This window comes from Lycium barbarum, chromosome 1 (genome assembly GCF_019175385.1).
Source record: "Lycium barbarum isolate Lr01 chromosome 1, ASM1917538v2, whole genome shotgun sequence".
Lineage (NCBI taxonomy): Eukaryota > Viridiplantae > Streptophyta > Magnoliopsida > Solanales > Solanaceae > Lycium > Lycium barbarum.
This window is the reverse complement of record NC_083337.1, coordinates 148,410,669-148,482,324: the sequence shown is the minus strand read 5'-3', so window position 1 is coordinate 148,482,324 and position 71,656 is coordinate 148,410,669. Positions and strand designations below refer to the sequence as shown.

General features: G+C 35.0%; 4 protein-coding genes and 1 non-coding gene across 30 annotated transcripts; all 5 read left to right on the top strand.

Annotated features, from left to right (window-relative positions):
• Window positions 1-15,131: 15,131 nt before the first annotated feature.
• On the top strand, window positions 15,132-17,527 carry LOC132642874 (serine/threonine-protein kinase BLUS1). The gene is made up of 2 exons (XM_060359892.1): window positions 15,132-16,126; window positions 16,324-17,527. The coding sequence occupies exons 1-2, from the start codon at window positions 15,508-15,510 to the stop codon at window positions 17,271-17,273; spliced, it is 1,569 nt and encodes a 522-aa protein (XP_060215875.1). The 5' UTR covers window positions 15,132-15,507; the 3' UTR covers window positions 17,274-17,527.
• Window positions 17,528-17,840: 313 nt separating this feature from the next.
• LOC132618422 (U4 spliceosomal RNA) lies at window positions 17,841-17,991 on the top strand. The gene has a single exon (XR_009574096.1). It is a non-coding gene; the product is annotated as a U4 spliceosomal RNA (small nuclear RNA).
• A 2,136-nt stretch (window positions 17,992-20,127) lies between these two features.
• On the top strand, window positions 20,128-25,232 carry LOC132642884 (uncharacterized). 11 transcript variants are annotated; one of them, XR_009583406.1, is made up of 5 exons: window positions 20,418-20,797; window positions 20,881-20,959; window positions 22,838-23,246; window positions 23,407-23,464; window positions 24,830-25,232. XR_009583406.1 is itself a non-coding variant. In XM_060359895.1 (4 exons), exons 1-4 carry the CDS (start codon window positions 20,675-20,677, stop codon window positions 24,905-24,907), a joined length of 342 nt encoding a protein of 113 aa, XP_060215878.1. In that variant the 5' UTR covers window positions 20,410-20,674; the 3' UTR covers window positions 24,908-25,232. The 11 variants fall into 11 exon arrangements, 3 of the variants coding, with proteins under 3 accessions (XP_060215878.1, XP_060215876.1, XP_060215877.1); XR_009583412.1 differs by lacking the exons at window positions 23,407-23,464; window positions 24,830-25,232 and adding an exon at window positions 20,128-20,378 and having other exon boundaries at window positions 20,715-20,797; window positions 22,838-23,400; XR_009583416.1 differs by lacking the exons at window positions 23,407-23,464; window positions 24,830-25,232 and adding an exon at window positions 20,128-20,378 and having other exon boundaries at window positions 20,715-20,801; window positions 22,838-23,400.
• Window positions 25,233-31,747: 6,515 nt separating this feature from the next.
• Window positions 31,748-40,276, top strand: LOC132642810 (TNF receptor-associated factor homolog 1b-like). 7 transcript variants are annotated; one of them, XM_060359874.1, is made up of 7 exons: window positions 31,757-31,848; window positions 32,590-32,764; window positions 35,079-35,190; window positions 36,290-36,419; window positions 36,930-37,088; window positions 37,606-37,717; window positions 39,119-40,276. In XM_060359874.1, the coding sequence occupies exons 2-7, from the start codon at window positions 32,642-32,644 to the stop codon at window positions 39,119-39,121; spliced, it is 639 nt and encodes a 212-aa protein (XP_060215857.1). In that variant the 5' UTR covers window positions 31,757-31,848; window positions 32,590-32,641; the 3' UTR covers window positions 39,122-40,276. The 7 variants fall into 7 exon arrangements, with proteins under 7 accessions (XP_060215836.1, XP_060215857.1, XP_060215825.1 ...); XM_060359842.1 differs by having other exon boundaries at window positions 37,606-38,044; XM_060359853.1 differs by lacking the exon at window positions 35,079-35,190 and having other exon boundaries at window positions 31,748-31,848; window positions 32,586-32,764; window positions 37,606-38,044.
• Window positions 40,277-55,659: 15,383 nt separating this feature from the next.
• On the top strand, window positions 55,660-69,875 carry LOC132642726 (TNF receptor-associated factor homolog 1a-like). 10 transcript variants are annotated; one of them, XM_060359799.1, is made up of 14 exons: window positions 55,660-55,815; window positions 56,709-56,883; window positions 60,067-60,178; window positions 60,949-61,037; window positions 61,127-61,195; window positions 61,277-61,406; window positions 61,919-62,077; window positions 62,350-62,698; window positions 64,935-65,047; window positions 65,762-65,906; window positions 66,802-67,265; window positions 67,344-67,530; window positions 68,306-69,075; window positions 69,148-69,875. In XM_060359799.1, exons 2-14 carry the CDS (start codon window positions 56,730-56,732, stop codon window positions 69,689-69,691), a joined length of 3,285 nt encoding a protein of 1,094 aa, XP_060215782.1. In that variant the 5' UTR covers window positions 55,660-55,815; window positions 56,709-56,729; the 3' UTR covers window positions 69,692-69,875. The 10 variants fall into 10 exon arrangements, 9 of the variants coding, with proteins under 9 accessions (XP_060215782.1, XP_060215779.1, XP_060215772.1 ...); XM_060359796.1 differs by having other exon boundaries at window positions 69,145-69,875; XM_060359789.1 differs by having other exon boundaries at window positions 66,811-67,265; window positions 68,306-69,875.
• Window positions 69,876-71,656: the final 1,781 nt, after the last annotated feature.

Genomic DNA, 71,656 nt, shown 5'->3' with positions numbered 1-71,656 from the left:
ATATATATATATATATATTGCTTGATTTTGTCAATATGGGATACTATGTTCAAAACATGATTAATATAACATTGTAGTTTGTGCTCCATATTTAAAACTTTATTATATTAGTGTTTGCTACAAATACGCATGGTGTTTAATATGGGGCCTACAATTATTTTCACATTTATTAGAGTAAGGAAAAAATGAAAAAGTAATTAAATTCTATCTTATTTTAATATATAAGTATTTTAAGTATGTTACTGTACAATAATTTCATTTGCTCCCACTAATGGATTGATACGCACGCGGTAATGAATCCATCATTATTGACTTAATGAGATACTTTGGAAATTACATGAATATTGTTTGATTTTTTAATATGGGGTGCACTTTTCTTTTTGGACATTATTAATTTGTATTATTTTTATGCATATATATATATATATATATATATATATATATATATATATATATATATATATATATATTATGTTCAAAACACGATTAATATAACATTGTAGTTTGTACTCCGTATCTAAAACTTTATTATATTAGTGTTTACTACGAATACAAAGTCTTTTTTGACATTATTTTTTTTGAATATGGGGTTCAATTTTTTTTTTGATATTGCTTGATTTTGTTAATATGGGGTCCACTTTTTTTATCGTGAGTTTGGAGATGGTGGGTTCCACTTTTTTTTTTATATATTGCTTGATGTTGTTTAGTATGGGGTCAATATATATGGGGTCCACAATTTTTTTTTTTACAATTTTTTTTTATGGGCTTGTTTAATATGAGGCCCAATTTTTTATTTTTTTATATATATACTATGTTCAAAACATGATTGATATAACATTGTAATTTGTGCTCCGTGTCTAAAACTTTATTATATTAGTGTTTGCTAAGAATACAAAGTCTGCACTTTTTTTTTTATACTGGATGTTGTTTAATATGGGGCCCACAATTTTTTTTTATAATTTTTTTTAATACTGGATGTTGTTGAATATGGGGCCCACAATTTTATTTTATTTTACAATTTTTTTAGGGCTTGTTTAATATGGGGCCCAAAAATATGGGATTCACTTTTTTTTTCAATATTGCTTGATTTTGTTAATATGGGGTCCACTTTTTTTTTCCCGTGAGTTTGGATGTGGTGGGTTCCACTTTTTTTTAATACTGGATGTTGTTTAATATGGGGCCCACAATTTTTTTTACAATTTTTTTAATACTGGATGTTGTTGAATATGGGGGCCACAATTTTTTTTACAATTTTTTTAATACTGGATGTTGTTGAATATGGGGCCCAAAAATATGGGATTCACTTCTTTTTTTCAATATTGCTTGATTTTGTTAATATGGGGTCCACTTTTTTTTTAGTTTGGATGTGGTGGGTTCCACTTTTTTTTTAATACTGGATGTTGTTTAATATGGGGCCCACAATTTTTTTAATACTAGATGTTGTTGAATATGGGGCCCACAATTTTTTTTTAGGGCCTATTTAAAATATGGGGCCCAAAATTTTGTTTTTTTAATGTTGGTGTGGGGGGGGGGGGGGTCCACAGACGGACGACGAAAGAAGCACCAACCGGTGCTTCTAATATAGTAGAAATGTACTAGGGGTGTACGTACCAAACCGATAAATCGTATCAAATCGAATTAAATTGAAAAAAAAAACGATTAGTGATTTGGTTTGACTTAGTTTGGTGTTGAAAAAAAAAACCCGACCATAATTGGTTTGGTTTGGTTTTAGCTAAAAAAAGTCAAACCGAACCAAATCGACCTGACATTACGTGTATTCAATTTTTAAAATATTTTATACATAAAAATATTTACTTGTAATATAATTTGTTAATATTTCCTAAATTTTTTCATAGTTGTTTTTCTTTTCATATTATTTTAAGCTTGGACTTGGAATTTTGAATGCCAATAAATTTTATATCCCATAGATGTTAGTAACTCAAATAAAGTCTAAAATCAAAACCAACTCAACACTAATGCTAACAAAAGAAATTCAATTCTAACACTAGGAATGACAGTAATGTTGGATATCTATTTTTTAGTTTTGTATAATTGGTTTAGAGCATAAAAATACATAGCTTAATTTTTTCTTTGTCATGTAATTAATACTTATTAACCGCACTTATTTTAGCATAACTTAGTATTTAGATTAAAGTCATTTTCTTCATGGCGTATTAATTAGCAATACTTATTTTAACAGATTTTATTATCTTTTTTGTTGAATATTTTAATATGATGTCATCACCCATCTCACATTTTGTGTTATTTTCTTAAGAAACACCTTAGTTATATAGTTGTATCTTACTAGGACTAAAGAAATATTTGAAGTAAAAGTCATATGTTTTGTATGAAGACTTTTTCGGAAAAAAACCCGAAAAAGCTGAACTACCCGAGAAAACCCGAAGTTGAAAAACCCAAATTTTATTGGTGTGGTTTGGTTTGTAAATTTAAAAACCTGACGTATTTGTCTCATACCCCAACCTTGGGGGGTGTGGCCGGCACCCGGCACCCGGCACCCGAAGGGCCGAGCGAACCAACTGTGATATCTGAACTCGGTAACGTGAATCATAGGCCGACAAGGCTGTTGAATAACAATTGTAAGAAGTATATCATAACAACTTACAAGCAGAAAAGGCCCAACAACACATATATGCATAACTAGGGCCGACAAGGCCACAACCAATAAAGACAACTAGTCAGAAGGCCGGCAAGGCCAAACACAATACATGTACACTGATTGATAGTCTGTAAGCCTCTAAGAGCACTAATATGCATCAACTAGTCGGGACAGCGGCCCCGACGTACCCATAGCCATACTCTACATATACATATATGTATGCATCCTATTTAATGACTTTGACCAGTAACTCCGGAGAATGGAGTGCGAACATCCCTGCTAAACTTTGGTATCGTACCGAGAAAGGTACAACAATCCGTCTATCGTACCTGTGGGCATGATCACAGCGCATAAAATGCGTCAGTACGAAATATGTACCGAGTATGTAAGGCAGTAAGCATAAACGTAACATAAGCATAAGAGATACAGATAGCTTGGGAAAAGATGTAGAGACAACCTGAAACTCTGAACGAGGCCACTGAGGGCGACCATAATTATGACATAAATGTAAATGCATGCCCGTAAAATCATTCCTCACTGTGGAGGCATATATCATATCATATAACAATAATAAATCCCTCTGGGAGGTGAGCTCATCATCATAACATCATCTCTGCTCAACTGATCAGTGGCAATGCATAGCTACGTGCCTACCAGGCCGCCTACAACACAGCTCGGTAAAGAAAGAAATACATCTAGGTGCACATATAAGTGCCTACCCGTCCAACTATAGCGCCGCTCGGTAATGAAAATAAATACATATATATAAGTGCAATGCAAGACTGACCTCATAAAAGTATAATAAAAAGAGTCGGAGTGACCTATCGGCGTTAGCCTCCGACTATCGTTATTGTCACTACGTTTATCATTATTTGATCGTTAGGCCAAATAAGTAAAAGTATAAGGAAACATCTTGTTATGAATTATTCACGAAGACAAAGTCTCTTATGAAATATGATCGACACAACTTTTATCGGAAAGAGTGTGCCAACGAGAGGTTCGTCACCTTGGAGCAATAGACAAGAAAATAAGGATTAACTTAATTAAAGGAAGTACAATCAACTCAACTTTGATGTAAAGAGTACCATAACTAATATCATTCTTCATTCGATAAACAAGAGGGATACGAAATGTGAAAGGTACTTCAATACAAGCTATTCATGAGAAAAGGGTAAGCTTAATCATTTTGGGACATAATCGACACAAGTTGAACGAAAAGTCTTTTAATCGATAGCCAAAAGGAGACGTGGACCATAATTTGGTATAAGTCATAGATGAGTATGTGTCAGCTCAATTATCATGGAACGCGATCGATCCAAGTTAGCGGAACAACTTTTCAATGAAAGGTCATTTGAAATCTAGTCATGCCACAAAGAGAATAGAAAGCCCTACATACCTCGTCGATTGGAGTTATACACATTTCCATAAGCTTCGAACACTTTATAACTGACTTCCTACAAGATACGAACAATTCGAGATCAACTTTGAGCATATAGCCAATAAAAATTTTCATTTAGGCATTTTATCGAGCAATTCGTAGGCACGAGTTTGTAAGCTCTTTTGTAGGGTAGCTTCTTGTAAAACACTACCAAAAACCTACTTTTATACTCCTCCTTACTACCATGATTCGATCCATACCATCATAACTCCAAACAATACAACAAACCCAACGCAAATAGCTCAACAATTTAGCCATGTCCATGGAAGCTTCAAGTTTTAACCATAACTTATTCATATGGGATTTTCCCTCCATTTTCTTAGGTTTAATTACTTTTAAGGCTCAAAGAGATGAAGGGAAGGTTAAATCATACCTCAAAAGTTGAATAATACTCTGCAACTTAAGTTATTTCAAGACGAAGCTTTCTTCCGAAAATCGAAACAACGAGAAATCTACGATTCTATGATTGTCATGTGATTCCTTATGTTGTAATCACTTGATTTGCCTTTGAACTTAGTTGTGATTGATGGAGAATAAATTTGGGAGAGTATAAGGCATGTTCTAGGGTTTAATATTGATGTAAATGAGGGCCTAAAACGTTGGGGACTTTATTTATATCACTTAAGTTGGGCCCACTGCCCTGTGGCAGTTTGCACCCTTGGACGGAAATGCAGATTTCTCTCTACTCGGACGTCGTATTTACAAACGGTAAAATGCAATGGAAACTAGACTCGTATACCTTCGATTTGGTAGGTGGATCACCCCGTAACTCCAAGTATAATGAGAGAAAATCTCCGAGACATCTGACCCAAATTTCAGTGAAATTTACAAACTTAACTTGCGACGCTCGTTGTCAACTTTCGTATTACAACTCATTTGACTTCCAAACTTAACAAGAGACCATTATACAATTCAAATACTTCATATCATTACTTGCTTAGCATGTGGAGCACTCCTAATCTCACCCAAAAGTACAAGTTATTGTATTCCCAACTTGCCGACTTTTGACGAAACTCGTGCTTCTTTGATTCATTCACCCTCCAAATCTTCCGCTACTTACTAATATTATTTAGAGACTCTTGTAACCATTTTTATTAATAAAATCAATCCCTTTTATCCTCAACATAATTTCTTTTGAACTTGCGTCGACCAACTCATGATGCGACTTTAACGTGCAAAAAAATCTGGGGTGTAACAATTTGGTTTGGTTTGATATTTGAAAAATCCGAATCAACCCGGTCCATGTACAACCCTAGTACTATGTACATACTACATAGTACGTACTGGTCCTTTCAGAGGCAGTCATAATTTGAAACTTGAGTTCTGAATCTATGTTCTAATCTCATATTTGAACATATTTATAATTTTTTAAGACAAGAATAAAATTAGAACCAAAGTTATTGAGTTTGTACATATTCAATGAAATTTAAGACAAATATCAATTTTGAACCAAAGCTATTGAATTCGGCCGAATCCGTAATTAACACTCCAGCTCCGCCCATGATCCTACTTACTCTTTCCATCTGGTTTCTTGGTTGAACACTCATACCGTCTTTAGCAAGATAGTTTACTGCTTAACCACCATTAGGATCGGAATCTCGGAGGTTTGGAATTGTGTTCCCTTCCTTTATACTTGTTGACACCCAATTTTGTCCCGTCTTCCCCAAAATATCTATTCACGCGTCTAATATTTTTGGCAACTTAAGAAATAATTATTCATATTTTTTATAATTATTAGCTCCTTATCAATACCGATGTTTCATTATTACAGTTACTAGCTGTTATTATTATTATTATTATTATTATTATTATTATTATTATTATTATTATTATTATTATTATTATTACTATTATTATTTTGTTACAAGTATCATTATAATTTACATTTTTTATCATTTCAGCACTTTTACCAGCTTACGCACACGCGTCGCATTTATCTTCGCATAATTAAATAATAGTGTTTATTTATTGTGGATTTTCAAAATATTATTACACGGCTATTACGATGTCATATAATTTTATTATCCGAGCACTAATAATTGCATATTTTATATTAGGTAATATTTTAACACACTTTAATATAGAGTTATTTAAATATGTCTTTTATTTAAATGTAGTAGCCCAATCAACTCATACTATTTCCGGACCAATTCATAAAATCAACCCACATTTTCAATTTACCTGGCCACATTTTAATTCAATCAGCCCGTTCTTTTAATTCACTAGCCCAAATCGATTAACCCACATTATATTCCCAGCCCACATCTTCAGACCCAGTCCATTAAATCATTTGGACCAGGCCCAATTCTCATTTAACAAGGGAACCTCCCTCATTTTCCCTCCCTTCTCTCTCCTCTCCCTCTCTCTCCTCTCCCTCTCTCATACGCTCTCTCTCTCTCTCCCTTTCTGTCGCCTCCACCACACCGCACACACCCCGCTCCCACTTCCCTCTGTTCCCCCCACGCTCTTCTCTCTCTTCTTCACAAAAAAAAACCCATAGATTTCGCCTTATAAATAATGGTTTCCAAATCAGTTTATGGGGAGGAGTTTTCGATTCAGGAAATTCCCTAAGAATCAAGGCTTAGGAATCACAAAATCCGTTACAAAAAAGGTTTTTAATCGCAGAAACCCCCTAGAAATTAAAGTTGAAAAAAAACCCAAAGTTTCCAAAAATGTCAAATTTGCAGTGGTTGTGGTAATTCAAAATATCGAGTCGAAATACTAAAACAAATTTCTTTTTTTTCGTCTGTTCTGTTATTGTGGTGAATCCGAGCCTCGCAAGCTTGGATTTGGTAGTGTTCGAGTGTGAATCGAAGACCCGCCCCACTTCGTTGCACTCAAAAAAGGTAATCTTCTTCCCTTTTATTTATTTTAGCATTTATTAGCTATTTTCTACTTATATGTGCTAGATTAGTTGTTGTTTGCATATGCTAATCACTATTCTTGCCTAGCATGTTTATTAGTCGCTAGTTTTAAGCCCACTTGAATCCAGTTTAGTTATATTTGATCATGTTTAAATCTGTTAGTTATGTTTATGAGTGTTAGCTTCCTGTTTTAGTCCCTCTAAGTTAGTTTTAGTTTGTGTTTGTTGGCTGAGTCTTTATTACGTGGAACTGGACCCTGCTTGTGTTAACTCAGTTTTAAAATTATGTCTAGTTGCAGTTTGTCCTGTTTAAATTTAGCCTGTGCTAAAGATAAGTTTGTGTAATCCGAATTGCATGTGTGTGTTTAGTATAGGAATAAGCCTGTCTGCTGGTGTTTTTACCTAAACATGATTAGTTGAATCAAATGTTCAGTTAAATGAGTGAGAATTATCTGAGATTAGTAGAAAGCCTATTTGATTATTTGTTGACTTAGATTGATAGAGTGTAATATGATTAAGAGAAATCCTGGTCTAATTTGGACTTAGACTGATAGAGTGTAAATGTTGACAATCTGATAAGCATGTTTTGGACTTGGATTTTGAGACTGTTAATAGAAAAATTCCAATAAATATGCCTGAGCTGATATCAAACATGTTAGAATAAAGGGATTAGTGATGATTTTTTGGTAATAGTCTTGGGCTGTTAGTGTGACATAAGGAGGAAATGGATTGTTTGGTTTGCTTGATGGTCTGTTAAAGAGGAAATGGGCTGATCATTCAAGTTTGTCTTGTCTCTAATGTCGTATTTTGTATTGTTTGTGTTGTTCATGACATGTTCTGGGAGTATAGGTTGTTGAAAACGGTCGTATATTCTTAAAAAGGATTACTTTGGGTCTTATGTTTAAACTGTTCTTTGTCTGGGGTGTGAGTTTTACCTATTGACTGTTAGTGAGAGGTTTATTTTGACTGAAAGCAACTTTTTAAAATTATAAGGGGTGGCAGTCTCATTTGATTTCCTGCTTTAAGATTCATGTGACACACCCCATTTGAGCTTGACCCTTGCATCTGCATATTAGCCTCTTGTCTCCACTTGCTTGTTTGAAGTTATCTTTATCTGGTGTTTTATGGTTATTTGTTTTGGGTTTCTTTTTGTGGGAATATTGACCTCTGGCGAGGAAAAGTGAGGTTGTTTTAATGTTAATCCTGCAAGCATGAATTTCTGTGACACTCCATGACCATGTGAATTAGTCTATTTGCTGCTATATGTCATATACTCAGATGATGGTGCTCAGCTTGTAATCTATAAGTTCTGTTCTGTGTCTTTGCTTGGATTACTTCCATGTTCCCAGGCATGTGTATCACCTGAATCTAGTATTGAGCCTGTTTGTTCTCTCCCATTGTACCTGTATTTGAGTTAGCATTGTCCGGGCATAGTAAATCTTACATTTCATTTAATTAGCCTACATGATTCTGTGGCTTGAAACTCCAAAATCCTACTTTTCTTTGGCCTGCTATGTCACTAGTTAAAATACCATTGCTCAATGGCAAATTAACCATGCTATGCCTGCTTTTATCAGAATGCCATACTGTTATACTTGTTTTATCCATTCTTATCAAAATCCTGCACGGTTCTTTTTTTATTTAAAATACGCGTCCCCTTTCACCATGTTTATTTTGTTTTGAGAGCTTCAAATGCTGCAAGTTGACTTATTCCTGGCTATCTGTTTTCAAGGTTCATTTGAGTATTTAAGATGTCTTCCTTCATTTGTGTTAAGGCCTTAGGCCACATCTTTGCCTTAGCTTGCCTTGTCAGTCATGTTCCTTATTTGATTTAGGGTAGCCTGCCTCTCTTGCAATGGTAAACCTTGTGTACCTTTCCTCCCCTTCCCTTCTTTTCCTACTTGACTGTTGACAGATAAATTCATGCTTGCCATTCTGTATCTCACTAGGTACATTATACAGCTGCTCTGAATGTTACTCTAAGCTGTAGCAGTCCATTTATAATCATATGCATTAACCACGACTCTTTTGTTGTCTTCTGCTTTAGTGTACTAGTGTACATGATACCTACCCCATCTGATAATCCGGTAGTTCTGGGCAGTGTATTGCATTGAATATAAGTTTGTAGAATGAGATTTCCTGTCAAAGCTACTCTCTATCTGTTCGACCATCTAAGTATACAAATAAAATGACTTAATTAAATGTGCAGTTAGTGGGATTGACAATGGAATAACAGTACCTATGAAAGCTTGCTATGTTTGTTTTTGTCTGAGAGGACTATATTTTGTAAACAAATTGTCTTGATTTGGTTCATGTTGCTTCCATATTGATAACACGAAATGCTTTGTATCCTGTTTGTTTGCCTCTGCAAGTGATTAAACTGAAGTACTGATTTGAGTATTATCATAGACTATGGAAACTGGTAGTTAGTTCAATACCTTGAGGCAGTTATTGATTAAAACATGAGATATTCTTAAAATATACCCAGAATATACACAACTTACTGATTTCTTTTGAATTTATATTTTATATGTTTAGCTTATTCATCGGTTAGATACTAATCCCTTTTCCTTTTATTTTATGCATGACCATCGCACACGAGTACGAGGGACTCATTCTTCTCCCGCATTCGGAGTTGGGCTAAAAGCCTAACGAAATCTTTCCGAGTCATTCCCTATCAATCCTGTCCGCAGCAGAAAATAAAAAGAAAACAGAATTTATTGGGCCGAGACCCAATAGCAAAAACAGTCCGCAGCCATTGGCCTAAATGGGCCGATTCATTCAATTTCATACTACTGGGCCGAGGCCCCAACAACAACAAACAAACTACAACAGCTCTTTTAAAAAATGGGCTGAGCCCATTTAAATTATCTACTCCTCTATTCATTTTGTGCATTTAATTTGTATTATGCAACTAACTCTTTGTTTGTTTTGTTTCTTAATTTAGATAAATCCTAATGAATTAGTAGGTTTAGTAATAGGTAGTTTAGTTTAAGGAAGACTAACAATTAATTCCATAAATTATTCTCTTCTTTGCATGTTTTATTTTTGGAATAATTGATTTGCAAAATGGCATGACTATATATTTTAAATAAAGAGAATCATATTTTTTTATCATAAATGTTTCAAAACGTCACTAATATGCAAGTACAAACTCAAGTATATTTCATAGATAACTCTTCAAGTTTGAATCAATCATGCATATTTTTTTAGCTAAGCATAATTAATAAGAAATGATAAAAAGGAGAAAAAAAAAGTCACTTCCTTTTGAATCCTGTTTATAAGCCCAGATTTTTCTACATTGCTACATTCATATAACATAATCCAAAGTTTAAAATTGCTAAATCTTTCTCTCAAAAGCTATTGTTTATGGGCAAATTATCATGTTTTCTACGAGTCTTATCTTGAATAGCATTTACTATATTTTCATATAAAGTCTTAGCAACATTTTAAGCTTTATTTAAATAGCATCTAAAATCCTCTTTTATGCAAACTATCTTTTATAAGTTTTATTTCTAAATAGCATTTTATTTAAAGCCTTAGTAATATTTACAAGTTTATTTAAAATGGCATTCAAAGTCCTCTTTTATACAAATTCCCATCTTAATTAATTAACCTAAGTTTGGTCGGATAACCGTAGTTTGCGGATTCTAAAGGATGCCTAACCCCTTCCCTTTAGGATAATATAGAGCCCTTACCTAGAATCACATTGGTTAAGCAGACTATTAACGGAGGTTTAGTTTTAACTTTACCTTAGTTAATAAATTAGGTGTCCTAATTCACCGTTAAATTAATTAGGTGGCGACTCCTTAAAATAAAAGAAATAGGAATCTCCAATATGTTGTACTCCTATTTCAACCCGGTTAAAATGGGGTGTAACAATACTCCAGTCGTTTAATTATTTGTCTCGTTTTAACTTGATACGGAGTTCGAAAAAGTAATGAAGATTTTTAAATCTTATGGACTTAAATTAAAGATATGTAGAATGTACCAAAATGTCTTTTAATCTTGTGCTTTAAACATGCCATGTGAAAAGTTGGAATTAAAGGGTTGCCAAAAAAGGAAAGAGACAGTCTTTTTAAACCGACTAAAAAGGAAAATAAGACAAACAAAAACAGAGGGAGTAACTTTTTTCCCTTTAAATAATATACGAGGTATGGGTCGATGTCAAAAACCCCCCATGGGTTTAATACAAGCAATATATACTCCCTTAGTCCAATTTACGTGGATACTTTTTGCTTTTCGAGAGTCAATTTGACTAAACTTTCAAGTTAAATTGTATTAGATTAACTCAATATATTAAGATTAAAATATATATATTTGAAAACTACATGAAAAGTACTACAATTATAAGTTAGTACAAGTTTTTTCATATCAATTTAGTGAAAAATTACATTTTAAAATGTTGATCAAAATTTATGAGTATTTCTACCCTTTAGAAGAGCCAGTTTATGGGCACTTTTTCGTCGTCCGTTTGTGGGCCCAAAAAAATAATTGTGGGCCCACATATTTTAAACAACTACTAATATTTTAAAAAAAAATTGTGGCCCACATATTTTAAACAACTACTAATATTTTAAAAAAAAAATTGTGGACCCCATATTAAACACCAACCAGTAATAAAAAAAAGAGAAGCAAAAAAGTGGAACCCACCACATCCAAACTCACGGGAAAAAAAAAGTGGATCCCATATTAAAAAAACAAACAATGTTAAAAAAAAAGTGCTTAGAAAATCAAACAATTAAATCAATAATGATGGATTCATTGCCACATGCGTATCAACCCATTAGAGGGAGCAAATGAAACTATTGTACAGCAACATACTTAAAATACAAAAATGCTTAGAAAATCAAACAATTAAATCAATAATGATGGATTTATTACCACATGTGTATCAACCCATTAGTGGGAGCAATGAAATTATTGTACAGCAACATACTTAAAATACTTATATATATATCCGTTTTCCAATTTTTGAAAAAGAAATTGTGGGCCCATATAGCCTGATGGATTCATTACCACATGCGTATCAACCCATTAGAGTGATCAAATGGAATTATTGTACAGCAACAACTTAAAATACAAAAGTGCTTAGAAAATCAAACAATTAAATCAATAATGATGGATTTATTGCCACATACGTATCAACCCATTAGTGGGAACAAATGAAATTATTGTACAGCAACATACTTAAAATACTTAAAATAAAAAGTGTGGTCCCCATATTAAACACCAACCAATATTAAAAAATTCAAAAAAACACCAACCAATTAAGCATTTTAAAAAAAAAGTGTGGTCCCCATATTAAACACAAACCAATATTAAAAAATAAAAAAAAACACCAACCAATATTTTTTTTAAAAAAAAGAAGTAAATAAAGTGGAACCCACCATCTCCAAACTCACGAGAAAAAAAAGGTGCACTCCATATTAACAAAATCAAACAATATAAAAAAAGTGAATTAGTGGGAGCAAATGAAATTATTGTACAGCAACATACTTAAAATACTTTAAAAAAAAATGTGATCCCCATATTAAACACCAACCAATATTAAAAAATTCAAAAAAACACCAACCAATTAAGCATTTAAAAAAAAAGTGTGGTCCCCATATTAAACACCAACCAATATTAAAAAAAAAAAAACACCAACCAATATATTTTTTTTTTAAAAAAGAAGTAAATAAAGTGGAACCCACCATCTCCAAACTCACGGGAAAAAAAAAGGTGGACTCCATATTAACAAAATCAAGCAATAGAAAAAAAAAGTGAATCCCATATTAAAAAAACAAACAATGTCAAAAAAAAGAGTGCAGACTTTGTATTCGTAGCAAACACTAATATAATAAATTTTTAGATACGGAGCACAAACTACAATGTTATATTAATCGTGTTTTGAACATAGTATCCCATATTGACAAAATCAAGCAATATAAAAAAAAAGTGAATCCCATATTAAAAAAGCAAACAATGTAAAAAAAAAAAGTGCAGACTTTGTATTCATAGCAAACACTAATATAATAAAGTTTTAGATACGGAGCACGAACTATAATGTTATATTAATCGTGTTTTGAACATAGTGTGTGTGTGTGTGTGTATATATATATATATATATATATATATATATATATGCATAAAAATAGTGCAAACTAATAATGTCCAAAAGGGTGGGCCCCATACTAAACAACACCAAGCAATATTAAAAAAATAAAACTATATAAAGCATGGGTTTAGACCCATGCTTCGTCGTCCGTTGTCCCTTAAAAAAAAGAGAGGGGGGGGGGGGGGGGCATACTAAATAACACCGAGCAATAAAAAAAAAAAAAACGGAACTCACCATCTCCAAACTCATGGGAAAAAAAAAGTGAACCCCATATTATCAAAATCAAGCAATATCAAAAAAAAAAAAAAAGTGAACCCCATATTAAAAAAAATATAATGTTAAAAAAAAGTGCAGACTTTATATTCGTAACAAACACTAATATAATAAAGTTTTAGATACAGAGCACAAACTACAATGTTATAGTAATCGTGTTTTGAACATAGTATATGTATCTATATTATATGCATAAAAATAGTACAAACTAATAATGTCCAAAAAAAAAAGTGCACCCCATAAAGGGTGGACCCCATACTAAACGACATCAAGCAATATATATATATATAAAAAAAGTGGATCCCACCATCTCCAAACTCACGGTAAAAAAAAGTGGACCCCATATTAACAAAATCAAGTAATATAAAAAAAAAGTGAACCCCATATTAAAAAAAAAAATGTCAAAAAAAAAAGTGCAGACTTTGTATTCGTAATAAACACTAATATAATAAAGTTTTAGATACGGAGTACAAACTACAATGTTATATTAATCGTGTTTTGAACATAGTATATATATATATATATATATATATATATATATATATATATATATATGCATAAAAATAGTGCAAATTAATAATGTCCAAAAAAAAAAAAGTGCATCCCCTATTAAAAAATCAAACAATATTCATGTAATTTCCAATGTATCTCATTAAGTCAATAATGATGAATTCATTACCACGTGCGTGTCAATCCATGAAATTGCTTTTCTTCAAAGGTTAAGTAGTCAAACCATACATTTTTTTTTATATTAGCCTGAGATCTAATCTAGATATTAAACTGTTGTATTTGCTATTCCACCATGTCATTTATTTGTTATGTTTACTAAAATAAATATACTTAAAATATTGATATTTTAAAATAAGATAGAATTTAATTACTTTTTTATTTTTATTCTTACTCTAATAAATGTGAAAATAAATTAATGTCGTAAAAAAAAAAATATCAAATGCAGATCAAATAATGAATAAGGTAAATTAGTCAAATTATAATTCTAATCGACGTTTTCTTAAAAAACCATGCAAAAGACAACATGACAAGTAAAATGAGCTAAACCGAGAATATTTACTAAAAATTAAAAAATAGTATTTCTTCGTTTAAATAAAAAATCAATTTCTACTTTGTTTCGTTTTTAAACATGTAAAATTAATTTAATAATTTGAATTAGAATTGTCCAAATCAAAATTTGATAAAAAATAATAAGTATTTTACACCTTTAAATTAATCGAATTAAAATTGAAAGTATTAACTGATGCTTAAATATTGCTATTGTTTTATCTCAAAGAGAAGAGAATAGTTTCCTTTTAAACAAGTCTTTTCTTTTAAAAAATATTAATAAATTTGCCGATTTTGTGTTCATAGCAAACATTAATATAATAAAATTTTAGATACGGAGCACAAACTACAATGTTATATTAATCGTGTTTTGAACATAATATTATATATATATATTATCACTATTCAAAAATAACTACATACACATAAATGCACTATAATCAGGGGCGGACCCATGTGTAAAGTTTGGGTGCTCCGGCACCCATTAAACTTAATCACGGAGTGTATAATTGTATAGAAAATATAAAGGAAATAGATATAAATAGTTAATAGAGCACCCCCGAACTCAAAATTCCTGAGTCCAGCACCCCAAACTCAAAATCCTGGGTCCGCCTCTGACTATAATCTAAAGTGTACTGAGCATAGGCCATCTAGTAATCTTAAAAAGTAAAAAATATCACATAAATTGAAAGAGAGGAGGACATGCGGGAGCTAATTGTGGACTCTGACATTAAATCTCTCAAGTCTTGTAACAACATGGCCATTGCAAATTAGCTGAAGAGACAGGATCCTTTACAAACGAATGGTAGCGAAGCTTCAACATTCATAACACGTAACTATGTCTCAAAACTGAACAGCCAAGCCAATTTTTCATGATCCTTATCTTGCTATCCAAGAGAAAGGCAGTTGAAAATTCACATGCACAACAACGCAAGCACTTTTACAAAAAGAGTTTGAAATAAATATGTCACCGCTCTGTATTAACGTCCTTTTCCCAATCTTTCACAGGAAACAACTCAAAGCTTCTCCGTATCCTTTACTTTTTAGTCCTTCTTTCATCTTCTTTAGGAAACTTCATTCATAAATTTGCCAAACTTCAAGTCTTTCTTCACAACAAATTAAAACAAAAAAAAACTGAGTTTCTCACAAACCACACAATCATGGCTTATAATCAAGAAGAGCAAATTCTATATCCTTTGGATTCAGCATGCTATAGAATTCTTGATGAGATTGGTAGAGGTGTCAGTGCTATTGTGTACAAGGCCATTTGTCTTCCTATGAACTCTTCTGTTGTAGCTATCAAAGCCATTGATCTTGATCAATCAAAAGCTGATCTCGACAACATTAGACACGAAGCGAAAACCATGTCACTTCTTTCTCATCCAAACATCCTTAAAGCACACTGTTCCTTCACTGTCGATCGCTGTCTTTGGGTTATCATGCCTTTTATGTCAGCTGGTTCTCTTCAATCCATCATTTCCTCATCTTTCCCTGATGGTTTATCTGAGCCCTGTATCGCGATAGTCCTCAAAGAAACGCTTAACGCGTTGGCGTACCTTCATAATCAAGGCCATCTTCACCGTGATATTAAATCAGGGAATATCCTGATAGATTCTGATGGAACTATAAAGCTCGCGGATTTTGGAGTATCAGCATCGATCTACGAGCCAATTTCAGCTTATGGCTCGTCATATTCTTCCTCCTCTTCGTGTTTAGTGTTCACTGATATGGCTGGTACGCCTTATTGGATGGCTCCTGAAGTGATACATTCGCATACAGGTAGGGGTGTCAAATAGGCGGGTAAAAGGGGCTGAGTTAATGAGCCTCCTAAAAGATACTTGGACTAAAATGGGTTAGGCTAAAAAGCGGGTCATTACACAACCTGCCCAATTCTTACTAATTTTAAATTTTTGTTTGTTCTTTTATAATTTTTTATGTATCTAATAAAACTACTTTTTCTTTGTTATGGGCTGCAGGTTACAGTCTCAAGGCTGATATTTGGTCTTTTGGTATTACTGCTCTTGAATTAGCACATGGAAGGCCTCCATTGTCTCATCTTCCACCTTCAAAGTCCTTATTCATGAAAATCACAAAGCGATTTCGGTTTTCTGATTATGAGAAAACTAAAAACAGCAAGGATTACAAGAAATTCTCAAAGGCTTTTAAGGATATGGTAGGATTGTGTCTTGATCAGGATCCATTCAGAAGGCCATCAGCAGAGAAGCTGTTAAAGCATCCTTTCTTTAAAAGCTCTAATAAAGGCCCTGATTTTTTGGTTAAGCATATTTTGCAGGGCTTGCCGAGTGTAGAACAGAGGTTCAGACAAGTAAAGACTCAGAGACTTTTTTCCTTGAAGAAATCTGATGAAGACAATGATGAGGAGGATGATCCAGTACAGGGAGAAATTTCTAAACAAAGAAGGATAAGTGGATGGAATTTCAATGTGGATGGGTTCGAACTGGATCCAGTACTTTTTCCAGCTGAAAAAGATCAAGAAATTAGTAGCCTAAAACCAGATAATGTTGATGATGCGGTGAAGCAAGTCGATGTATCGGAATTGTTTTCCGATACTTCGACTATAAGTTCACCAGGAGGTTCGCGCCAGTCGTCTGAGGTCGAAGGCGCTAATGTTTGTAGCGGAGATAGAAAAAATCATGGTGAAATTGGGGCTGCAGGGAGTGCTAGTAGGGAAGTGATGTTGGCTAGCTTATTGTTTCTGAAGAAGAGTTTGGATGATCAAAGACAAAATGTAATGAACTTGATCAGCATTTTTCATGGGGAACAACATGTTATGGAAGTTAATAGGAAAGACAATTTGATTGAGGTGATTGATAAGCTGAGAAATGAAGTGGAGAATGAAAAGAGGAAAAATTCTGCTTTGCAGCTCGAGATAGAGTTTCTGAAGTCTCGATATTCGAATGAGTAGTAGTAGATAGTATATGTATTCCTAGAAAGTTTAGTTCTATAAGCTTCTCATAAGTTGTTGAACTGATATGAGCTAAAATGGAGCGAAGAACCACGAGAGTTCTTGTAGCCGATTCCAACTCACTTGGGATTGAGATGTAGTTATTTTTACAAGCTTATGTTTTTGTGCTATGTAAATGCCTATTAACTAATCAAGTTAAAACGGCAATGCAGATATCTTTTGTTAGGAGTTGAAAAAAGGAAGTTATAGGTGCAGCACTTTCTTGTCTTGACCTGACCTGTATAATCATCTAATGAAATGATGAAAGAGCACTCTGTAGATAAATAAAAAGTTAAACTTACTGAATATTTTAGGTTAGACCTTTAGCTACTTACTAAGTAACTAAAGTTAATCAAGTGAAATAATTTAAAACTAATGGACAGTTGCATGGTCTCCACTTGCACTATTTTAGAAGTTAGGATTGATTAATATACTAATCCAACTAGCAGTTATCCCACATCGATAATGTGGAGACATAGAGTCCAGAAATGGGGGCTACAAAACTCGACAACAATAACATAGAGAAGCATCTTTGCGCTTGGGGCAATGACGCAGCTAGTGAGGTACTAACCGAGGCGCGGCAATTGCTGGTTGAAAACTATTTCCAAACCCCCTCTTCGGCCTTGGTTCTACTTGGGCCGTCGAGAATTTTTGAAAGGGCTTCCTTCGCGGTTATGCCCTATAATTCTCAGTCAAAATTTTCAATATATCTTAGCAAGGCTTTTGTATTATTCATCTTTTATTTTTTAGGATGATCAAAGTTATTGAATGTTTTTGAACCTATATTATATTTTTCATGTTAGCTCGGTGGGCTGATATGAGCTAAAAGTGACACCAACCGTGAGAGTTGACATGTTTTTGTGCTATTTAAATGCATATTGACTAATTATAGTTACACGATTTGAGTAACTTATTAAATATTACCAGCTAACGTGTTGAACATCAATTTATTGTGCACACTATTTTGACCAATATATTGGTTTAAAATTTTGACAGTTTAATTTGGGGTCAGCCTAAATGACTAATCTTTAATTATATCAATAACTCACCAAATTGTCAATCTTTATACATGCTTGACACATTAAATATACATGGGGAAACTATTGACACTCTAGAGAGGATAATAAATGACTATTCTTCCTTCAAAATATTTCTTGAGCCAATTAACTCTGGATTGATTCATCCAAGCAATACAAATGATAGTTAGTTAGTATAACTTTAATAAGAAGTCAACTACATTAGATGACTATACCAAAATTTATTACACTTGTAGCTATTAGCTAACTAATAGACCAAACAAATAGAATCAAATCTTTTCGGAAATTAAAATCAGAAATCGATTAGCGTAAAATAAGGTATGAATTACCATCAACATTTATAACCCAATCGATAGAAGGAAATCTTACTCACGATAAGTGTGCGGTAAATTCTCTCCTTCTATTTTACGCACGATAAGTGTGCGTTAAATTTTCAGTGTTCTCCTCCCTTACTCGTTTTTCTTTCCATATAATATTAAAAAAATATATATAACAGAAATCCCTCAAGGACCCTTAACTATTACAAAATAATCCAATTTAAAGCCAACATCTAAATCAACACCTGACTATTTAAAATAAAATATATCCCAATACATTTTCAGCAAAAGACGAGTGCTCAAGGCAATTCCCTTATTCTCAAATCTTTTACTCAAACTTTTTAGTTCATGCTCCTCGAAATAACTGAAAGGAAGGGGTTGATTTAGTTGCCCTACAACAACAACAATAACAACAACATACCTTGTGAAATCCACAAAGTGGAGTGTAGGGAGGACAGAGTGTATGCAAAACTTACCACGAAAATGGCATGCATTAAATTCGTATATACACATAATTTTCTTTAAACAATACTAGTTATAACGTTGTTTTTACAAGTTGTATCAAAATCATCTACTCCATCTGTCTCAATTTATGTGATACACTTTTTTTGTTAGTTTGTCTAAAAAAAATGATACATTTTTATATTTAGAAATAATTTAACTTAAAATTTCTCCTTTTACCCTTTTTTCAGTCACGCAAATATTTCTGACTTGTTTTAGATTATAAGTTTCTAAAGTTTTCCTTTTTTTCCTAAACTTTATTCATAATCAAAATATGTCACATAAATTGGGACGGAGGGAGTATTATTATAATTATAAGTATGAATTACTAAACCATGTTTCCAATTGAATATGCACTTAAATAAATAAATTAACGGTGTTATATAGTATTTTTTTTATTTATATCCGCCTGTGTCCTGTCTTCTTCAACCTCTGAAAATCCCTCCTCACTTCCTCTTTGGCTGCCATTCCCCCATTAACATTTTTTTTTTTTTAATTCAGGTCTTTTTTGTTGTTTTCACTACTTCCATATTTTCTTTTCCTTTGTTTTATCTTTCTGCTTTGTTTTGCTTGCTTTAGGTCAAAGTTTAAGCTTCCTTTTTATGTGGATAAGCTAACAATTTCACCTTTTTTAATCCTTTTTGGATTGAGGGGTTTGTTTCCTCACTTGTTGTTTCAGTTTTATCTCAATTGGGCTTTAAAAATTCTACATTCAATATTAAATACGGAAGGGAAAAAGAATCAGCCGTTAACTAATGAAATTGCTAAATCTATAAACAATTAATAATGCTAAGAAACTAAACAAGAATACTGACCTCAATTAAGAGCGAAGGAAGACAATATAACTGAAAAAAATAAAAAGAAAGCAACATAAGACTTAATGCTTGAATCACCTACCGCAGATCCCAAAAGAAAAAATAAACTATTGATTCTACTTAGCTTTGCCTTCATGTTATGTGACTACAAAGTAAAAACAAACATAATTAGAATTGAAGTAAAAACGACAATAATCTATTTAACATAAAATAAATATTAAGTAAAATTAATTTGCAGTGGAAGAAAAATTAATTTGCAGTGGAAGAAGTCAAGAAGTAGTACGTGAGGTATTTTAGTTGTGAGAAAAGAAGTAGAAGAAAGAAGAACGTGATAAAAGAAACAGAAGAAAGAAGAACGTAAGAAAAGAAGAAGAAGAAGACGACATAACATGTGAGGTATTTTAGTTATGATATCTACCTATTATTAAAAAGAAGATGGTTTTATTGACAAAAATTAGTTAATTAGTTAAATATTAGTTATTGTATCTGAATTTAATTTGTTTATATTTAATTATAACTTTTAAATATTCTATTTTAAATTGGAAAGTTACCATGAGAAAGAGGTTTTTACTGCATACAAAGGGGATTCAGTCTATTTTTAATAGGAAGTTACTGTTTCATCCCACGATCTGAAACCATGCTCTCTCTCAGTCGAAATCGCTGATAGGAGTTTTCTCTCATAATCTAATAAAATGGAAGTTTCTTATCTCTTTCTCCACCTTCTTTGTATAGTTGTGTTTGCAGTGGTTGCGCCAACTGCCAGACCTACACCAAGGCACCCGTTGCTGATTGTGATTCAATTACTTGATTTTGAAGTTGGTAACTTCTGATTTTATTTCAATCAACAACTACAAAGTGTATTACTTAGAAATTTGATATTTTCTCTTTTTGTGTTTAGGGAAAATAACTTTGAAATTAGGTGATGAATTTTTGGGGATAATTGCATATACTATTCTATCTTTGGAATATGCTTCCGGGTATGGTTAACTTGTCTTTATATATTTTCCCATTTTTCTTGCCTGATCGAGTGTAATTGTACTGCTACTTTTTGTTGATCAAATAGGCTATTTGTTTTCTTTTAATTGCAAGAATAGATTTTTCTTTATGGGGAAATTTGTTGTGCATTTTGTGAAAGATTAGATTTTTTTTCTTATTGGAAATTTTTTGTGTACTTTGTGAATTTTATAAGAGGAGCACAATTCTTCTCAGATATGACTCACTAAGTTTTCCTTTGCATATGTAAACATCCTTTGCATATGCCCCCGAAACGCCAAGACATATTAGTCCAAATTAGGTACAAACTTTACTTTGATTATTAAATACCTCCTTTTATAGGTAACAAGATAGACATCTCATTTTAGATATCTCTTCATCTTTGAGTCATATTGTGCAGCAAAACTATAATGCAAAGAGGTTGTTATTCAGAATGCATATAATATTTTAGAGCACATAATGTGTTAGTTCATAATCTTATAACAGAACAAGTGGAACAAAAGTTACATAGTTCAGTGATGGGAATTCCATGTTGAATTTTCAAACATGCTATTTGAATATGGGTCACTGACCACTTCTTTTTAATTAGTGATATTTTCTTTATGTATTTTATACTTCTCTTGGCTGCTTAGAGATATGCTATAGTTTCTCACTTTATTGGGATTAGAATACACCTACTTGATTTGGATCCATTAATAAGTCACAATCTTGTAGGTTTGTTGATTTTTTGATTGTCTGCAGAAGTGTATAAACTGATATGAATACTTGCTGTACGATTTTGAAATCTACTAGCTTAAAAGCTTAAATCTACTAGCTTAAAAGCTTGTCTTATTATTAGAGAATGGTTTGGAACCCTAACCAACGTTTTGGATTTTGGAGTTTTCGCCCCAACCTAGGTTAGGGGGTCGTTCGACTATAGCTTGCTACTGAAAAACGTTGCTAGGCTAGCATGGCTCTCTTCGTTCTTCAAGCTCCGCCCCCCTTACTCAACCTCAATATCTATAAAAATGCCCTTTTGCCTTTCCTAAATAAGGTAAGCTTTGAAGCTGTAGCTTGCTGGTTTTTTCATCATCCAATCCACAACAAATCAAATGAAACCTGGCGCTGCCCATTTGGGGAGGATGAGTACTGGTGGCTTTAACAATGGAGAGAATGAGTTTTATGGGGAGCAAATCAGAGGGAGTTTAACAACAATCTCTAGGTTAATCTGTTGTAGTAAAGTTTGAAACTCAAGAAGAAGGAGAGAAAAATCAAGCCCGGGGTTCTTTCTCTGTCATCACTATAGAAAATGACAAAGAGACTCTGGTAAAAATCGATTCTCTCTTCTTAACATGCCTGCTTCAACTAATGCCACAATAGTTTTGTACATATGGTGAAAACAAGTTGATATGTGTGATACGAAATATATTGTGAATAGAGGCGGATGTAGCATTTAAGCTTGATAGGTCCAGTATTTGAGAGTTTTAGCGTTGAACTCATTACACTTTTGATGTTGTAGTTGTGTCTTGAGGGGCCTGCTAATTTCTTAAATCATAGTAGTCGAGTGGAGATTTTCTCACCTGGATAATTCTAAATGATAGTTACGTCATATTATTCTTGGATGATTCTTTTCTCTTTCGATTTTTAGAAGGCTATGATCATGCGCGTTTTAGCAATGTAGGGACAAAAAGAACGAATGAAAAAGACTGTAACTTTGTGGCCAATATTGGAAGAAAGTAGGAAAGCTACAGCAGTTACCTTTTTTTATTTATTTATTATTATGCTTAGACTTGCCAGACTCTGAAAATCAACATTATAAATATGTTAGTTTGTATTTTTTGCTGCATCACTAATCTACCATTGCTTCTATATCTTCGTCACAGGAAGAGAACAATTTACTGAAAAATTAGAATGATGACTTTATTGTTAAGCTGAGGAAAACTGAATCAATGCTTCCAAGAGTCAGGAAAGTGCTGGCTCACTTTCCTCAAACTAATGGAAGAAGCCCCAACATTAATTTTGGATGAGATCTTTTGGTAATGTATTGCACATGTGTTGATTCCTCTGGAGGTATCCTAATGCATTCAACTGTGCAAGTTAATGCTGAATTTGAATTGTTGATGTAGGGCATGATGGATGTCAAAACAAATAGTCCTAATTGTTTGTGTAGTAGTTGCCACCGTGATTCTACTATCCACTGGGGTCTTTCCTTTGCTGCAGAGTAGAACGAGTAAAAGGATAGCCAGTTATGATCTTATATATACCTTTAGTACAATTCAAGTCCTATGATGAGTTGAGTTCCATTATTTCCTAAATTCTGAATAGATGTAATTTACTATAGTTTTCTAATTGTCTTATCCATTCCTCTTAATTTGTATTTTTAATTGCATGAGGTAAATATCTCTCGCTCTCTCTGCCAAATAACAATATTACATTTTCCTATTAATTTCAGGGCATATGATCATGTTGCTATTAAATTTAGAAGACTGGATGCGGATATAGATTTCAATGTCTGTTCTCCTTTTTATCGAGTTCTTTCATGTTACTTCTCCTTCTTTTTCTTTTCTGTCTACTGGTATAATTTACTCTGGCTTATTGCATTTTCACAGTCTTTATTAGTTATACTTGATTCGATTTTAGCTTAATGGAATTAGTTGACGTTGTTTGTGGAGGAAGACATTATCAAATGGTGTGCCATGCCTTAGATTTGATATTCTGGTATGCTAGCGTATATGTTGCAATTAATGTGGCCTGAACTGTTTGATGAAACGGTCATAATATTATCCTTTGTGTTAGCCGAGTAGCTGCTTAGCGTCTTTCCGGCGTATCATTTTGTATGTGCTACATCTTATTTAGTGCTCTGCAGTAGAACTGTAGTAATTGCAAGAGGACGGGGAGGAACGAGGATGCGAAAAGAATAGAATACACAAAACAATGTACTTGTTTTGTTTTCATGCTTGGAATTAAACATGTGTGTTTTCTCATCTTGACATTACTGTTATCAAATTAGTGGTAAAATTCCATGTTGTCCACTGTCGAGAAATTACCACCAAAAGCTTGTATTTATTTGATTACGTTACAATCAAATTTAGTTTCGTTAAGATGGCATCCTACACGATCTTTTGCCAAAATTTTCATAGAAACAGGAGTCTTTGACAGCTTGATTTATATAGATGCTCATTAGAGAAATTTGATACTATCTGCAGTCAAGATTTGGTAGTATTTTTGTTAGAAAAAGTTTTGTAGAACTCCTATGACAATGATATGTAGGATAGACAGATGATTGCAGTTCTCTGTTTAAGTTGTTGTTGGCACTTTGTTATACAACAAATAAAAATAAAAATTGTGAGCGGCATTGATTTTACCTTGCATATTAAACATCTTTAATTTTTCTTTCTTATAGATTGTAAAATTTGTAATAATGAATTTATTGTATTTAACCACAAATGGATAAACCAAGTCCAGTAACAGTTGGAAGCTCATATCTCAAGGGACGAGTCCAAACAAGCTCACTTGTGGACTGAATGAGATCATGCTTGAAGTTGATGCAGACGAAGTTACACTTTTCTACTTTTCTCCGATTAGTGACCCTGCTTATTTTCCGAGCTTTTTTCTTATAAGATCCTTCTTTTTCTTCTTAATAGTCTATCATAGTAGATAAGACATAAGACGTGTATAGCGATTGTTTGCATTATATTTTTATTAGAAGCTCAGTCGACTGCTCTTTCTATTTCTCATGACAAACATGTTGGTTATTTGTACGTTCGTATTGGTTACCGTATTCAAATAATCAAATGTGTCATCTTCCAATTATTATTTTTTCAAATTTTTTGCTTGAGATACTTATATCTGGTATGCCCCCTCTTCTTTATCAGGTATCACAGCGATATGCCAATACATTTTCTCAATGGAAAGAATACTTCAATAGTTATTCATGGAATGTTGGAATTTAGCACTTTTTGTCCTGCTAGATTATGTAAATTACAACAGCTTAAACTATGTTTAAAGTCGGTCTTGGTTACACTGTGTGTGTATGTGTCAATATACTGCAGTATAAAGATCATTCTTTGTAGTTGTATCAAGCAATAGACACAGTAACTTTTGCTAAATCTTGAAAATAGTATAACAATATTTGCATTTCTCTAAGGGATATATATATTGAATTTTAGTGCGATATTATATAGAGTATGAATTTCTATGAAGGCTCTGCTAAATCTCAAAAGATGGAGTCTTTTTGTTTATTTTAATAGATCTTGTGCTACAATGTTGTTCATAACACCATCGTCTCGATAAAACTCTTTTCTTTACTACAGTCTAAAACGCCCTCAAACTTAGCACGAATTGCAACTTTAGTCCCCAAACTATTGCTGCACATCAAGACACCCCTAAACTTGGAAAAATGGGTTTTAATTCATCCCCGAGCTGCCACGTGGCACAGCAAGTGTAGTCACACGCCAACAGGCGTGTGAGAGGTGCCACGTCAGTTTTTTTTTTAAAAGAAAAGAAAAATCAATTTTGGAAAATTCATAAAAAAGTATAATTTTTAAAAATCAGAAAAACTATTTTTTTTAAAATGTGGAAAACCCATTTTTTTAAAATAAATCTGGACTAAATTTTTTATTAAATCTGGAACTTTTTAAATCTTGAAAACTGAGAAACCCGTTATTTTAAAAAAAAAAATATGGATTTTTTTTTAAATTAAAAAACCTGGACTTTTAAAAAATCTGGAAAACTAAATAAACCTTTCTAAAAAAAAATCTGAAAAATTGAATTTTTGATTAAAAACCTCGAATTTTTTAAAATCTGGGATACTAATTTTTTTAAGAATAAAGTGGAAAACTGATAATTTTTTTCTAGATTTAAAAACTAATCTAATTTTCCGGGATTATTTTTTTAAAAAAAATGGGTTTTCTACATTTAAAAAAAAATCAGTTTTTCTTGTTTTTTTTTTTTTTTTTTAAAGAAGTGTCTTAAAAGAATCATGAAAATCTGGATTTTTTAGGACACTTTTAAAAAAATATCACGTCCATTTTTTTTATAGATATTTTAATTAAAACTGTAGTTTTTCAGTTTTTTTTTTAATCAAATTTTCCAAATTTAAAATAAATATTTCATTGTTCCAGATTTTTTATAAAAAAAAAATCAGTTTTACATTTTTTTTCAAAACAATTTATTTATGTGGAGGACACATAGGATGAAAATGCCATGTGGCATTAATATTTTACACGTGGAGGCCACATAAGCCTTAATTTACAGCTGGACCCGCGAGTGACTACACTCACTCCGAGTCATGAGTGTCACGACCCATCCCCGTAGGCCGTGACTGGTGCCCGACCTGGACACCCATATACATACTCTTTAGCTATATGTTCATTTCACATCAAACTCAATATGGATATTATAACGACCAAACCATGGTCTCGGAACTGTCACATAAATATACATATAAATGCAAGTTGACAAGGCTGCTACCATGATAGAATAAGCATACTGATAACACACACACAGCTGATCACGTCTGAATACGACCCACACACATGTCCACAGACCTCTAAGAGTTTCAACAATAAAATATGAAGGGACAGGGCCCCGTCGTACCCTTAGTCAACATATGCATATATTTAGATTAAGAAGGATTTATACCAAATCTGGGCTCCGGAACAACGGAACTCCCCAAAATAGCAGAAGGGGAATCTTAAGCTGTCGGATCACCAAAGCGAGTATCTGCACCTGCGGGCATGAAACGCAGCCCCCCGAAGAAAGGGGGTCAGTACGGAATATGTACCGAGCATGTAAAGCATGAAATACAGTAAACGGGATCATAACTGAAATAAGAGGTACAGAAAATGAGTACAATAACCAGAATACCAAGTACTTGCTTTTGAAACATAACTCATGCACATCAATATCATATGTCAGATCCGGCCCCATTATGGGACTCGGTGAACATGGTCGCCACCCCGTATCTGACGCCATAACACAGCATACTCCAGAATATAATATAACTCCGTAACACAGCATAACTCCGTAACACAGCATAACACCATAACACAGCATAATATATATATATATATATATATATATATATATATATATATATATATATATATATATATATATATATATATATATATATATATGTATATTGTACCCGACCCTTTAATGAGGGACTCGGCGAACAATGCAGTGGAAGTGTGCACGATAACATACCCGGCCCGGGACTCGGTGAAAGATATATTGAGGTATGCACGAGCAGAGTAGTGAGAAACTATAGGCAATTCAAAACATTTTTAAGGACTCAATAGGATAGTCAACACGAACCATCGTTCGCAATTTCAAATAATAGTCATACCATATACCTTTCGGATGTCCCTGTGGATCATAGCAAAATGGAACTTTGAAATCATGTGTACATATCAATATATATAAAAAAAAACATACGTTATGGGAATCAAGATCAATAGCCATCCTAGTGGCTGTAAGAATAGGAATTTCCTTTGGAATCATATATATATATATATATATATATATATATATATATATATATATCGTATATTCATTTCACAACGATCATGCCAAAAAGAAAGAAGGGTTAGCTTCACATACCTTTAGCGCTTATTCGTCACGCAATATGTATACGCTGCCCAATAATACTTCAACCTATATTAAGACGCCAACAACTACGGTTAAGCTACGGGGAGATTCAAAACGTATTCTAACGTTAGTAACTCCTTTCTAGATGTTTAGGCGACGTTTTCTCTTGTATCCAAACCAACCACATACAACCAATCCAGCATAAATAATTATGTGTTCAATACCAATCCGGACAGCCCACACAATATTCCAAACAACCCACATTCACAACATGCAATAACGATTCACATACGGCTACTACATTCTCAAGTTACTTCTAATAGTTTGTAGCCTTAACGTTTGCATGTAACAACTTATAACAGCCCATCCAACATACAACACAATGTATAATCTTAATTATCATTAATCTTCCAAGCTCAATAAGAATAAAAACAACGTGTCAAAACAGTCCGCACATAACAACACCCAATAATAGTCTACATGCGATTATGACACGTCCAATTTATTCTTGTTAGTCTATAGTCATAACATTTCGTCGAAACGATTCTATAACATCCCAACCACTATGACAACATGATGTATATTCTTAACTATAATTAATTTTTCCAACTTAGCCAAAACAACACGTCCAAAACAGTCCCTAACCAACAACATGTCCAAAACAGTCCCTAACCGACAACATAAAAATGTTCGGAATTCTTGCAAACGTTTACGAACATACTAAGCAAACCACATATGATTCTTACACATTATTTCATGTCTTCTTTTCATATAATGTCAGTAAGTTATGACCAGCTATCCATACGACAAGTACAACATCAATTCATACGCAACTAAGCTACATCGTCATCTCTATAATCCTTACAACAACTCACAAACGACTTTGGTTTCAACTCCAACCATTAAACACCTTCATTTCCATCATAAAATTCATGACAATAACAATCAAAATATCAAGTAAAATCAGTTCACTAACTTCTTACAAAAAAAGTCCATACACGGTTTCAACATGCTTCAACATCACTCACATAAAATCATAGATTCAATTATTTTCATACTAACACAACTCCACTTTTAACCTTCCAATTCTTTTCATTCCTTTTTACCATGAGATCCATGATAGTAACAACCATATTTATTAAAGAAAATTAGTTCATTAATTCCACCAAAACAGTCCCCTCGGCCACATAGTCATTCCAACACCAACATTCATGATTTTATGCATGCGATTCATGTTCATCAAGTTACAACCATACTTCAACATCAACACCTATAACCTCATGGTTACTATCATGTTCCCACGTCAACACACCTTATTTCATGCATACAACTTACATTTACACATCTACATCACCCTTAATACATGAAAAAGAAAGTTAGATCTTACCTTGACAACTTGACTTCTCAACTTGGCTAGAGTTTGTGAATTGAAATGAAAATGGTTCTTGTTGCTCCAATGACTATCTTCACGTTTCTAGGGACCTTCTAAAGGGTTGAAACACCTTGGAGAATAATTTTTGAATCAAGACTCAAAGAGCTCAAAATCAGCCAAGCTTGGCCGAGAGCTTTCTCTCTCTAGGTTTAGGTTTTCTTTCTTTGTGTTGTGTAGTTGAAATGAATGTATTTGCTGATCTCCTTAGTCCTTATTTGGTTAAACTATGATGCCTACAAAGTGGACACATGCTCCACTCATGGCATTGAGTCACTCCATTAACTTTACACAACAATTCCATTTCTTTTTCTCCTACTTTCGGCTAGGTGTTGGCTGAATTGTCCATCTTTGTTTCCTTTCTTCTTTCTTTTCAATTGTTTACAAGACAATTGCATGTGTAGTGGATGATTCATACACTAACCCTTGTCCATTGTAATCATACAAGATGAATGGTCAATATTTAATGTGAAATGATTCCTCCACCATGTTATGTCTTCATAAAATAATGCATGCTTTCATAAAGTAATGGATGCTTCAATATTCAATTGCATGCTTCAACATTTTCTCCTCCAATTTTCAGCCATCTTGGCCGAGTATTACATGTATATTTCTTCCAATTTAATTGTCCACAATATAATGAAAGTGTAGTGGATGAATCAACATCAAATGCACATGTGTATGTCTTCCATAATAGCCTTGTTTTAGATGACTTTGAGTTATCTTTTGGACCTTGCACGTTGATGTTCCTTCTTGGTTCATTGTTGTCACAAATTTTTACTTAACACCACAATTAAGTAATTCCTAATCTCCAATAACATTTTTATACTAAGTAAAATTTATAACCGATTAGTTCTAGTTTAGAAATTAGAAATCCGAGGTTTCTATCTCACGTCGATTCCTTCGCGAATAACTCGACGTATAAAATACGGGGTCTAACAATGAGCTCAAGTGTGTAGTAAAACCCATTTAGCCGAGTTTAGGGGTGTCTTGAAGTCCATCAATAGTTTGGGGACTGAAGTTGCAAAACGTGCCAAGTTCAGGGGCGTTTTAGTCACTTAAGCCTTTAATTTAATTAAGGAAAAGATTTGTACAAAGTGTGATTCTAAATTGATTGAAATTACAAATTTTAGGATTTGTTCAAATAAGGAAAACTTTAATAACTAAAATTTATTAGGAATATTTTAAATTACAATTTTGTACTGAAATATAATGTAACGATACTATGTTCTTCACGTCTGAAATCCTTGTTCCTTCCCAAAGTAATTACTAATAAATTAATACCTCGACCAATAAATATGGAATGTATATTACTCCTTCAAGTAAACGTATTTTTGGCTCGTCTTTTAACCAAATTGAAATAGAAGGAGCATAATATTTGAGAAGTTTATAATTAAATAATAATTTGAGAAAAATAGTAAATGACGACTTTGTCAAAGTTGAACAAGGGTAACATTTCTAAGCCCTCGGTGCTTTTAGGGCCTGTTTGGAAAGCCACCCAGGTAATTGGAATTGAGTGTAATGACACAGTTTGGACTATTTATTTGACCAGTTAATTACACAGTTAGGTGCGAATTGGGTGTAATTGAGAGGGTGTAATTACACTCTTCAATTCTCGGGGGGGGGGGGGGGGGGGGGGGGGACTGAGAATTGGATGTAAATTACACCCTCTAATTACAGGGTTACTTTTTTAGTTTATTTCTTTTTAATTTATTTTCCTTTTTAATTTATTTTTTATTTCTATTATTTAATTTATTCTTTTTTTTTAAAATTTCTTTTCTTTTCTATTTTTTTTATTTCTATTATTTAATTTATTTTTTATTTTTACTTTTTAATCATTTGTATTTTTTAAAATATATTTTTCTTTTTATAGAATTTATATTTCATTTTCTTTCTTCTCATTCCCAACCTTTACTTCTTGTGGTTCCATGTAATTGCTCGTATTTTTTTTAATTTTTAATTTTATTAATTTAGCATAACCATGTTAATATACTAATTTTTGAAACTACATATCTTAATATTAGAAAGAATGAGTCATTAGCAAACTTGCCATATAAAAAATGACGTTATTAAAGTAGAATTTCGTTGTGAATGAGGTTATTGACTTATATTTTCCCTTTCCTTTAAATTATAGGAGTATTTACTTATGTTACGTTGAAACTTACTTATGTAACGTTAGAATTTGACATAAGAGTAGTATGTTAAAAATATTCTTTTGGATTTCGAATTTAGGTTATATTTTCTATTTTAAAAATATTTGCTTTAGTACTATTGACTTGTTATTTCACATTGCATGTTGTTTATTTTTTACCTACAGTTGATAAAATTATTGTCAAACATTTGAATAGTGTTATGACATTATATTTATAAATATTCTTTTTTTGTCAAACATCCAATCCTACGATGTTCTCACAAAAAAGGTATGCTTTTAATTTTTATAATCAATTAAAATTAAAATATTATTAATTTGAAATTATATATCAATTATTTTTTACAATATTAGTTACAAATATATGATTATTAATTAACATATTTTCAAGAAACAATGTATTATTAAATAACTAATTTAATATCATTTATAAAGGCACATATTTTTTAAATATTAAATTTAAATTTTTTATAATTATTTTAGTTTTAAATTAAATTAACTGTGTAATTACATTATAATTACATTATGACAAACAAATAGATCCTTATAATTATAATACTGTATAATTACTAGACCGTGTAATTACTTAGGTAGTAATTACAATTAACAGGTGGCTTTCCAAACAGGCTCTTAATAAAGATATAAAGTTGCCTCTGAAAATCCCTCACTTTCTCTTTGGCTGCCATTCCCCCATTAATAAACCTCTCATTTTTTCAATTCAGGTCCTTTTTTTCCCCTTGATATACGCTTTTGATTTTGTTGTTTTCAGTACTTCCATATTTTTAAGTTTATGCTTCTTTTTAATGTGGATAAGTTAAGAATTTCACTTTCTGGATTGAGGGGTTTATGTTTCCTCACTCGTTGTTTCAGTTTTTGAAAAAATCTTCTTTTAATTCTTTGGAAAGCTGAGTGGAAATAGGGTTTAACCGAAGATTTTTTTAATGTGTATATTCAGTTTGAGGAGTTGTAGTGATTTTCAGTTATTGATGAATACCAATTTCCATAGAGGTTTGAAAATTAGAACTTGGCATTTGCTAGAAGTTGACATTGTTAATGTTAGTACAAGACTTAATATATCGACAACTCCTCAAACTTATCAACAAATTTCATTTAGACACCCGAACTACGTTTTGATCCAATTGAGCACTTGAACATGATAAAGTATTCATATTAGACACTTTTCGTTCAAATTCTGAAAAGCTTTTGCGCGTAATCTCAAATGTCCAAGACGTCGATAAGTTAACCACTTAAAAAATGTTTTTTTTTTTTTATGACATGGGAACCTGCAGCTGCTAGGGTGCGCACAGGGTAAAGCCAGCTCTTGTGCAATAGCTCGAAAAATATATCTCTTTTAATTAGACACATCATCCTCAATTGGAACATGCCTGAGGTTTTAGCAATTTTTGTTGTTGTAAAGATTAGTTAATTTGTAGTGGGATTTAACATCTTTGTACTGAAGACAGGTGAAGATGGTGGAGTGAGAAATGGCTTCAAGCGCAAGTGAGGAGGCAGGAAATGGGCAGCAGGGGTGCCAATCTAGTGAAGCATTGGCGGAATGGAGGTACTGTGAGCAGCTGGAAAATGGAACTCCATCAACATCACCTCCATATTGGGACAGTGATGACGACGATGATGGTGGTATGATGCTTCTCTTATTTCAAAATTTTCCACCTTTTTGATTCTTGACAGATGAGGAAGGAACTTTATGTTGTTTGATTGTACTCTTTAGTGTTATCAAAGGCGCGCTTAAGCCCTGAAGCGAGGCAAAAAACATGTTGAGCGCTTCGCCTTGCTTAATGTGTGCTTCAGTATCCAAAGAAATACTTTTCCTTGCCAATGAGCGTCTCCTGAAGAGGCGACACTAAACAGTTGATTTTTCACTTTATTGTTATTTTTTGCAATTTCTTTGCCCATATATTTGTTATTTGGTTATTATAATTAGTCTTGGACTAAACATATACTACATTTGTATGTTTTCTCCATTTGCACCTTTTTTTCATTAATGCCTGCGCTTTATTTGTGCTTTGCGCTTAAAGCCCAACATACCTTATAGGTTTTTTGGGCTTTTTGCTTTTGATACAGGTACTCTTTGTTTCGCTCTCTTGAATTGTGGCTTTATTGTTTCCTTTAAGATGCATTTGTGGAAATGAGATTGTCATCTGTGATGCGAATGCTTCCTTTTTATGCCGAGAGCTCAATAGGCTGCTAGGAGACTTGAACTGGATTATGATAAGCTGGACCATTTGCATCGAATAGTAGTTGACAAAAACCTTTCCTGGTGATTGGGCGTTGGCAACCTGTTTCTTTTTGTTAACCTTGTGGCGCACGTCTCTTTTTTATTACTACTTCGGACTTTGTTTAACACGAGATTCCAAGGTTCGAGCTTTTCTTGCAGATTCTGGTTATCAAGCTTATCTGGCAAGAATCTGGAGATCTAAATTTCTCTGCAACTCTTTGGCAGATTCTCCAAAGATTCACTAAAAACAAGTTCTATGAAAGCAAAAAATCCATGTATCGTACCAACTAATTGGGACAAATATTTTGTATTATTATTGACTTGTATGTTAATGTAGGGATACATGTAAGATTTAGAGAATCTCTTCATTTAGAACTCCTATTTTTTTTTTTTTTTTTTTTTTTAAGTAATGGCAGTGACCGGGCCAGCTCTTAAATATAAAAGACAAATTATTTATTATTGGAACAAAATGGGTCCAAATAAAGTAAAATGAATATAGAGGATTCATAGAGCCAAACGCTGTTAATTTGGGATTGAAGCATCATAGTTGATTGATTTTACCGTAGGTTCTTCGGCTATCATTTTGGTGACTTTTTACTTTCTATATTTTCAAAAAAAAAAAAAAAAAAAAAAAACCTCGAGTTAGTTTCTCGACTCTGCGTTTGACAAGTGAGGATGGCTCAGTGGTTAAGCACCTCCACCTACGACCGATAGGTCCTGGGTTCGAGTCACACTGGAGGGGAAGTGTGGAAACACTATAAATCCTCCTAAATGGGTGGGGAAAAAAAAAAAAAAAAAAAAGACTCTGCGTTTTAACGGATATGGTAAAGTGTTAACTGTTAAGTGCTACTGTTAGAGTGTTACAGTAGAATGTTATAGGTTTCGAGTTTTAAAATAAGATATTGTCCCACAATGGACTAATATTATGTGTATTTTTTAACACCTATAATAGGTGTATATTTTATTCATTAAATCATAAAGTAATTAGTACATATCTTCTGTTCTCTTATTTTCTACACGCTAAGTAATAGCCTGTTTGGATGGGCTTAAAAAAAGCAGCTTATAAGCTGCTTTAGATAAGCTAAGTTAAACGGGCCCAATTAATTTATTGGGCTTATTTTAAGCACAAAATGGCTTTAAACTGGCTAGCCAAACACTCAAAAAAGCTGAAAACAGCTTATAGGCAACTTATAAGCCAATCCAAACGGGCTCTAAATTGCAAAATAGCGTGTTTTTTTTCACCTACCCCTCCGTCCCAAAAATATTGTCTTAGTTTGACTTGGCACGGAGTTTAAGAATAAAGGGAACTTTTGAAATGTGTTGTCCAAAACAAGCCTTAGATATTTGTGTGGCTGGAAATCATCTCGTAAAGCTAAATTATTTCTAAATATAGAAATATGCCAATCTTTTTGGGACAAACTAATAAGAAAAGTAAGACAATCTTTTTGGGACGGAGGGAGTATTAGATATGCTGATAATTCCCACCGGCAAAGATATGATCCTTTCTCATGCATGCATTTGCGAAATTGGAATATGTGGAATATAGATTCATTTTAGTAGTGTGAGCCTCTAACTTGAAGAGAGACAACTACCTGTTTCGCTTCTGAAGTTTCTTCCTTATACTTCACCAGTTTTCTACTTCTGCACTATTTTGTGGTGCCTTATTTAAAGCCCTTCACTTTATTTATTTTCTTAACCTTTTCTATTGTGTCTCAGCGCCTAAACCGTCTGAGCTATATGGAAAATATACCTGGAAGATTGATAAGTTTTCACATATTAACAAGAGAGAACTTTGGAGTAATGCTTTTGAGATTGGCGGCTACAAATGGTATCATATCTTTGGGAAGAACTATTTTGTGAAATATATTTGTGCAGTTGGGTCTATGATCTCATCTTTTAAATTCTTAGAAGGTGATACTGAATGAGCCAGATGTGTTTCCATGCAGTGTGTATTAATTTTGAAAAAACATGCATCAGCTGCTGATCTATGTTTATGTCATTTAACTGTTAATTGACTAAAATCTTTTATGTTTGCATCTTTATTATGTTGGATATACCCTATGTGATCATAGGACCGCTTAGTCGTTATCCCTTTAGGCCAAGGGGAGATGTATGGGTTGTGTTTCTATTTTAGTCTGGAAGTAGGAGTTGGGTGCTGCAGTGTTGTCAAAGGCGCGCTTAAAGAGCGCTTAAGCCCTGAAGCGAGGCTCAAAACATGTTGAGCGCTTCGCCTCGCTTTATTTGCGCTTCAGTGTCATCACCAAGGTTCTAAGACACACTTTTCCTTGCCAATGAGCCTCTCTTGAAGAAGTGACACTAGATAATTGATATTTCAGTTTATCGTAATGTTTGTCCAATTTCTTTGTCCATATATTTGTTATTCATGCTTATTATTATTAGTCTTGGACTAAACATATATATATATTTTTGTGTTTTTTAACCATTGCGCCTTTTTCATTAAAGCCCACACTTTATTTGTGCTTTGCGCTTAAAGCCCAAGCTAACCTTGGAGCTTTTTTGCGCTTTTCGCTTTTGATAACACTGGGGTGCTATGTGATTCTCCCGCATCATCTTTTTCAACCTATTGTAAATGAATAAAACAATGAAGTAAATTATTTTATTTCCGCTTGAGCTGTAACGACATAGATGAATAATTCAGCATTCCCCCAACCTTTCCCATCTCTTTGTTGAAACAAAAATAATTTTTAGTGCTGATTAGCACGCTCTTGTTATACTAATATAAAGCAAAACATGTAGGCTTGTCTTTGTGACAATTAACTTGGGAGTCTGGGCTGTGATCCATTTTGCTACTGTTGTAATTTTTAGTCGACATTGCCAAGGGGCAGGGAATAACAGTAGCATCAGTTGTATTATTTTATGCTTGGTTCCCTCCTGTCACATTAATATGCTGTTACAAATTTCTGCAGATACATTGCATCGGTTCTGGATGAAAGAGCTTGATTGGGGGTGGAAAAAATTTATGGAGCTTTCCAAAGTTGTAGATGGATTTATTGATGCTGATACCCTCGTAATCAAAGCTCAAATTCAAGTTATCAGGTCTATCACAGCTCTTTCCTTTATATAGTTTTGCTTTCCCATTAAATGAATAAATGGGGGATCTATTCATGATAGGAATTTTACATTGTTTTGCCTCTAGCACCTTTTTTGATGTATATCTAATGGGTGTCATCTTAGACATCGGTTTCAACATCGACAAGATGACTTTTTACGGGTACCCTTACTGCCTAGTGTTAAGTATGAATCAGATAGTAACTTAGACCAATGTAGACCTAGGAGATAATATCTTTAGTTTGGAAGCCTCTATTTATTTTAATTTCCCAGTTTAACTTTTCCAATCAGCTTGTGGATGTCCAGTCCTGTTCTTTTTATTCTTTTCTCCGAGCATAAAATTCCATTTCATATTAAAAATTTGCTGTCTTCTTACGTATTTAGTCTTGCGCTCATAAGCTGCCCACTCATGCTTTTATGGTTCCCAAACAGTGATTATCAGATTCTACGGAGATCTTTGTGATGCTAACCATTTTGACCTATGTTTGTTATTTGTAGGGAGAGAGCAGAGCGTCCCTTCCATTGCCTGGACTGTCAATATCGGAGAGAGCTTGTTAGGGTGTATTTAACGAACGTTGAGCAAATTTGCCGCCGTTTTGTGGAAGAGCGACGAGCAAAGCTTGGAAAATTAATAGAGGATAAAACTAGGTGGTCGAGGTAGGATGTGAATTTGCTTAACTGTTTGCCATGTTTTGGAGAGTATTGGTGTGACAGTCCTCTAGCTTCTATTTCTATGTTTTTGCTCTGTAGTATTTAGCTATGTTACTCGTGGCTATTGACTCATACTCACATTTAGATATATGTTGAATTAGGTTTTTGTTGCCCGCAAGGGTGGCTCAGTTGGTTGAGCATGGGGCTTCCATAATGGAGGTCTCAGATTCGAAATCCCCTTCCTATAACAGCAGGGGATTTGCCTTCTGGGTCGGGCTCGTCTCACGGGGTTTGCCTAGTGCGGGTTATCTCTCTTGTGTGGTTTGCGATCTATTGCACTGGAGCAGGGTTTACCCTGTGCGCTCCCGAAGGGTAGCGGCTGCGGGTTCCCTTGTAAAAAAAAAATTAGGTTTTTGTTCCCCTTGTCTTCTGTCAGGCACTGCCTAATGTCATTTATGTTCTGAATTGTGTAATTCTCAACTCTCCGCGAAAAACTGACTGCTTATTTATCATGGAATTTCAGTTTCTGTGCTTTTTGGATGGGAATAGACAAAAATTCTAGACGCCGCATGTCCCGGGAGAAATCAGATCGGATTTTGAAAATGGTGGTCAAGAATTTCTTCATAGAAAAAGAGGTTACATCTACTCTTGTATCTACTCTTGTGATGGACTCGTTGTACACTGGACTTAAAGCTCTGGTAGGCCAGACTAAGGGACAGACAGGTAGAGGGAAATATTTAGATGCAGAGGAACAAACAGTTCCTATTGTTTCCATGGAGAAAGACATGTTTGTCTTGGTGGATGATGTCTTGCTTTTGCTTGAGAGGGCTGTTTTGGAGCCGTTGCCTCCTAAGGATGAGAAAGGTCGCTAACGTAATTGGCCCAAAAAAGTGTTCTTTGGAATTATAGATTCTTGGGGGTTGCAGAAATCAGTGCACAGATTAAAAAGGAAAACCTCTTTGGTTAGTTCTAATTTCTGCATTGCTCTAAACTTGAGCCAATAATCTTGACTAATTTCTACAATTAGTTGACAGTAATTACTTTCTGGTTCTTGTGAAAGTATGATGAGGATAAGACTCTGCAGTATTCACTAGTTTAAAAAAACGGGGGGCGGTGTGGCGGGTGTATGCGGGTATGGACGCAGGGCGGGTTTACGCGGGTGAAGAAGTTGAGCGAGGCGGGGGGCAGGCGGGGAGGGCGGGGCGGGTGGTAATGTTGTGGGTTAAGATAGAACCCGCACTGCACCCGCGCAGTTGTCATCCCTACCCATAACATCTATGGCAGCTTTTGGTCTGAATACAGATAAAGCAAATAGCAAAAGGGGGGCGGTTGCTCATGTTTTCTGATGTAAACTCAGATTGCATTGAATCTGACCATGCATGTATGGATCTTCATATCATAATACTCCGTTTCAATTATGTGAACCTATTTCCTTATTAGTCCCTGCCAAAATGATCTCTTTCTATATTTGGAAACAATATACCTTTATGCAATGATTTATAGCTACATAAAATATATGTGACTCATTTAAAACTACAAGTTTAAAAGTCTTCTTTTCTTTCTTAAACTCTATTCCTAGTCAAATAGGTTTACATAAATTGAAACGGAGGGAGTAATAGATTGTTGTGATGGATTATTAGTTTTCCCAGCAGCAGAGGCTGACACCTCTTGCATTATTAACTGCACTTCTGCATCAGCGCGGGGTGATGTTTGTTTTTTTTTGTTTTTTGTTTTTTGTTTTTGAAGTAAGTGGTATTAATCAAAGGCATCAAGAAGATGCAAAAATTACAAGATATGGCATTTTAGCTTGCAAAAAATGACTGGCTGGCTGTGCAAAAACTATCTAAGTCATAGCTAATGAGCTAGTAAAATCCAAAAGCTGTGCTGCATTAACAACAGGAACATCAAAGGGGTGATGTTGTTTGTTTCTACTAGAGACAAGTTATTAGTTCTGCTGCTTCCTTTAGCTAGTGGTACTTTATTAGTGACTACAGCTTTTGGTAGTTAATAATCACTTGATTGTTTACATTCTGCAGTAAAATAGAGGTTGCATATCAGGAAGCTGTTGCATAAAGAGGCAAGAGGAACTCATCTGTGAAGAGGAGGCTGCTCGGTTGGCTGAAACTGAGCAGAAAGCTAAACGAGCATCTGAGAAGGAAAAGAACTCAAAGAAAAACCAGGAATTGATTTGCATTCTGTTTAATTACAAAAATTACATGAAGAATCAGACATATTGTTTATACAATTAATCAGTACATCTGAAAGTGATGCTACTAGGTCCATTTTTGTGTCTGAAGGCTCAGATGCTACTAGGTTCGTGATAGACATACTTATTGACGAAAGAGCGAGACTAACGTACCCAAGAGAGGGAAAAGCAAGAGTAACCCAAGAAATAATTTCTCGTGGCTATATTGCCAGTTTTTGTGACCGGAGGTTTAGTATACACAACCTTATATCTTTAATTTGCATTAGTGACCTATTACAGATGGCTGAGTGATGTGTCGCGGATTTGTGGCATATTCGACGCTCTTTTACTATGAATTCTGGTTGTTTTCAAGTAAGTCTGGTTCTTGTTAATATGTTTTTGTTGTGTTTTAAGAAAACAATGGCCCAAAAGCAAAAACAAAGAACAAAGGAAAAATTGGCCTGAAATGAAGAATCGACGTCCCGTCGATCAGCCGACGGACCGTCCTTCGAAGAGTCGATAAGCTCGATTTTCCAGTGATGACCTTAGTTGAAGACGATAAAGGACGGAGACATTGACGAAGCGTCGAACTGATGGACGCTTCGTCGTTTGTGTCGTCAATCAAGATCTGTCAACAAGAAGAGAGACGGAATACTCGACGGAGCGTCGAACTGGTCAACGGCACCGTCGAATGGATCACATCGCTAAAGATACAAAGGACAGAGGAATCGACGGATCGTCGAACGATAGACGGTCCATCGATCTTGCCATCAGGGGCAATTTTGTCAGTCGCTGCTGTGCGTTTTTTGGAGCCTATTTAAAGAACATTTTAGGTTATTTTTAGCAGCCAATTTTCATTTTATGCACGTAAACAAAGTTCCATTGGTGGGTGAGCATTGATTACTCCACTTTTGGAGCTTAGTGAAGACAACAAGATTCCATTTTTTATCATCTTTATCACACTTTGTAAGCTTTATGTCTTATTTATTGCTTACTACTTTTGAGACTATCATGTGTGAGTAGTTTCTTTAATCAAAGTTGTGAACCCAAATGATGGGTGTTATGTAATGGGTGTCTAACATTGTATATATATATATAATGGGTTGTGATGTGTTTTATTATTTCTCGCATTTATTGTTCGTTAGTGGTTGCAAACACTTGCTTATGCACAAACCCTAGTTTATTTGAAAAGATGAACTAGGGTGTGATTTGAAATAATATAGCAAGGACTTGGGGCGCTAACCCTCGTTTAATGAACTCACTTAGGGATAAGATGAGTTCTACTTGGCATATTTAATCAATCTTACTTACAACTTTTCTACATTTGGGAAAAGAAATACTTTCTAACTATTGGAAAATATTAGAAAGTGCATTAGAGATTAAGTGCATACAAAATCCCGACCCATTAGAAATATATCATATTGATACTCATAGCATAACATCTAATCACTGCGGAAACACAACTTTGTTCTCCCAATCCAAACAAATTCCAAATACTTCAAAATAGCTAATACAAACCAAATCTCTCCTCTATACTATTCGGAATAAAATTAAAGTTTCTAGAGATTAGTTACATAAATAATTAGTACCTTTTTCTCTTCATATTTCCTGTGGGATTCGATCCCAACCTTGTTTGAGTTACTATATTTGACAACGTCCGCTTTACGCCATTAATAGGTGTAATTTGAGCGTATCACTGAGTTTTAGCACAGGCTAAAATCACTCTCTCCGACTGAGTAGGACAAGAATTGTTAAAATGTATATATGTTGCACAATGGAGCACACGAGCCCCGTGATGTCTCTGAGGATAAAAAAGATGATCCACTACCCATTCAGAAAAGGATAAGTAAGATGCTTTGATAAGAAATTTTTTGAAGTGGCTCTGGAAATGTGTAATGACCTGTTTGGTCGTTTAGCACTTTAAAACTACGAAAAGGGTATGGGACTATATAATATTTATTGACATGATTTTAATATATGAAACACCCATTCGCAAATATGTGTTTTTATTTGTACCAAATGTATTAATAAGAGCATTAAAACATGCTGGTGCAAAGCAATATAATACAGAAGAATGATATATTATATTTGCGTTGAATAACTATGGCAGTACTATTTTAATTAAAATCCTAGACAAAGATATGATGAGTGTAATACATTGCACAACATGATATTATATAATAACAAGCCCACTATCCCTTGTTTTGTGCATCCCTTGTTTTGTGCATTTAGTCATCATAATTTTGTATTGTGCACGTTATATTCCAAAAGAAAGAGGAAAAAGTAGAAGGAAAAATCATTCACTTATTTCTAACCTAGAGGGGAGAAAAAGGACGAACAGAAGGGGCTTTGTCAGTTAATGTTGAAGGAGCAGTGAAAGCTTTATTTTATTTCCACCAAATACAAAGGCAATCAGGTATGGTACAATTAGTTTTTATACACTCCTACAAGGGAATATGTTGCAGGAAGTTTAGTTTAGTATGGTAGTTATGGCAATTTTTGTACTTAGAAATTGGTCTATGGAGGAGTAAATCACGTGCAGCAGTACACTGCTAACAACAGTGGCGGGCAGTGGAAAGGACAAGTAGGTGGGAAATAATGGCAGCCCACTTTCGTCGTTCTTCCTCTATTTTAAAGGCAATCTATGACTCACATTTTCTTGCTTTTCTTGAATACACCGTAGCAATTTTCAGCTTTCTACAAGCTTTGAAAAGTGGCCCATGATTTAGTATTATAAAAATTGGTTCTTTTATTTAGCTTGATAAGGATATGCTAGAAGACAATATCTATTATAGAGCCCAAGTGGAGCATACGTGAACTTAGAGAAAATCATCACATCTGTAATGATGGTCACGTTTCCTTCCCAGCCATTAAATGCTTTAGTGGTTTATTTAGAAATGTTTGTGCACTAAGAATTGATAAGGATTTAATGAATTAATAATTAAGGTAGTTGTTAGGATTATATGAAAATGAAGTAATAATTACTTAGACCACTAGTTGGCAGAAAGGTGTGAAAATTTGCATAGGAATTGAAGTCTCAATTTTGTAACTTAGGTTACACAGTTATAGGAATTTCCTTTCCTCATATTATCATGATTGCACTTTAATTTTAATACATAAGGTAAATGTAATTGAATATTTTGGTAGTGAATAATATGAATACCTTCATAATCATGGTATTTGAATTGTGAAAAGTTAGATTTTTGTCCGAAGTTAAAGATATTGGAGTAATTAAAGGTTTCGAGTCCTAGTCCTAAGAAAGGAGAATTAATGATTGAATAGTATATTTATGGATGAAATTGACCAATTTTAATAACATATGATCCTTAGATAATGGGCGAAATTATTTTTCAAGTAAAATTCCAATCTTGCCCTTGTGGGCCCAAGGCCACTTTTTGGGGTGCGTTTTTGGAGGTCGAATATAAATATAGCAATATGGGTATTCTTAGATTCGTATTCTAACGTAGATCGCATATTTTATAGATTTTAATCGTTCAGAGGCTCCACGCAAAGGGAAGGCATTAGTTTGATTGTTCGTAGCACCCGCTCGGCATTGAGGTAGGTTACGGTCTACTTTAGTTAGACTCTGATTAGAGAATCGCATGTAGTCGTAAAAGGTGACGAGGATAGCATGATAGTCCTTCGGGCATGAAGTGGAGGTGAATTCCGATTAGGTTGGTTTTGTCAGCTATTTTGTGGGCTTGTCGCCAAATGTGTTATTTCTGTGATTATCACTTGTTGTATCTCTGTCATATACTGGCTCCCTCATCATATGAAAAGGAATGATACATTAATATGACTCGTATTTGTTGATTGTTCATTGGTGATATTGTTGAGACTGATATCATGCATGGCATGCTTTCCATATTATTCTTGTGATGATGATGAGCTAAGTGATTGAGAGACTCCGAGGTTTTGCCGGAGATTGAGAGTGACAGAGAGACTCCGAGGTCCTTGCCGGAGATTGAGAGTGATTGAAAGCCTCCGAGGTTTCTGCCGGAGAGCATGAGTGGTACATGGACTTCGCGGGTCCCCCATGGGTCATGGCTTTGAGGCACTGCCCTTAGCATGTGTGTACGAGAGTGGAGTGAGAGAGGTGACTGTTGCATTGCATTGCATTCATTCACTCATACGTTTGACTGATCATCTGGTGAACTATATCTGTCTTGGTTGATTTCATGATTCCTTTACACTTTACTAGTATATTAGATGTGACCATACCTGTTTGCTCTATGTGCTACTTGTTGGTTTCAACTTCTTCATGCGTTATCTAATCATTGTCGGCCTATGATGCTTACCGGTACAAGTGTTGTACTGATACTACTCTTGCTGCACTTTTGTTGAGTGCAGAGTACGATCCAGGTTCCAGTTCTACACCCCGTGGCTGACACGCGAGGGTGACATCTTTCAGTCATTCATGCTGAGCTACTTGGTCATCCGTGGCCCCTGAAGGACCTCCTCTATTTATTTCTGTTTTTTTTTGTATTCGACAGACAATATGTAGCCTTTGGGTATTTTCAGACTTCTATTCCGTACTATGTTAGCGCTCTTGTACCATTTGACCAGATTTTGGGGTTGTCGTGACATTTCTAGCTATGATAAGTATTTAAGACTTGATATCTTGTTCTTGTTTAATTTTTCGCTTATTTAACTTGTTATTAGTAATGTGGTTTGCCTACTCGGAGGGATATTATAGGTGCCACCACGACTCGTGAATTGGGTCGTGATAAAATGCCGGACTAAGGAGCTTTTCATGTATGACCATGGATATTTATCTTTGGTGCAATTTTTTTTAATTCAATTTTAACTTTTTGCAAGGTCCTTTGTAGCTTCTGGTGTTATATAATGTAATTTCTCTCATCACCCTCTTATTGCTTAGTTTTTTGTTTTCTTCAGAGATTTCTTTATGGATCTTGACCAATCAAAAACTGGTTATGCAGAAAATACTGAAATGCATGCTACTTACAAGCAAAACTAATTTTGAAAATCACTTTATTTTCATTTAATATCCTGAGAAGATTCAACGCTTTGAGGACAGGTACATTTTATCATGTATAGTTGCTTACTTTGTACTTCAGTGTAAACAGAAACGGAATATCCGAAAAGCAAAGGATAAGGAGAGGGACGAAAAACCTGATGTTATGGAGCAAGATAAAACTGAAGTAGATGGTCTCGTTGGTGAAGGAAATGAGTACATTACCGAGGTGCCAGAACAAGTACTTGGAAAACCAGATTCACCGGGAGGTTCAGAGGTCGAAGGTGCTATAGTTTGTAGTGGAGATAGAAAAATTAATGCTGAGATTGGTGGTGGGAGTGTTAGTAGGGAAGTAATGTAGGCTAGCTTATTGTTTCTAAATAGGAGTTTGGATGATCAAAGACAAATTGTAATGAATTTGATCAGCTTTTTCCATGGGGAACAAAATAGTGTGGAAGTGAACAGGAAAGACAATTTTATTGAGGTGATTGATAAGTTGAGAAATGAAGTGGAGAATTAGAAGAAGAAAAATTCTGCTTTGCAGCTCGAGATAGAGTTTCTGAAGTCTCAATATTCGAATGAGTAGTAGTATATTGTATATGTATTGTATACTTGTATTCCTGGAAATTTTAGTTTTTGAAGCTTTTGATAAGTTGTTGGACTGATATGAGCTTAAATGGAGCGACATGGACAACGAGAGTTCTTATAGCAGATCCAACTTACTTGAGATTGAGATGTAGTTATTGTTGTAAGCTTCTGATATGTTTTTCTGCTACATAAAGGCTTATTGACTAATCAAAGTTAAAACGACAACACAGTTATCTTTTGTTAGGAGTTAGAAAAAAGGAAGTTATATGTGTAGCACTTTCTTGTCTTCATAGCAAAATGCTCGTGCCTTGACCTTTATAATCATTTAATGAAATGATGAAAGAGGACTCTGTAGATGAATAAAGAGTTGAGTAACTTATTGAATATTTTTGGTTCCTTTGGCTACTTACTAAGTAACTAATGTTAAGTTAATCAAGTAAATTTTGTAAAACTAATGGAGCTATTTCAGAAGTTGGGTTTGATTATACTAATCCAACTGACAGTTATCCCACATAGATAATGTGGAGACATAGAGTCCAGAAATGGGGGCTACAAAAGTCGATAACAAAAGCACAGAGAAGTATACTTGTTCAGGTCAATGCCCTACAATTCTTGGTCAAAATTTTAACTGTATCTTAGCAAGTCTTTTTGCATCATTCAATTTTTTTTTTTAGGATGATCAAAGTTATTGAATTTTGTCGGTGGGCTGACACCAGTTATGAGAATTGCAGGTATATTTTGTTAGGAGATGAAAAAAAAAGAATTTGTTAGGAGATGAAAAACGGAAGTTATAAGTGCAGCATTTTCTTGTCTTGATAGCAAAATGCAGCATTTTCTTGCCTTGATAGCAAAATGCTCGTGACCTGACCTTGGTAATTGGTATAAGCATTTGATGAAATGAAAGAAATCTATATAGTTGGTATAATCATTTGCTGAAATGAAAGAACAATCCGTACATGAATAAAGAGTTGAGTAACTTATGAAATATTTAGGTTAGACCTTTAGCTAGCGTGTTGAATATCAATTTATTGTGTACACCATTTTGACCAATAAGGTTTTTTTTTTTTTTTGGTAAATAAAAGATTTTCATTACCAAACTAGATAGACAGTACAAACCGAGAAACAGGTTGAGTATTGGACATTGCCCCAGTACTTCAGCCACTCTACCATATTCTAATACTACCTATACTTATTACATAGAGCACCATACACTTTCTAGTCATCCCTCCACCTATACAAGCCACCTACCTAGGATAGAAGTTATGCTTGGTTAGCCATTGAGCAGTTGTTGTCTTCATATTTCCCCCAAAGTGTATTTCTTGAATAATCTTCCTTAACAAGTTATCAACAGGCTGTTTCTTGTTCTGAAAACATCTCAGGTTGCGTTCCTTCCAGATATGATCTACAGCAGCAGCAAGGGCCGTCCTATAAACCTCATCTTGAGCAGTCCTCCCCTTTGCCTGTTGAGCAGCTAGTGCAAGTTCAGCTTCCCAGTGTAAACTATTCCTTTGTATCCCCTGCCAAGTCAAAAGTTTTTGCCAGACTTGATTAGAATACCCACACTCAAAGAACATATGAGAGTGAGATTCATCCACTTGTTCGCATAACGGGCACACTGTATCATTTGTGATGCCCCATTTCTTTAGTCTATCCCTTGTATATAAGTTGACATGTGCAGCCAACCTGAGCATGAAGATCCATCTGGGCAGTCCCATATTGTTGCAAACTAGTCTCCTCCATTCAACCTTTGGGAATTCACCTCTTAGTCTTTGGTAGAACTGTTTTGTAGGAAACCTTGTCATTTGCTTGAGTTCATGAATTGTATAACCAGTTGCAACCACATATTTACTTGCCTTCAATATTTTTTGGATGATCCATGATGCCTGTTTTTGGTATATCCTCTAGCATGTTCCTTCTCTTCCCATAGTAACAATGAAGCCATCTAATCCATAGTTTGTCCTTCTTCTGACAAATATTCCACAAGAGCTTGCTGATAGCTACTTTGTTCCAAGTGCTGATATCCAAGATGTTTAACCCTCCAGCAGTTTGAGGTTGGCACACCCTACTCTATGCTAGAAGGGACTTTTTTGATAGCTCTGCTCCACCAGTCCATAAAAAACTTCTACGAGTAGCCTCTATGGTTTTGATCACTTTCTTCGGCAGAACAAACACTTGAGCCCAAAAAACCTGAATAGAGAATTGTACTGCTTTTATTAACTTAGCTCGTCCATCATATGATAGGAATTTAGTGGTCCAAGTCTTGATCCTATTAAGGATCTTTCTAGTAAGGGCTGGCACTGACCATAAGACACTCTCTTGGTGCTTAAGGGAACACCCAGGTACCTTATAGGAAGCATACCCTTTGTGAATCCTAGTAGTTCCAAAATCTCATTTTCTGCTTCACTGGACATGCCCCCAAAATATACTGAGCTTTTAGCTGCATTTGCAATCAGCCCTGAAGTCTTTGAGAAGCATTGAAATTGGGTGAGTAACAACTGAACAGATCTAACATCCCCTCTACAGAACAACAATAGATCATCAGCAAACCCAAGGTGTATCAAGTTCAGGCTAGCACATTTTGGGTGGAAGTTGAAGTTGGGATTTTTACCAAGCTGCTTCAGGAGTCTACTCAAATATTCCATCACCATGACAAATAAGAAAGGAGACATAGAATCCCCTTGTCTTAACCCTTTCCTTGCTTCAAATAGTGTTGTTGGTTTCCCACTAATAATGATTGAATAAGATACTGTCCTAAGGCAGGCCATTATCCATTTCACAAAGGTACTGGGAAAATTGAGTCCAACAAGAACTTGTTCTATAAACACCCACTCAACAGAATCATACGCCTTTTGCATATCAATTTTAAGCATACATCTTGGGGAGAGGTTCTTCCTACTATATCCTTTTACTAATTCATGACTCAGCAGTATATTATCAGTGATGATCCTTCCTGGTACAAAAGCAGCTTGGCTTTGGTCTATCAGGCAATGCATAACATGTTGTAGCGTTCTAGTAATCACTTTAGAAATAAGCTTATATAGCATAGTACAACAAGAAATGGGTCTGAATTCCTTGATAGAGTTAGGAGATTGTACCTTGGGGATCAGAGTGACAGTAGTGCAATTAATAGCCTTAAACATCCAGTTGAACTGGGAAAAGCGTTGTACTGCTTCAGTGACTTCATCACCAATAATGGGCCATGCCTTCTTGAAAAATTAAGCATTGAACCCATCACACCCTAGGGCTTTTGAATCATCTATATCCCTTAAAGCATTTTGGACTTCTTCATTTGTTACATTTGCAATGAGGGATAATTGTTGATCTCGGTTTAACACTGGACCATCAGCTATGACAGTTGGATTGATAGCAGGCAAAGTATCAGCATTAGTACCCAGCAGTCGCTTGTAGAAGCCAATAATCTCATCCTCTAACTCATTATCAGAGTGAATGACATCACCTCTATCATTAGTCAGTCTCCTGATTGTGTTTTGACAATTCTGTTCTTGAGGCAGGCATGAAAATAAGCTGAGTCAATATCCCCAAGTGACAGCCATTTAACTCTAGATTTCTGCTTGAGTATACTTTCTTCAACTAATAGCTATTTTTCCAGTGAGAGCTTGAGCTCCTTTTCAGTTGCATACAGGCCTGGATCATCATAGCAGTCCCTCAGTTTCTCCTGGATCTCACTTAATTGTTGTCTGGAGTCTTGAATTCTTTGCTCAACATTAGAGAATTCATAGGTGTTCAATTTCTTCATTTCTTCCTTCATTAGCTTGAGCTTATTCCAAATACTTGTCATGTGTCTATTATACCCCATTTTAACCGGGTTAAATTAGAAGTACGACATATTGGAGATTCCTGTTTTTTGTTTATTTTAAGGAGTCACCACCTAATTATTTATGGTGAATTAGGACACCAAAAGTTTAATTAAAGTAATTATCTAAAGTTGATTTTATTTTAAAGTCTACGAAACCAAATGATTCTAGGTACGGGTTCAACTAATCTAGAGGGAAGGTATTAGGCATCCTCTAAATTCCATTAATAATGGTTAATCCGACCGGACTCAAAATTAATTAGGCTAAGTATAAGTATAATAAAATAAAATAAAAGAAAATAGCTTTGTAAATATCATTGAAGTTATAGATAGACATGTAAGAGTGCCATTTAAAATAGGACTTGTAGAAAAATAATAATTTGTATAAAATAATTTTAGTTATAAACAAACCGAAGAAAACGTGGGACTGTACAACGTTGTATAAATATATTTGAGGAAAATAAATTATACCAACTACCCATTTAGAAAGAATCACTATAGGATTGATATTAGTAAATTTAAGGTTTTACAGTATTAAAATGTGATGGTATCGCCAGATATTTGAGGGACTTTAATGTTTAAAATGATACAAGTCTTCATTATTTTAAAGTATTCCTAAATCAACATGACCTATTTGGAGGGTACAGTTATTGTTTGGCCTTTGACGTTCTTTTGAAAAAAAAACATTTTATTTAGCCCAAAATTTTTATAAATACTAACATTAATTTCATTCTAGATTTTTAAATGATCCTACTTGATCTTCCAAAACTACAGTTCCTATGAACCCCGCTAGGATTCGTCTAAGCTAAGAAAATAGCAAAATAAGATAAATGTTAGTCAATCCGTACAAGTCAAATATACAAAAAGGAATAGAGTAGAGAAAGTAGATGGGCCTAGCCCATTTAAAGGCTTGTGGCATTCGGCTCTTTTGCTATATAGGCATGGCCCAAGAATTTTCCTTTATATGTTGCGGGTTGAGGATGACTCGAGACGAAGATTTCGTTGGGCTTTGGCCCAACACCGAATGCGGCAGATGATGAGTCCTGAATTAGGACTCCATTTTTTCCGATGTATACCTTTTGTGGGTGCAGTGAACGGGGTGCCGACGTCTCGAATCTACTCGAACACGACGAGCTCGAAACCGATTAAAGTAATTAAGGCTTCAGACCAAAAATAAAAATACGTTCGCTGTTTTTTTTTGGGTAAGGCTCTCTTTTGTGATTAAAACTTGTATTTGTAGGGGATTTTTGGTTCCAGGTCCTTCGGTTCCCTCTTTTTGTTCGATCTCCTTCTCCCTTTATAGAGTGAGGAGAGAGGAGCGTATGAGAAAGCTGTTGGGAATGGGGGACAGAGGCGTGGGGGACAGGTGAGTGTGGAGGCGGCAGAGAACGTGGGGAACAGGGGAGTGTGGAGGTGCAGAGAAAGGTGAGAAGAGAGAGGTGAGTGGAGAGGAACGTGGGCGTGGGAGAGAGAAGGGGAGGCGGCGGGTGAAGGATGGAAGAAGAGAAGGGAATGAGGAAGAGAGGGAGATTAGGGTAAAGGAGAAAGAGATGGCCGGTTGAAGGGATTGGGTTTTAGGGAAAAAATTGGGCTGGACCGATAATTTTGGGCTGGATCGGGTAGGAATAGGTAATGGGCCGCTGATGTTGAATGAATAGTGGGCTGAAAATGTGAGCTGGGTATAAAAATGTGAGTTGTTTATTTGGGTAGGGAATAATATTGTATTTGTGTTTTGGGCCATTAATTTGGCTGAAAATTATTAGTCCTTCCTTCTCTATTTAATTATTTTTTGGGCTTTTAATTTAACAACTAGTACAATATATACTATGTGAAAGCAATTAATAATTAATGTGTAGAAAAATAAGGATTTTACAAAGTGTTGTCTTGTAATTAATTTAACGAGTCCAAACCCGAAAATGAAACGATGACGAACATTTAAAATTTGTGATAAAGTGATGCTCGTAATGTTAAAAAACAAAAGTAGCGAAAATAAGTGAAAATAAAGTATTTAGCTCGTCAGTAAATTTAGACGCCCGAGTGAATAAAATTAAATAAAGGAGGGACAAAATTGGGTGTCAACAGTGTCTGCCTTGCACTGGAGTATCCCACACCTGTTTTACTACCTCTATAAACCTCTGATGGGTGATTAGATGATTTAGGAATCTGAATGGTTTGCCCCCTCTTCTCTGATCACTAGTAAAGGTAATACTAATCATGGAGTGGTCGGAGAAATATGGATCAGTAGCTTCAGCATCTAAATGTGGCCATCTACTCATCCAAGTATGATTGACTAGGGCTCTATCAATCCTATTGTGGACATGAGAATTGGTTCATGTATAGAATCTACCAGCAATCTTCAGTACTGTTAGATTAGTGCATTCCAACAGGTTTTCAAAATCAGCAATTTCTGCATCTTGAATGGGACTGCCTCCTCTTCTATCATCAGTGTGCAAAACAGCATTAAAATCTCCCATCACCACCCATCGCAACTGTATACCAGGTTCTAAGTTTTGGATGTCCTGCCACATGCTCTTTCTATCATTAATAGTATGAAGCCCATAGACTGCAGTAAATTCAAATCTTATATCTCTATTTATTTTTTGGACACAACCGTGTACAAGCTGACTGGTGGTGTTAGTCACATGAACATCGACTTCCCGCTGTCCCAGACAAGCCAAATTCTTCCCCTTCCATTTGAGGTGTAATTACTCTGCCAACTCCAGTTTGGAAATCCTTCCTGATAATGTCTAGTGCTTTATTTTCAGTTACTCTATGCTCAGTAATGGCTAATACTACTATCTTTTCCTTCTTTATTATCCTACTCATCTCCTTATGCTTATGAAGCTTATTAAACCCCCTTACATTCCATGAAGCAATTTTCATCTGGAAGAAATGTGTGGGTCAGGAGGTTCCCCCCCTCCCACTTGTACTACCTTGGCTCATCTGTACTAGATTAAATGCAGCTTCAAACACTTGCTGAAATGTATTATCCTTTAGAGGTGTGTAGCCATTACTGGTTTCCACAACAGATTCACTTCTTTCATTCACTTGTATTCGGGCTTTGCTATTTGATTTCCCCTGCACCTGTTTCCAACCCTCCTCTGTTCTTGCATCTGTTACATCCATACCAGTCCTTTGTTCGGTGTTCACCTGTTTTGCCTTGCCATTATCGGGTGGTACTTCATCTTTACCTTGCCAGAACTGCTTATTCTTCTTAAGAGCAGGTTTCGGTTGCTTTTTCTGTTGGTTCACTTGGCATATATGTCCTACTTGACAGCAAACAGGGCAATATTGTGGCCACCATTCATAGTCAATAAATTGATCAAAGGTCTGTCCATTAGAGTCAAGTATTCTGACTGATGTTAGCAGAGGGGCAGTGATATCCATTTCTATTAATACCCGACTATATGAGATTCTCTCCATCTTTGATGTACAATCATCAGCACACAACGGGTTACCAATACCACTAGCCAACCTACTAAGAGAGTCTGATCTCCAATAACTCAATGGGAGATTTGGAAACATCACCCATAGGGGTATAGTCTTCAGAATTTCGTTACTGAAGTTAAAATTTGCACTCCATGGTTTGACAATCACTGGTTTACTATTAATCATATGAGGCCCCGACATCATCACCTGATTTCTATCACTACGGTTCTGAAATTTGATCACAAAATAACCATCGTTATGGTAATAGATGATGGGTTTAGTTTCAAATGACCATTGACTAGCAAGGAAACGACTCACAGCCCCAATAGTTGGGGAATCTCCAACATCATTACTGCTTGCCAGATTTCTGCACCTTTTGTCACTTCAGCTTTATCAAATTGAACCAATTTAATCCCATCTTTGATTACTGGAGCAATGAATTTCAATGGCATACCTTTTGAGGCAGCTTTTGTCCCAGTAAATAGATCCGCCCAAGGTTTCGCCGGTACCGATTCAGTTTGTGGCATAGTTGCCTGATTGAGTTCCAATCGCCGTTGAGTGGTTGTTGTTACTTGTAGATCTGGTCTCGTTGGTGGTGGGTCTGGCTCTACCGTGACTCCCTTCGACACAGTTGTTGTCTTTGTGGGGTTACACCTTTCGTCACCACCAAATTTGGTGGTGTTATCGTCACCCCTAGCCTAGCTAGTTCAGCCTGAGCTTCTTCCATTGTAATAACTCCAGAACTTGTAGAAACAACCCTCTTTGCAGTCGCAGCTGGTACTATCTTACTCGTCACCTGCTTCCCTGACCACTTGAATATCCTCCTGAATGTCCTGTGTCTTCTTTGGCCGGCCTCGCGCCATATCGGCAGCGGCGAACGTAGTTGAACTACTATCGTACGCCTATTTAGGGATTCCTTATCGTGCGCCGCTAGAGAGAGAAAGTTCACCTTTTACTTGACCAGTAACGGTTTAAAACTTTGACAGTTCAATTATGACTAATCTTTAATTATATTAATGACTCACCAAATTCGTTAATCTTTACACATGCTTGACATGTTACATAAACGTGGGGAAGCTTTTGACACTCTAGAGAGGATAATAAATGACTGTTCTTCCTTTAAAATATTTCTTGAACCACTTAACTCTGGATTGATTCCTCCAAAGTAATATAAGTGATGATAGTTAGTACTTCACATAATTTTTAGGGCCTCTTTGTAAAGCCAACAGGTAATTGGAATTGCGTGTAATTACACAGTTTAACCTGTTTGTTTGATCATGTAATTACACAGTTAGGTGAGAATTGAGTGTAATTGAGAGGGTAATTACACTCTCCAATTGTCAGGGGGGAGAGGGGGACTGAGAATTAAATGTAATTACATCCTGTAGTTACATAGTTACTTTTTAGCTTATTTCTTTTTTATTTCATTTTAATTTCATTTCCTTTTTAATTTATTTTTTATTTTATTTTAATTTCTTTGCTTTTCTAATTTATTTTTTATTTCTATTAATTAATTTATTTTTTATTTTTACTTTATAATTATTTTTATTTTTTAAAGTATTTTTTATATTATTTATATTTAATTTCCTTTTTTCTCATTCCCAACATTTACTTCTTGTGGTTCCATGTAGTTGCTTGTATTTTTTTATTTTTTTATTTTATTCATTTAGCATAACCGTGTATTATTCTAATTTTGAAACTACATATCTTAATATTAGAAATAATGAGTCATTAACAAACTTGACATATAAGGAGTGATGTTATTAAAGTAGAATTTCGTTGTGAATGTTGTTATAAACTTATATTTTTCCTTTCTTATGAATTATAGGAGTATTTGCTTATGTTACGTTGGACTTACTTATGTAATGTTGGAATTTGACATAAAAATATTATGTTAAATTTTTTTCCTTTGGATTTTGAATTTAGGTTATATTTTCGACTTTAACTAGTTGTTTTAGTACTATTGACTTGTTATTTCACATTGATTGTTGTTTATTTTTAAAATTGATAGAATTTTTGTTAAACATTTGAATAATGTTGTGGCATTATATTTATAAATATTCTTTTTTTCGTCAAACGTCCAATCCCATGATGTTCTTACAAAAAAAGTATGCTTTTAAGTTTTATAATCAATTGAAATTAAAATATTATTAATTTGAAATTATATATCAACTTTTACAATATTAGTTGCAAATATATGATTATTTATTAACATATTTTCAAGAAATAATGTGTTATTAAATAGCTAATTTAATATCATTTATAAAGGCACATATTTTTTAAATATTAATTTTAATTTTTTTATAATTAAGTTTTATTTTAAAATTAAACTAACTGTGTAATTACACTTGTGCAACCAAACAACAAGCTTGTAATTACACTGTAATTACATTATGACAAACAAACAAATCGTTGTAATTATAATATTGTGTAATTACTAGGGTAGTAATTACACCAATTCCAATTACCAGGTGGCTTTCCAAACAGTCCCTTAATGAAAAGTCAATTAGTGAGCCAGACCAAAATTTGAACCTATAGCTATTAGCTAACTAATCGACCAAACAAAAAGAATCAAATATTTCCTGCAATTAAAATACAAAATCGATTAACGTAAAATAACTCATGAATTACCATCAACACTTCAGAAATTATAATCCAATAGATAGAAGGAAATCTTACGCACGATAAGTGTGCGTTAAATTTTCCATATTCTCTTCTCCCTTACTTTTTTTTTTCTTTCCATGTAATAAAAAATTATATAAAAGAAATACCTCAAAGATCGTTAACTATTACATAATCTGAATTAAAGCCAATATCTAAACCCCAAACCATTTTAAATAATATATATCCAATATATTTTCAGCGAAAGATGAGTGCTTAAGGCAATTCCCTTATTCTCAAATCTCTAATTACTCACACTTCCTAGTTCATACTCCTCAAAATAACTGAAAGGGAGGGGATGATTAGTTACCGTACAACAACAATAACAACAATCTACCCGGTGAAATCCTACAAAGTGGGGAGGGGGGAGTGGGGAGTGGGGAGGATAGAGTATATGCAGAACTTACCACAATAATGACATGTATTAAATTTGTATATACGCATAATTTTTCTTTATACAATACTAGTTATAATGCAGTTTTTACAAGTTGTATCAAAATCATCTACTCCCTCTGTCTCAATTTATGTGATACACTTTTCTTTTTAATTTGTTTAAAAAAGAATGATACATTTCTATATTTAGAAATAACTTAACTTAAAATTTCTCCTTTTACCCTCTATGAAATAATTGGCAGCTACATAAAATATTTCTGACTTCTTTAGGCCACAAGTTTCAAAAGTTTTTTTTTTTTTTTTAACTTCATGACTAGCCAAACTATATATAGAGAGAGTAAGAGCATGAGATTTTTATAATAGAAGTCTTAGGTTCGAAATTCCCTACTTACAACAGCAGATGATTTGCATGCTCGGTCGAGTTCGTCACACTGGACTTGCCTTGTGCGTTGGCCTGTGCGGTGCGGTTCCATGTCATAAATAATAATAATAATAATGAATATAAGTATGAATTACTAAACCATGTTTCCAATAGAATATGCACTTAAATAAATAAATTAACAATGTCATATAGTATAGTAATTTTTATTTATTTGCGTCTCTGTCCTGTTGCTTCTTCCCTCCTCACTTTCTCTTTAGCTGCCATTCCCCCATTCATACACCTCTCTCTCTTTTTTTCCCAATTCAGGTCCTTTTTCCCCCTTTATATAACGCTTCTGATTTTGTTGTTTTCATTACTTCCATATTTACTTTCATTTGTTTTATCTTTCAGCTTTGTTTTACTTGCTTTAGGTTTAGGTTTATGCTTCTTATTGATGTGGATAACTTATGAATTTCACTTTTTTGATCCTTTTTCCAATGAGGGGTTTGTTTCATGCCTCACTTGCTGTTTGGCTTTTTATCTTAATTGGGTTTTAACAGCCAATTTATGTAAATACCGGGGTTTGCTTATTTTATTGATTGAGTTTGAAATGTCTGTTTTTTTTTTTTGGAAAGCTGAATGGAAATTGGTTTATCAGGACATTTTTTTATTGTGTGTATTCAGTTTGCGGAGTTATAGTGATGTTCAGTTATTGATGAATACCAATTTCCATAAAGGTGTGAAAATTAGAACTTAGCATTTGCTAGAGGTTGACATTGTTGGTGTTAATACAATGAGAGTGGCTTCTTTGATTAGATAATACAAGACTTACTACATCGACAACCCCTCAAACTTATCAGCAAATTTCATTTGGACAATCGAACTACGTCTTTTTCCAATTGAGCGCACCTGAACATGATAAAAGTGTTCATATTAGACACTTTCGGTTCAAATTTTGAAAACGCTTTTGTGCGTGAGCTCAAATGTCCATTATGTAGATAAGCTTGCCAGAATTTAACTTTGTTAATGTTAATACAATGAGAGTGGCTGCTACTTCTGACTTAAAAAAAAAAAAAGTATGGATTGCAAGCTCTGTATATTGCAAAAAAAAAATTCCGCTTTCTGAATTGAATTCTGTATGAATTAAGAGGAAGTTTTCGCAATTTTCGTAAAGATTAGTCTATTGTTAGTGGGGTTTAACATCTTTGTACTGAAGACAGGTGAAGTCAGTGGAGTGAGAAATGGCTTCAAGCGCAAGTGAGGAGGCAGGAAATGGGCAGCAGGGGTGCCAATCTAGTGAAGCATTGGCGGAATGGAGGTACTGTGAGCAGGTGGAAAATGGAACTCCATCAACATCACCTCCATATTGGGACAGTGGTGATGACGATGATGGTGGTATGATGCTTCTCTTTTTTGATATTTTGCCACCTTTCCTTAGATTTTCCTTTTTGATTCTTGACTGATGAGGAAGGAACTTTATGTTGTTTGATTAAACATTAAGTTGTTTGATTGTACTCTCTGTGTTATCAAAGGCGCGCTTAAGCCCTGAAGCGAGGCGAAAAAACTTGTTGAGTACTTCGCCTCGCTTAATGTGCGTTTTAGTGTTGTCGTCAAAAGCTATACTTTTCCTTGCCAACGAGCGTCTCCTAAAGAGATGACACTAAACAATTGATTTTTCACTTTATTGTTATTTTTTGCAATTTCTTTGTCCATATACACGCAGCAGAGTGAACGTTAAGCTGGAGGTTTGGAGACAAACTCTGGAGTCTAAAGGGTTCAAGTTGAGTAGGACCAAGACAGAATACATGGAGTGCAAGTTCAGTGACGTGACACATGAGGCTGGCGTGGAAGTGAGGCTTGTTACCCAGGCCATCCAAAACAAAGGAAGTTTTAAATATCTTGGATCTATTATACAAGAAAATGGGGAAATTGACGATGATATCACACATCGTATTGGTGCAAGGTGGATGAAATGGAGGCCCTCTTCAGGAGTGTTGTGTGATAAGAAGGCGCCACGAAAACTTAAAGGCAAGTTCTACAAAGTGGTTGTGAAACCGACTTTGTTGTACGGGGCAGAGTGTTGGGTAGTCAAGAACTCTCACGTCAAAAAGATGAAAGTTGCGAAAATGAGAATGTTACGATGGATGTGTGGGCACACCAGACGAGATAGGATTAGGAATGAAGATGTCCGGGATAAGGTGGGAGTGACATCGGTGGAAGACAAGATGCAAGAAGCTAGGCTGAGATGGTTTGAGCATGTGAAGAGGAGAGACACAGATGCCCCAGTGCGGAGGTGTGAGAGGTTGGCTATGGACGGTTTCAGAAGAGGTAGAGGTAGGCCGAAGAAGTATTGGGGAGAGGTGCTTAGACAGGACATAACGCAGTTCCAGCTTACCGAGGACATGACCTTAGATAGGAGGTTATGAGTGGAGGACTCAGATTAGGGTAGAAGGCTAGTAGGTAGTCCCGCGTATCCCTTCGTACTAGTAGTCACAGTTTTGATCTATAGCCTATTGTCCTTTGATTCTTGCTACTATATGTTGTTTCTTGTACTTCAATTATCTTATTTATCTGTGGTAGCTACTGGTTCTTTTTCTCAGACTGCTTTATCATGACTTTTTTGCTTTCATTAGTTTCATTTTCATATTGCTATGAACTGTTTGTGCTTATCTGACCTTTTCTCGTCGTGTTTTCTCTTGAGCCGAGGGTCTTTCGGAAACAGCCTCCCTATCTTCCGAGATAGGGGTAAGGTTTGCGTACACTTTACCCTCCCCAGACTCCACGTTGTGGGATTTCACTGGGTATGTTGTTGTTGTTGTTATTGTCTTTGTCCATATATTTGTTATTCATGGTTATTATAATTAGTCTTGTATTTGTATTTTTCTCCATTTGCGCCCTTTTTCATTAATGCCCCACGCTTTATTTGAGCTTTGCACTTAAAGCCCCAAGGACCTGAGAGCTTTTTTGCGCTTTCGTTTTTGATACAACTGGATACTCTTTGTTTCGCTCTCTTGAATTGTTGCTATATCGTTTCCTTTAAGATGCATTTATGGGAAATGAGATTGTCATCTGTTCTGCTAATGCTTCCTTTTTATGGTTAGAGCTCATAGGCTGCGAGACTTGAACCTGATTATGATAAGCTGGACCGTTTGCATCGAATTGTAGTTGACAAACTTTCTGGTGATTGTACGGTGGTATCCTGTTTCTTTTTCTGTAACCTTGTGGCACACGTCTCTTTTTATCCTTTGTTTACGACGAGATTCCAAGATTCGAGCTTTTCTTACAGATTCTGGTTATCAAGCTTATCTGGCAAGAATCTGGTGATCTAAATTTTTCTGCAACTCTTTGGCAGATTCTCGAAATTCGATAAAAGATTCACTTAAAACAAGTTTTGTGAAATACAGTTTCAAAAAAAAAAAAAAAAAAGTTTTGTGAAAGCAAAAAATCCATATACTGATACCAACTAGTTGGGACTAATATTTCGTATTATTATTGACGTGTATGTAAATGTAGGGATAAGTGTGAGATTTAGAGAATCTCTTCATTTAGAGCTCCTATTTTTTCGTTTTCTTTTTCTTTTTAAGTAACGGCAGTGTCCGGGCCAGCTCTTAATTTAGAAGACAAATTATTTAGTATTGGAACGAAATGGGTCCAATAAAGTATTATGAATATAGAGGATTCATATAGCTAAAGCCAGTTAATTTGGGATTGAACCATCATAGTTGATTGATTTTACCGTAGGTACGTCGGCTATCATTTTGGTGACTTTTTACTTTCTATATTTTCAAAAAAAAAAAAAAAAAACTCGAGTTAGTTTCTCGACTATTCGTTTTAACGGATATGGTAGTGTTAACTGTTACGTGCTACTGTTAGAGTGTTACAGTAGAATATTATAGGTTTCGAGTTTTAAAATAAGATATTGTCCCACAATGGACTAATATTATGTGTATTGTTTTAACACCCATAATAGGCGTATATTTTATTCATTAAATCATAAAGTAATTAGTTCATCTCATCTGTTCTCTTATTTTCTACACACTTAAGTAAATTGCAAAATAGCGTGTTTTTTTCACCTACTCCCTCCGTCCCAAAAAGAATGTCTTAGTTTGACTTGGCACGGAGTTTAAGAATAAAGGAAGCTTTTGAAATGTGTGGTCCAAAATAAGCCTTAGATATTTGTGTGGCTGTAAATCATCTCATAAAGTAAAATAATTTTTTAATAAAGAAATGTGTCAATCTTTTTGGGACAAACTAATAAGGAAAGTAAGACAATATTTTTGGGTAAGACAATATTTTTGGGTCGGAGGGAGTATTAGATATGCTTGAAATATACTTGATAATTCCCACAGGCAAAGATATGATCCTTTCTCATGCATGCATTTGCAAAATTGGAATATGTGGAACATAGGTTCATTTTAGTAGTGTGAGCCTCTAACTTGCAGAGAGACAACTACCTGTTTCTCGTCTGAAGTTTCTTCCTTATACTTCACCAGTTTTCTACTTCTGCACTATTTTATGGTGCCTTATTTAAAGCCCTTCACTTTATTTATTTTCTTAACCTTTTCTATTGTGTCTCAGTGCCTAAACCGTCTGAGCTATATGGAAAATATACCTGGAAGATTGATAAGTTTTCACAAATTAACAAGAGAGAACTTCGAAGTAATGCTTTTGAGATTGGCGGCTACAAATGGTATCATATCTTTGGGAAGAACTATTTTGTGAAATATATTTGTGCAGTTGGGTCTATGATCTCATCTTTTAAATGCTTAGAAGGTGATACTGAATGAGCCAGATGTGTTTCCATGCAGTGTGTATTAATTTAGAAAAAACATGCATCTGCTGCTGATCTATGTTTATGGCATTTAACTGTTAGTTGACTAAAATCTTTTATGTTTAAGAAAAAACATGCATCTGCTGCTGATCTACGTTTATGGCATTTAACTATTAGTTGACTAAAATCTTTTATGTTTACGTCTTTATTATGTTGGATGTACCCTACGTGGTCGTAAGACTGCTTAGTCTTTATCCCTTAAGGCCAAGGGGAAATTTAAGGGTTTTGTTCCTCCGCATCATCTTTTCCAACCCATTGTAAATGAATAAAACAATGAAGTAAATTGTTAAGTTCCTCTTGAGCTGTGACGACATAGATGAATGATTCAGCATTCCCCCACCCTTCCCCATCTCTTTGCTGAAACAAAATAATTTTTAGTGCTGAATAGCACGCTCTTGTTATACTAATATAAAGTAAAACATGTAGGCTTGTCTTTGTAACAATTAACTTTGGAGTCTGGGCTGTGATCCATTTTGCTACCATTGTAATTTTTAGTCGACATTGCCAAGGGGAGGGAATAACAGTAGCATCTGCTGTATTATTTTATGCTTGTTTGTCCTATTGAGATCATCAATTTATAAATTAAGAAGTTACTAATAAAAGGTCTCTGATCCAACTGTTGGTGGCAGGTACATTTTGATTTATCCTCAGGGATGTGATGTCTGCAATCATCTCTCTTTGTTTCTTTGTGTGGCTAATCATGACAAGCTTCTTCCAGGTATGATAATGCTGATAGTGTTTGTCTATTTTGAAAAATGATGTTTTGGCTAAAGCAGATGGTTGCCCCTTCTGTTTTGGTAAGAACAGGCTGGAGTTATTTTGCTCAATTTACTATAGCTGTGGTTAACAAAGATCCAAAGAAGTCCAAGTATTCAGGTGAGTTTTTAGACATTGCTTGTGTGATGTACTTCTTGGTTCCCTCCCATCACATTAATATGCTGTTACAAATTTCTGCAGATACATTGCATCGCTTCTGGAAGAAAGAACATGATTGGGGGTGGAAAAAATTTATGGAGCTTTCCAAAGTTGTGGATGGATATATTGATGCTGATACCCTCATAATCAAAGCTCAAATTCAGGTTATCAGGTCTATCGCGACTCTTTCCTTTATATAGTTTTATTTTCCCATTAAATGAATAAATGGGGGATCTATTCATGATAGGAGTTTTACATTGTTTAGCCTCTAGCGCCTTTTTTGATGTATATCTAATGAGTGTCATCTTAAACATCGGTTTCAACTTGGACAAGATGACTTTTTTTAGAAGTACCCTTACTGCCTAGTGTTAAGTATGAACCATATAGTAACTTAGACCAATGCAGACCAAGGAGATAATATCTTTAGTTTGGAAGCCTCTATTTATTTTAATTTCCAGTTTAACTTTTCTAATCAGCTTGTGGATTTCCAGTCCTGTTCTCTTTATTCTTTTCTCTGAGCATAAAATTCCATTTCATATTAAAAAATTGCTGTCTTCTTACATATTTAGTCTTGAGCTCATAAGCTGCCCCACTCATGCTTTTATGGTTCCCAAACAGTGATTATCAGATTCTACGGAGATCTTTGTGATGCTAACCATTTTGACCTATGTTTGTTATTTGTAGGGAGAGAGTAGAGCGTCCCTTCCATTGCCTTGATTGTCAATATCGGAGAGAGCTGGTTAGGGTGTATTTAATGAACGTTGAGCAAATTTGCCGCCGTTTTGTGGAAGAGCGCCGAGCAAAGCTTGGAAAATTATTAGGGGATAAAGCTAGGTGGTCGAGGTAGGATGTGAATTTTCTCAACTTTTTGCCATGTTTTGGGGAGTATTGGTGTGATAGTCCTCTGGCTTCTATTTCTATGTTTTTTGTCTGTGGTATTTAGCATGTTACTGGTGGCTACTGACTCATACTCACATTTAGATATATGTTGAATAAGGTTTTTGTTCCCCTTGTCTTCTGTTAGGCACTGCCTAATGTCATTTATGTTCTGAATTGTGTAATTCTTTACTCTCCACGAAAAACTTACTGACTGCTTATTTATCATGGAATTTCAGTTTCAGTGTTTTTTGGCTAGGAATAGACCAAAATTCTAGACGCCACATGTCCAGGGAGAAATCAGATCGGATTTTGAAAATGGTGGTCAAGAACTTCTTCATAGAAAAAGAGGTTACATCTACTCTTGTGATGGACTCGTTGTACACTGGGCTTAAAGCTCTGGTAGGCCAGACTAAGGGACAGACAGGTAAAGGGAAATATTTAGATGCAGAGGAACAAACGGTTCCTATTGTTTCCATGGAGAAAGACATGTTTGTCTTGGTGGATGATGTCTTGCTTTTGCTTGAGAGGGCTGTTTTGGAGCCATTGCCTCCAAAGGATGAGAAAGGTCCTCAGAACCGTACAAAGGTGAGTTACATCATTGCATTCATGAAACTTTGGAAATGTGTCCAACAATTATAGCCCTTATAAAAAAATGTCTTACAGTTATAGTGTTAACTGAGTCACTTACTTTTTGGTTCCTTTTGGCATGTAAAGCTCAAATGAGTGAGAATGTGATTGCCTTGCTAATCAATGAAGGTCATATTTAGACTTCTGAATTCCTTGGTTTTCTTCATTGCTAGTTGACTGATCTATTTATCATGTTTCATGTTTGATTCAGATTTCTTTTTATAGCTTTTCTTAGATTAAGAATGATCTTTAATTTCTATAGTTTTGAAGTACATATACCATCTTGGTTACATGTAACGATGCTAGTATGCTTCAGTATCTTAGTTGTATATGATCATTTTGTCTGATTGCTCATCCTGTTTGGATGCATATTAAACTGATTCCTTTGATGGGCTACTGGATGTCAGAAAAATGAGCTTTTTGGCTAGTCGTATATAATACTATCAACTGGTTATATAACAAATATGATAATTCTGATTTAACCAGTATTATCAAAAGCGAAAAGCGCAAAAAAGCTTTAAGGTCATTTGGGGCGGTAAATGGAAAGCGCAAATAAAGCGCGGGCTTTAATGAAAGAAGGCGCAAATGGTGAAAATATATATATACACACTTGGGTTTTGCTAACCAAAAACATGAAGGTTGTATGATAGCAATGTACCCATTTTTTGTTTTCTTTAAATACCCTTACTTTTTTCCCCCACCAAATTAAAAGCAGGGACCTTTTTTTGTAATTTCACCAAATACCCCCAATTCATTTCCCTTTCCTTGGTTTCCTTTTACTTTCACCAGTAACTTCATTCTTTGTGTACAATCTCTGTTGGGAAAGAGACCAAGCAGGCAGCCATGATTCTTCTCTAACATCCCAAGGTTTTTTGTATCTTTTCTCTTCTTTCAATATTGTCCAGTGCAATAGTGGAGGTAAAAATTATTTTCCTGGGTTCAAAATTTATTCCCGTGGATACGCACAAATGAGAAATAATCGAGACAAACACAAAAACAACTCTAATTTCTTAAGTTGTCAACTGATTGAATTGTTTCGCTCTTTGAAAATCACCTAATATACAGAAACTTAATTTTGTCCACGAAGAGAATTGAGTCATGGACCTTAAAATCCTGTGATATATTTCTCTAATTTGTTGCTTCAACATTACCAATTTTTCCTTCGTTTACGACATATCTACACCATTTCCGCCACTTATATGCAACCTCTTCTAATTTCTCTTCCTCTGCTGGAGACTAAAAATTTCTGCAAAGCTCCACCAAAAACTGCGCCAAACTTCTCCATTTTGTGCAGCTAAAAAAATGACCCAGTTGAAAAATAAAATTTAGACATTTAGGTGAAAGAAGCATGTACAAATCGAAGGATAGAATGAGAATGGAAGAGCCGATCATTAAAACTGAAGAGGCAATTGGAGAATTGCAGAAAATAGTTACAGGTGAAACCAAGCAAAGGGAAATGAATTGGGGATATTTGGTGAAATGGCAAAACTTTCCCTGCTTTTAATTTGTGTGGGGAAAAAAGTAAGGGTATTTAAGGAAAACAAAAAATGGGTACATTGTTATCCTACAACCTTCATGTTGTAGGTTAGCAAGACCCTATATATATAATTGAAAAAACATTACGATAAAGTGAAATATCAAATATCTAGTTTCATCTCTTTAAGAGAGGCTCATTGGCAAAGCAAAGTATGTTTTAGAGCCGTGATGATGACACTTAAGCGCACATAAAGCGAGGCGAAGCGCTCAACATGTTTTGTGCCTCGCTTCAGGGCTTAAGCGCCCCTTTGACAACACTGGATGGAACAATGACTGAATATGGATGATATCCTACTGTATTGTTTTCCATTGTCTAGGAATTTTGCATTTCAGAACCAAGTATATGGGCTAGGATATGTGAAAGAATTTTGTTTTTCTTGTGGTAATTTAGTCAGAAATTTGATGTTTTTGGTGTAATCTTCTCCTCCCCCTTCTCACCAGGAAAAAATGGTTTAAAAAAAAAAAAAAAGAGAGAGAGAGAAAAATAAAAGGAAAAAGAACAGATACATAAATATACATTTTTTCTTGTTCTCCATACTTGTATGGCTTGAAAGCACTCTGGCGAGCTTTTATTAAACTTTTATGTTCAAGAGCTTAAGCAGGATGGCACTCCTCGGTATAGTCATTTACTTATCTTACCATTACTCTTTCATTTCAGGATGGCACTTCTGGAGAGGACACAAACAGAGATTCCATTCAGCGTGATGAGAGGCACTTAACTGAACTAGGTCGGCGAACTATTGAAATATTTGTCCTCGCACATGTTTTCAGGTTAATGTTTCTAATCAGTTATTTACCTTTTCTTTGTGATTCAACTGTGAGTCGATGCAGAAATTATTGTCCAGATCTTTAGGGATCTGCAAATAAATTGCGTCCAATAGGATTTGAACCTATACCAGAGGTTTAGAAGACCTCTGTCCTATCCACTAGAAATAGACGCTTTTCATTTTGATTTTTTTCCCTTCGTATATTAACTTTTAATGTGAAAGAATTTTTGGAATTAAATTTTCAATGATGTACTTAAAATAAAAAATAAAAAACTAAATTTGACTTAATCGATATATTAAAATATTTAGAATAAATAGATATAGAGTGGGTATCGGCAATATTTTTAACATCTCTAATTCAAAACCGAACATGAAACTTTGGTTTCATTCGGCTCCTTTATGGAGGTGAGTCATGTTTTTTTTTTTTTTTTTTTTTGATGAAGTAAATGATATTATCAAAGGCATCAACACGATGCAAGAATTACAAGAGATGGCATTTGAGCATACAAAAAATGACTGACAGCCGTACAAAAACTATCTAAGACAGAACTAATGAGCTAGTAAAATCCAAAAGCTGTTCTGCATTAACAACAGGAACTTCAAAGGGGTGATGTTGTTTGTTTCTTCTAGAGACAAGTTATGAGTTCTACTGCTTCCTTTAGCTAGTGGCACACAGCTATTGATAGTTAACAATCACTTAATTGTTTACATTCTGCAGTAAAATAGAGGTTGCATATCAGGAAGCTGTTGCATTAAAGAGGCAAGAGGAACTCATCCGTGAAGAGGAGGCTGCTTGGTTGTCTGAAACTGAGCAGAAAGCTAAACGAGCATCTGAGAAGGAAAAGAAGTCAAAGAAAAAGCAGGTATTGATTTGCATTCAGTTTAATTACAAAAATTACATGAAGAATCAGATTTATTATTTATACAATTAATTACCACATCTGAAAGTGATGTTACTAGGTCCATTTTGGTCCCTGGAGGCTCAGATGCTACTAGGTTCGTGATAGACATACTTATTGACAAAAGAGCGAGACCAACGTACCCAAGAGAGGGAAAAGCAAGAGTACCCCCCCTCCCAAAAAAACAAAAAAAGACTTAAAAGGCCGGAAGAAATAACTTCCCGTGGATTTATTGCCAGTTTTTGTGACTGGAGGTCTAGTATACAAAACCATGTCTTATATCTTTAATTTGCATTAATTACCTGTTACAAATGGCTGAGTTTTAGCATGGGCTAAAATTAAAATCACTCTGTCCAACTGAGTAGGACAAGAATTGTTAAAATATATGTCTTGCACAACGGAGCACACGAGCCCCTTGATGTCTTAGCGGATAAGAAAGATGATCCATTACCCATTCGGAAAAGGATAAGCAAGATGCTTTGATAAGAATTTTTTTGAAGTGGCTATGGAAATGCCGGACTAAGGAGCTCTTCATGTATGACCCTGGGTAGTTATCTTTGGTGCAATCTTTTTTAATTCAATTTTAATTTTTTGCAAGATCATTTGTAGCTTTTGGTGCCATATAATGTAATTGCTCACATTACACTCTTATTGCGTAGCTTTTTGTTTTCTTCAGAGATTTCATTATGGAGCTTGACCAATCAAAAACTGGTTATGCAGAAAATACTGAAATGCATGCTACATACAAGTAAAAATAATTTTGAAAATCACTTTATTTTCATTTAATATCCTGTGAAGAATTCAACGCTTTGAGGACAGGTACAATTTATCATGTATAATTGCTTACTTTGTACTTCAGTCTAAACAGAAACGGAATATCCAGAAAGCAAAGGATAAGGAGAGGGACGAAAAACCTGATGTTATGGAGCAAGATAAAACTGAAATAGATGGTCCCATTGGTGAAGGAAATGAGTACATGACCGAGGTGCCAGAACAAGTACTTGGAAAACCAGATGTACTGGAAGAGATTTCTGATAATTCTGATTCTATAGACTCTGTAATTCATCCTGATTTGGATGACAGAGATGCCAGTCCTCTCAACTGGGATACTGACACCTCAGAAGTGCATTCATCCGTGGAAGCTGGTTGCAGCGGATTAATTAGCCTTCCAGCTTCGCAGAAAGGGCTAGCAGGAAGGAGAAGTCCTTCCAAAATGGATGATAGTTCATCAACGTGTTCCACCGACTCAAGTGCCTCAGTAGTTTTGAATGGAACCCACGGAGGGACTTCTTTGAGGCAGAAAAACCAGAAATTACCTAACAGGTAACCTTTTATGCTTCCATCTAAATATCTTTTAAAATATCTGTCTTGGTTTTAATATCCAGTGCTTCAACCTTTTAGAGGGAGGAATGAAGGAAGCAGGTCAACTTGTAACGCAGATGATTGGGCTAGTGAAACACTTGGTCAGACATTGGATGTTGTTTCATATGAAGGAAAGCTAAGTGATACATCTGTATGCTGTGGGGTAACAGGATCTGAGTGTCAGGCTACTGCACTTTCTTCATGCCAGCAGCAAGCAACTAACAAGGTTTTTATCTTCTCCCTGTAGCCATTTCTTGTTTGGCCCTTCAGCTGGAGTGGATATCATCCTAAATGTGTGGTTGTTGAACTCAACAATTTGAAGCACCTAAACCATGTGTTTCTCTTAGTTCTAATCTCCCTTCTCATTTGATATTTTTGTCGCTCTCCTTGCATATTGCTATGATATTTTCGTCTAGTTTTTTAATACTGTTCCTCTCCTTTACACTTTACTGTGAAATTTTTTAGATGCCAATCTCCTTCCACTAAGGTTTCTTTATAGAATTACCAACAAAGAAATGGAAGGAAAAAACTTGTGGAAACTATCCTGTCCTTGAGGATGTTCTTCTGAGATAGTACTCCCTCCGGATCAAAGAGAGTGTCCACTTAGCCATTTGCACACCCTAATTAAATAGGCATTGGGATTGGATCACATAATATTTAATAAGGGCAAATCTGGAAAGATAAGGTTAATTCTTTCTTGATTTGCTAAGTGGACACTCTTTTTGACCCAAGAAAAAAAAAGACTAAGTGGACACTCTTTTTGATCTGGAGGGAGTATTATTTATCTAGGAAAATGTATTTCTGGAATATTGGTTAATTGCATAGGCTTTCGTACGTTAGTTATTAATTATATTTATCTCTTTGTTTATGCATATGGTGAGATACCGACCTTTCCAATGGATTATTGCAGGGGTGATTACTCTGTAGATGCTTGATTATGTGCATGTTGTCTTATATTGAGTTACAATTATCATGCAACATTGTTTCCGTGCTCTATGCAGAAAGTAGCAGTTTTGCAGGAGCGAAAGCTAATTGATGATAGAGAGAGATCTTCCATGTTGAAGCCAAGTGTCAGGTCTCCTCCTAGAAGCCCTCCAAAAAGTACATTGTCTGCTGTTCAGTCAAAGGCAAATTTGAGAAATTCATTTTCAGATAGTCCTAAGCTGACTGATAAATCAGCTCCGGAGATTATCTCAGCTGAAACTTCTGCGCCGTTGAAAGCTGATCCTCATAAAGCCTTAGAGCTAACAGCCTTGAAGAAGCCCTTGCCACAGCCTGCTTCAATTACAACTGAGAAATTCCCATCTAAACAAGTTACTACTTCTGCGACAGCTGAAAGGCCCATCTCTAGACAAGTGCCTGCCCAATCGAGGCCATTGAGTGCTCCTTTAGTTACTGGACCTAGGCCTGCTGCCCCTGTTGTTTCCATGGTTCAGGCAACACAATTACTGCCTAATTCATTTAGTGCAGCTGGTCGATTGGGTCCCGATCCATCACCAGTAACACACAGTTATGCTCCTCAGTCCTATAGAAACACAATTATGGGCGGTCCTGTTTCTGGAAGTCCGGTCGGTTTTACTCAGCCTCATTCTCCAAGTTCAGCCGTTGACTCACCAAATTCATACTCTCAAGCACCTTCACCGACTTCTGGCCTAATGTTGCCGCCACAAATAGAACATATTTCTGCTGGACCTAGCTTTTCTTGCGGAATGGTGAATCAGGATGCCTCGTGGAATGGACAGAAATGGGAGTGTTCTGCAAGTTATAGTAGGTCAGTATCAGAACATCCTTTTATGTTAAACAACATCCAGGAATTTGATATGTTAAAGATTGTAAACAGCAGGGCCCATGATCAACTTTCGCCTGATCTTCCAGCCAGCACTTCTGGCTGTCAGTCCCAGAGTGTATTGGCAGATGAATTTCCACATCTTGATATAATCAATGACTTGCTGGACGATGAGCCTGGAATTGGAAGGGCTTCCAGACCAAACTCAGGCTGGCAAAGTTTTAGCAATGGGTCACACCATCTAAATCGGCAGTTCAGTTATCCGGGTGATATTAGCATGGCAACTGATCGAGGTCTCTCAACAAGTTCTTGTAGGTTTGAGCGAACAAGAAGTTATCATGAGGAGTTCCAGCATAGCTATTCTGGAGGCCTTAATGATAGTGTTAGGAATATGATTCCGCAGCCTAATCCACGGTTTGTAAATGGGCAGATTGATCAGTTAGTTCATGACCAGTGGCAATTAATGGGTTCCGATCCATCTTTTCTTGGAATGACAAATGCTCATACTGATACTAGTTACCTGTATCACACCCCTGATTATTCAAACATGGCGTGTGGTGTAAATGGGTATAGAGTATTTAGGCCTTCAAACGGGCTCTGAAAGCGGGCTATCTAAGGCGGAGCTTAGATCGGAAATATTTGGGCTGTCCTCTGCCATAACCTGCTTGTAGGATTGAGCCTTTGGTCTTAGGTTTGGAGGCGACGTTGTAGCCATTTTGTAGAGAGTAATTCTGCCCTCATATTTATTTAGCTTTGGAAAATATAGCTTTGCTATATCCCCCTCATATTGGCTATTTGATGTTTCAAAAGTAGGTGTTTGCTCATGCCTGACGTCGTAATATATAGTTTTATAAGTTGCAGTTTTATGATGTCATCAGTGTCTTCCATATTATAACATGATAGGAACATAGTAAACTAACTGGAAATGCTACTATTTTAAGTGTGAGGATTGAAGGAGGTTCTACTGTCCTTTTTAAAGTAATGGGTGAGACTTGCCCCACGGGGAGTTGGATCAAGTGCACGCTGTGTTTTGAAGGGGTTACAAAAATTGAATTGCTTTTAGGTGTCATCGTGGGCTTTTAGGTAAATTGGTTTAAGATGGTGGAATATATTGCGGAATTAGTGACGAGTGGGACAAAACCTTAAAACTCCAAAGGTTAGACTATTGCAGACGATAAGCCGCCACCTCCAAATAAATTAGACGAGAGAGGGCTCATTCATTCTGCATACTGATTGTTGGAATTACTCAGCACTGACCCATTCACACTTCTGAAAGTCAACGAACAACCAAAAGAAACGTATGCACAAGGTTAAAAGGAAAAAAGACCATTAGTTCATTACCAAGATAACTTCCCCAACAGGAATTGCCTTTAGTCCGCAGCCTAATGCTTTCACGAAGCTAGTAGGAAGAGACAATCCAAAAAAATTCTTTCTCCGGACTTGCTATACAGATTCAAGATTTAAAATTTATGAATTCCTATAGGCTATAACGATCTCAAATTAATATACAATAACTGTCAAATATTTATAGATATCTAGTGAATTTTAATACACATATAGAGTCTGAGCAAAATTTACCAAGTTCATGTGAACCTATAGGTTACTTTATAAATCCGCCTGCCTCTGGCACTAAACTTTAACATCATCAAGTACGTACATAATCCCACTTAGCTTTATCTCATCGTAATATATTATAGTACGAAATACCAACAAATAAGATGAAAGGTACAGAAAACCTTGGGTAGATATTATCAGTTCAAAACCACATTCCTAGTAGTATACTTTATTATATTACAAACATGCTGGCAGCAGTCGACGGTCAAAACTTATCCTATGATCGACACAATAAGAAACCTTGCCTATAAAGATGTTCCCTCCCTCCTTAATTTCAAGAAACCTTGATACAATTGATTACATAAGTAGATGAAGAGTCTTAACACCAAATTATCGGCATTATTAGCCCTTGTCCTAATTGTGTTTACCCAGCCATGTAAAGGGACCAGGTTGTTGCATGAAAAAGAGTTGATGAATTTACAACCTCTTCAAAGAGGTTCAGTCCCTCCATCTGGACCATCTGGTTGCACCAATATCCCTGGAAATGGTGGCTCAGGCTCAGGTTGTCCACGCAATGAAATGCACTTTGCTGGAGGTCATGCTAGTTTGTTAAGGGCTAGTAATTCTGCTTATCCGGGCAGCCTTATGGTTCTGCTTGGTGTCGCTGTTAATGATAGGAATGGAGCTCATCAATAGTGCACCTATAACTTCTTTGCCATTGTTAGCTTGCTTACACTGTCGGTTCCATGCCCAAAAAAAAAAGAATTGTAGCCCGTAAGCCGCCAACTAGTCAATTTGCAACATGAACAGTAAAAGATTCATATAGCAAACTCTTACACAGACAAAATTAGTGATATAGGAAATATTAATCAGTGGACATATTAGCAGGCTGTTGTCTTTTTCTTTTATTCTGTTAACTTTTTTACTTTAATTTATATTTTCTGAGAAATCCTTTTTGGATTTTCTTTGGGAGGGTTGGGGAGAGGACTGTTGATTTCAGATGTATTTCAAT

Bases quoted from the DNA above. Each gene is read 5' to 3' on its own strand.
- LOC132642884 (XM_060359893.1), top strand. From the start codon at position 20,675: ATGGAAGTTTCTTATCTCTTTCTCCACCTTCTTTGTATAGTTGTGTTT. The intron at 20,802-20,880 runs GTAACTTCTGAT...TTTTGTGTTTAG, and splicing joins ATTACTTGATTTTGAAGTTG to GGAAAATAACTTTGAAATTA. The intron at 20,960-24,829 runs GTATGGTTAACT...CTTCTTTATCAG, and splicing joins TCTTTGGAATATGCTTCCGG to GTATCACAGCGATATGCCAA.
- LOC132642874 (XM_060359892.1), top strand. From the start codon at position 15,508: ATGGCTTATAATCAAGAAGAGCAAATTCTATATCCTTTGGATTCAGCA. The intron at 16,127-16,323 runs GTAGGGGTGTCA...TATGGGCTGCAG, and splicing joins AGTGATACATTCGCATACAG to GTTACAGTCTCAAGGCTGAT.
- LOC132642810 (XM_060359842.1), top strand. From the start codon at position 32,642: ATGGGCAGCAGGGGTGCCAATCTAGTGAAGCATTGGCGGAATGGAGGT. The intron at 32,765-35,078 runs GTATGATGCTTC...ATTGTGTCTCAG, and splicing joins TGATGACGACGATGATGGTG to CGCCTAAACCGTCTGAGCTA. The intron at 37,089-37,605 runs GTAGGATGTGAA...ATGGAATTTCAG, and splicing joins GATAAAACTAGGTGGTCGAG to TTTCTGTGCTTTTTGGATGG.
- LOC132642726 (XM_060359785.1), top strand. From the start codon at position 56,730: ATGGCTTCAAGCGCAAGTGAGGAGGCAGGAAATGGGCAGCAGGGGTGC. The intron at 61,196-61,276 runs GTGAGTTTTTAG...AAATTTCTGCAG, and splicing joins AAAGAAGTCCAAGTATTCAG to ATACATTGCATCGCTTCTGG. The intron at 67,266-67,343 runs GTAACCTTTTAT...TCAACCTTTTAG, and splicing joins AACCAGAAATTACCTAACAG to AGGGAGGAATGAAGGAAGCA.